The following is a 72,089-nucleotide window of genomic DNA, read 5'->3' as shown; positions in this document are numbered from 1 at the left end:
TTTGTTTGGTATTTCTTGCATTATCTATTTCTATTAAAATCTTATGCTCTTCGGTTTTTACTTTAATTGAGACTAAAGGTAACCTTTTGATAAGTACAACTATATTATGAAGAATTGAAAACCATTTTGCAACAATCAACAAGTTTTCTTTATGATTCTTTGCCGCATGTATTCTGAGTTGTGTTTCAATTTCCTACAATATTTTCCTTCTTATTAATTACGGGGTACTTGAAAAAATATTTGTTGCAAAGTCCTTTGCTTTTATGCCCAATAAGTGTAACACACCTAATGGATAGTGTTTGGATAGCTAGAAAATATGAGAGAAAATATAAAGAAAATGGTCAGATTCGAGGTTGACCTAGCCTCTAATAGAAGAGAGGTTGAGAGCAAAATAGGAAACAGTTGTATTCAGATTCTTGATAGATCACTTCAGTAGCTACAGTGAGCATATATGCTAGAGCCTTGCAAAAGCATCTGAAAAAGGCCTCAGCCTAGATAACACATAACCCAAGACTAATAACTAATGGATTGGATAAAATAAATAACAAGCTATCAGCCTAGCTACCTTGTGGCCCACTTCATTACATAACATAAAGAGAAATAACAAGTAATAGGCCCAAACTGGCCAATGACCCATGTATATTGTTCCTAAACTATGACAATAAGTCATTTGAATTACTACAGGATGTCAAGTTTGTTTTCATGGACAGAGTCAGCCTTGGTTGGTTATTGGTCATAATAGAGGTTCTGACTCAGGCTGGAGAACTTTTGAAGTTTTTTTAAATAGTCATGTGACTGAAATAAAAATAGAGTAGGAGGTGGCAGTCGTGATAGATTTTTTTAATTGGAGTCATTGACTCATTTCAGAAAAAGGATTCATTATGGTTTGTTTGTTATTGTTTGTTGGTGATTGTTTGGTTCTTGATTAATTTGTTTTTATATATAGATCAAGAAGAAATTTGTATGGATAAACTATAACTAGTAGAAGTAGTAATGAAATATTTTGGTGATTTGGGACAAAGAACCAACCCAGCTGCATGCATGCATACTTTGTAGAAGAATGTAGTATTTTTAGATATTTTGGTGATTAAAGAATACAATATGCATTTGAAGACATCTCTGTTTCTGTTTCTGTTTCTATTTCTCTATTTCTCAGTTTCTCTGTTTCTATTTCTGTTTCTCTGTTTGTGTTTGTGTTTATCTGTTTCTGTATTTTTTTTTTCCTGTTTCTCTGTTTCTGTTTCTCTGTTTCTCTATTTCTCTGTTTCTATGGTTCTATTTCTCTGTTTCTGTTTCTGCATATATATTTTTTTTCTGTTTATCTATTTCTGTTTCTATTTCTGTATTTTTTTTTTCTGTTTCTCTGTTTCTGTTTCTGTATTTTTTTTCTGTTTCTCTGTTTCTGTTTCTGTATTTTTTTCTGTTTCTCTGTTTCTGTTTCTGTAGTTTTTCTTTTCTGTTTCTCTGTTTCTGCTTATCTGTTTCTGTTTCTATTTCTGAATTTTTTTTTGTTTCTCTGTTTCTGTTTCTGTTTCTATTTCTGTATTTTTTTTTAATCTCTACCTATTGGCTAATGGCTATTATCATTATGAGACAACAATTCTGTTTCTTGTTTTTTCTGTGAATTTAATTTATGTCTCTTCATTTTTGTAGATGGAGTCGTCTACAAATGATGTGCAAGAGTCAACACAAGACATTCCTCCTTTTTTACCTCCACCTCCATAGCCATCCAATGTAAGTAATAGTTCGGTTGGTGGGTCACAACGTGGTAGGTAGCGGTCAATGGTTTGGGATCACTTTACAAAAACACCAAAAAGTGATCCCACTAAACTTAGGGCTGCTTGTAATTATTGTGGTGTTTCGTATGCATGTGATACGAAAACCAATGGTACGAAATCCATGAAGAACCACATTGAGCACCAATGTAAAAAATGTCCGTTTAAGAAGACGGATAATTTTCAGACCACTCTAAGTTGGAAGGTGGAAGGAGGAAGTAGTAGTGGGGAACTTATGCCTATTTCATTTTCTGTTGAGGCTTGCCGACAAGCCTTAGCAGAGATGATTATTCTTGATGAGTTTCTCTTTAGGCATGCTGAAGGGGAGGGTTTCAAGAAGTTTATGCTTGTAGTTTGCCCTAAGTGGGTAGGGATTCCATCCCGTATGACGGTTGCCAAGGACTGATTTAGTTTGTTTTTTAGGAAAAAATAAAAGTTGAAAAATTTTCTTCGAGGGCAGCGAATTTCCTTGACTACGAATACATGGACATCTGTTCAAAACCAAAACTATATGTGTTTGACAGCACATTTTATTGATGATGACTGGAAATTACACAAAATGATTCTATCCTTTTCTTTGGTTGAAAATCACAAGGGTGATACACTTGGTAAAGGTATGGAGATGTGTTTGCTTGATTGGGGGTGACCAAAGATACTTGCAATTATTCTTGATAATGCAAATTCTAATAATGGGGCTATTTCTTTTTTGAAAAAAAAAATAAACAAGTATAGGAGAGACACGATTTTGGAACATGATTTCTTACATATGCGATGTTTTGCCCATATTTTGAATTTAATTGTTTGTGAAGGGTTGAAAGAATATGATGAGTCTATTGTGAAGGTGAGGGGTGTTGTGAAATATGTTAAATCCTCCCATCAAATGTGGGCAATATTTAAGAAATGTGTGGGTTTGGAATATTTTCAATCCAAATGCCAAGTTTGCTTAGATGTACCAACTAGGTGGAACTCCTCCTATCTTATGTTAGAGAGGGCTGCAAAATTTAGAAAGGCTTGTGAGAGATTGGAGGAAGAAGATCCGTGTTTCTTTGGTAGTATTCAAGGTGATGATGATGATGATGTTGATGATGAAGATGTGGTGAATAAAAGAAATTCGAGGAAGTTATGGACTCCCAATGCATCCGATTGGGAGAAGGTGAAGCTATTTGTGAGGTTTCTTCAATTATTTCACAATGCAACATTACTTTTCTCGAGAGGTGAATACGTAACTTGCAATATTTTTTTCCCGGAATTGGTTGGTATTAAAGATGCTATTAACATGGAGTGTAAAGAACGAAGCCTTGTGGTGGGATTGATGGCCACAAATATGTTGAAAAAGTTTGAAAAGTATTGGGACAATTTGGAAAATCAGAATATGTTGCTGTATGTTGGGGTTCTTCTTGATCCTAGGTTCAAGATACGATATCTTGATTTTGGTTTGGGACAAATGTATGCACATGATCCTACAAAAAAAATTGATTTCAGTTGGAGGGTGAGAAATGCATTTATTCGCATTTATGAAGCATACATGGAAAATGAAGAAGGGAGTTCTCTTCAACGCACAAATTCCCCACATGAAGATGTAGGTCCTTTAGTTGACAAGAATGAGAGTAGAAAGGCACAATTGATGGCACAATTTAAGCAACAGTTATAGTCAGAAGACAGTTTGAAAAGTAAGTCAGAGGTTGATAGATATCTACCTGAAAGATGTGAGAATCAAGATGAAAAAATTGAACATAAAATGCAGGTGTTGGGCCAAAGGCCCTGTTCGGACCGGGGCAGACCAACCGGACTGGGAGCCCTGAATTGGACTGACAGATCGACCGGACCGAATCGGTCCTTATCCATTTCAGTCCGATCCAGGATGGAAAAACCCTGGACTGAATAGGTCTGGTCCATAATACCCCCTTCAGACCGACCGGACCTGATCGAATGAACCCCTACTTGTGTTTGGCGTGTTTATGATTAGATCTAGGATTACCTCAAGGCAACACAAAAATCCAAGTTGGATTGTTGGTGAAAATTAAGACTAACTCAAGCTAGCACTTAACTCTCAAAAGAATTGAAGAGAAAATTCTCATTCATTAAATAACATAATATAATTGATGAAATAACAATACAAAGCAAACTATAAATAGGAATTCCCCCTAGGATTGGCTCCACATGCCTCGCCATCTCTTCTCTAAATCTAGATCTAGATCTAGATCTCACTCTTGATCCACTCCTTAGTTTTAGGAATCCAAACTTTAGAGAAATAACATTAAATACCTAAAATAAAGGAAATTAACTAGGATATAAACTAGGAATTAAAATAGGAAACAACAAAACATATTAAAATTAAATAAATCCCTAAATATAAAGATCATGGCCGGCCACCATCATGATTGGTGCCTTCACCCCTATTTTTTAGGATCTTGTCATCTTCTCATCCAACCCCTAAAATCAAGGAATTGACCACACATGAAACTTCTCTAGTTGCACTTGTCTTGGATGCTCAACGCCACCCGAGACATGCATGCTACCTAATGCAATTCTCCTATCCTCAGCAAGCCTAACCCTCCTAGTGGCATTGCGAATGGCTTTTCTCGGATCTCCATCAATTCTCCCCACTTCAAAACCAACCTTGTCCTCAAGGTCTAAATCTAAAAATTGATCCTTGAGAACCCGAACACTCTCCCATGTAATATCGTCGGATGGAAACCCCTTCCATTGAACCAAGGCTTTGGTTCTTACTTGGCCACTCTTCCTCATAAGCCTATACTCTACGATCATCTAGGTTGGATTGCTATTCTTCCCTCTTCATCGACCACGGGCATCTCACTCACCATCTTGGTTGGATCTCCAACCTTCCTCCTTAGCCATGAGACATGAAAAATAGGGTGAATGTGAACTCCAATCGGTAGATCTAGCTTGTATGCAAGCTGCCGCACTTCTCCAACATTTGATATGGGCCAAAATACTTAGCCCTTAACTTGCTTACTGTTGCCTCGGATAATGCCTTGTGCTCTCTTGGTAGGTACTTGAGAAATACCCACTCACCCGGCTCAAAGGACTCTATACTCCTCCATTTGTCAGTGCTTCTTCATTTGGTCTTGAGCACATGCCGATTTCTTTTTGAGATCCTTCAAGATTTCATCCCTCTCTCTAAGTTTCATATCCACCAAATCATTTGGTGAACTCCCCACTTCATAGGCTACAAGCCCCGGTGGTGATCTAGCCTAAAGTGCCTCAAATGGTGTCATCTTGATAGATCGGTGGTAGGATGTGTTGTACCAAAATTTAGCCCATGCCAAATGCTCTTCCTACTTCTTTGGATATCGATACACAAAGCACCTAAGGTATTGCTAAAGAGTCCGATTGGTTTCCTCAGTTTGAACATCTGTTTGGGGATGATAGGTTGAATTTCGGGCCAACTCCATCCCATGCATCTTGAATACTCCCTCCAAAAGTTGCTCATGAAGACACAGTCTTTATCAATCACTATGCTTCTTGGCATCCCATGAAGCTTCATCACTTGATCCACATAAAACTTGGTAATTGTCTTGGTCGTGTATGAATGCACCATTGCGATGAAGTGTGCATTCTTGGTCAAGCGGTCCACTATCACAAGCACCCCATCACAACCATTTAAGAGTGGCAACCCCTCCACAAAATCCATGGTGACATCCTCCCAAGTGTGAGTAGGGATCGGTAAAGGTTGCATCAACCCCTTGGGCTTGCTACTCTCATTCTTCACTCTTTGGCAAGTGTCACATCTTCTCACATGCTCCCTCACCTCTCCTTTCATGTCATCCCAATAGAACAAATTAGCCACTTTTACCTAAGTACGGTACATTCCCAAGTGTCCATCTTCCTTGAAATCATGAAAGTGGCCCAAGATCTTCCTTCTAAGCTCTCCCACACTCTGCACCACTACTCTCCACTTGTATTTTAAAAGCCCATCACTCATCTCATAATTTTTAACTCCCTTAACATCCACATCTAGCTTCTCCATCACCTCCTTACACCTTAAATCATTTTTTACTCACTCTCTAGTCTCATCCCAAATTCTCCATGAAGGACCCGAGAAAGCCTTTAAAACCTCACCATCTTCCCACCTTGATAGGGCATCGGCCACCCGATTCTCCCTCCCAGCCTATACACCAAATCAAACTCAAAATCAGGAAGTTTAGAAACCCACCTTTGTTGATCTGGAGTGGTGATTCTTTGTTCCAAAAGATGCTTCAAAATTTGTTGATCTGTGACTATTGACAACTTCTTTCCCAACAAATAAGGTCTCCACACCCTCATAGCCTCCATGATGGCAAGCATCTCCCATGCATACACGCTCCACCCTTTCTTTTGAATACTAAAAACCTTGCTAGTGAAGGCTAGTGGCCTTCCTTCTTGTGTCAAAACAGCCCCTACGCCCATATTACTTGCATTTGTGTGTAACTCAAATGTCTTCTAAAAATTAGGCATAGGAAGGACGGGTGTAGTTGTCATGGCTTTCTTCAAATCTTCGAAAGCCTTTTCCGCCTCTTCACTCCAAACAAAATTATTCTTTTTAAACATGTTGGTGAGTGGTCTTGTTATAAAAGCATAATCTTTGAAGAACTTCCTATAGTAAATTGTGAGCCCAAGAAAACCCTTCAATTCGATGATAGTCTTCGGTTTTCATCAAGCTACCATAACTTCCACCTTCCTTGCATCCACTTTGACCCTATCATGTGAGATCAAATACCCCAAGTACTCAACCTCTGTTTGGCCAAATGCGCACTTGGTCAACTTAATATAGAAAGAATTGTCAAGTAGCACCCTCAAAACAACCTCCAAATACCCCGAGTGATCCTCCCATGTCTTGGAATACACAAGAATATCATCAAAAAACACCAACATATACCTCCTCAAATACGGCTTAAATACTTGGTTCATGCATGCTTGAAAAGTTGAAGGAGCATTGCATAGTCTAAACGGCATCACCAAGTACTCGAAGTAGCCATTGTGAGATCGGAAAGTCATCTTGTGAATGTTCCCTTCATGCACCCTTATATAATGGTACTCGACCCTTAGATCTAGCTTGGAAAAGAACATATGACCTCCAAGCTCATCTAGCATGTCGTCAATGGTTGGGATTAGAAATCTATCCTTGACGGTAGCCTCATTCAAGGCTCGATAGACGGTGCAAAATCTCTAAGTGCCATCCTTCTTCTTCACCAAGAGAACTGGACTTGAGAATGGACTAGTGCTTGACCGGATGAGCCCATTAGCTAACATCTCATTGACTTGCTTTTCAATCTCAGTATTTTCGTAGTAAGCATACCGGTAAGGAGCAACATTGACCAGCTTGACTTCCTCCTTCAAATGAATGCGATGATCAAATTTCCTTGAGGGTGGAAGTGTCTTCGGATCCTCTATCACTTTAGAGAACCTCCCCAACAACTCCCTCAAATCAAGAGGCAACTCAGCCCCTAACTCCCTCTCAAAGCCTCCTTCTACCACCTCATGCCCCTCACTCAAGCTTCTAGGTTGGGAGGCCAATGTAATAGCAAAACATTGCCCCCTCGCTTTAAGATCTTCTCCATCTCATTAGGCCCCATAGCCTAGCATCCTCATCTTCCACTCATTCTCATGGTAACCTATTTACCCCCATCATAAACTCCATAGTCATCTTTTTATAATCCGACACTATCTTCCCTAACTCCTCTAACCATTATACACCCAACACCACATCCAACCCAACAATTGGCAAAGAATACAAATCTACCACAATCTCAAGATCTTGTGTTTTCAAACATACTTTTTATAAACTTCTCTACACATCAACTTCTCCCAACTAGTTACTTTGACCTCAAATGGAGTGATAGAAGTCATAGGCAATCCCAAACTCTTAGCCACCTTTGAATTGATGAAGTTCAAAGATGAACCATTGTCCACAAGATCCATTACCTCCATCTTACCAATGTATGGTTGTGCTCTCATCGTTCTAGGCCCGACAACACCCACCAAAGTATGGATAGAAATATAGGGGTCTTCCTTCTCGTTCTCTTGTTGATCTTGCTCCTCTTGCCCTTGCTCTTCCTCCACTAATTCTTCCTCTTCCTCGAACTCCACCTCTATGAGAAAGATTTGCTTGGCTTTGCACTTGTGGCCCATAGTGAAACTCTCATTACAATTGAAGCAAAGCTCATTCTCTCTTCTTCATTGCATCTCCTCCCAAGATAGCCTCTTCACCCCTGCAGGTAAAGGCTTAGATTCACTTGATGGGCCTCCACTAGGACCTCCCAGTGAGAAATTCTTGCCAAAAGTCTTGTTTGTACCAATCTTGGAAACCATTAGGAGTGATTTCCTCACTTCAAATCGACTACTCTTCTTTAGATTTTAGAGTTGATCTTCCTTGACTCGTGCAACCTCCAAAGCTTGCATCAAGGTCTTTGGTTTCCTAAGCTTCACTTTCATTGCCAACTCACTCTTCAATCCGCCCACAAAGGTCCCAATAAGGGCATTCTCCAACCACCCATGTGTTTTAGTGGATAAATACTCGAACTCCTTTTGACAATCTTTTAAAGATCCTAATTGTTTGATCTTCGAGAGAGTCTCATGATAATCCATATACTCGGTTGGCCTGAATCTCCTCAAAAGCTCATTGATGAACTTCTTCCACTTCAAGTCCCTCCTTTGAGTCCCATACGTCTTCCTCATCCATTGCCTCTATTGGTTGACCTCCCCTTCAAGGAAGTAAGCAGCATATGACACTTTTGCATGGTCTTCCATATGATTGTGCTCAAAGTATTGCTCGACTCTATTAATCCACATGCTCGGGTCATCATCATTGAACTTTGGAAAGTCCATCTTTGACTTGAGAATTTCCCCCTACGTGCTCCTCTCCTCCTCTTCACGGTTCCCTTCTTTTCCTTCACTTTCTTTGATGGATTCCTCATGAGTACTTGAGGAATCTTGAAAAGATGAATCCGAATCATCCACCCTCTCATGGCGTTGGCTTCTTCTAGATCCAACGGAACTCTCAGGACTATGGGTTTGTCTCCTATGGCGTCTTCTCTCTCCATTCCTCTTTTGATCTACCAATTGGTGGAGTACCCCTCAATCATTCCAAGCCTTTCATTAGTGGCGGTTTGTTGTGCCTCCAAAGTGGCTTCAATATTCTCAATACGCTCAATGTGAGTTGGTTGTCGATCTGCCATGGCTTCTGCTTCTTGGGTTAGATCTCTCTCAATGAAAGCACAAATTGATAAAAGCCTCACTCTAACTAGCTTGTGTTTGGCATGTTGGGTGATTAGATCTAGAGTTACCTCAATGTAACACAAAGATCCAAGTTGGATTGTTGGTGAATATAAGGCTAACTCGAGCTAGCATTTAACTCTCAAAAGAATTGAAGAGAAAATTCTCATTCATTGAATAACATAACATAATTAATGAAATAACAATGCAAAGCAAACAATAAATAGGAATTCCCCCCTAGGGTTAGCGCCACATGTCTTCACATCTCTTCTCTAGATTTCATCACAGTCATTTTATTTGTAATTTTTTCTCCGATTTAGAAAATGAGGATCTATATCTTTCCAAGATGTAATTCATTTTTCCTATATATCTTTAATTTCTGTTATGTATTATGGTTTTAAAAAAAACACACATAGTTTCTTGGACTTTTGTCCATAGAGTGTGTCTCATGGACTTTTGTCTAGTGTCTTCTATTCCATCTTAGACAAAACATGAGATTTGTTAACTCTGTTTTGAACAAAGTTGTGATGTCTCTCAAACGGTGATCTGTAGAAATTTGCAGCAAGGACTAGACTAGGGGTGGGCAGCGGGGCCCCGTTACCCGCTGCCCCGCCCCCGCATAGGGCGGGGCGGGTCATCCGCACCGGCAGGGGCCACCCGGCCCGGAAGGTGTAACCCCAGCGGAGGCGGGGGACGGGGACGGACCCCCCCCGGTCTGTTTTTCCCCCGCCCCGCCCCGTATCATATATAATATATATAATATATATTATATTATATATATATATATATATATAAGTTTAAGTATAACGACAAAACGGCGCCGTTTCACTTAAGTTATACCCCTTACCCTCCCCCCCCCCCCCGGGCGTTCGAAACCCATACCCAGAAACTTCTTCAAACCCTTCTCCTGAGTCCCTCCCCTCCCCTCCCCTCCGAAACCCCCAATCCCCTCCCCTCCGAGCCTAAGTCGCCGTGCCACACGCCGTCCCTCCTCCCTCTGCCACGCCGGACGCACGCCGGACACACATCGGACGCACGGTATTATTTTCTTAATTTTTCTCCGTTAAATTATATATATATATTTTTGAGTTTTGATCGGAGATTGGAGGAAGGATGGGGTTGAATCGGAGATGGGGGATGGGATTTGTGGATTGTGTGTTGTGGATTCGTTGATTTGTCAAATTGTGTGATTGTTTCGGATTTCAAGCATTTTGGATGTTTCGGATTGCCCATTTTTGTTGTAAATTTCATTGAAATCCTAACCCCTAAATTGATTTAGGGATTTCATGATTGAAATCAATTTAGGGGTTAGGGTTTCAGATTGGGGCCCTAAATTAAATTAGGGTTCCAATCCGAAACCCTAATTTTTCCCTAAATCAATTTAGGGTTTCGGATTGGGGTTGCAATCCCCAATCCGAAACCCTAATTTTTTTAAAAATCAATTTAGGGTTTCGGATTGGGGTTCCAATCCGAAACCCTAATTTTTTTTTAGGGGTTTCAACCTAAATCAATTTAGGGTTTCGGATTGGGGTTCCAATCCGAAACCCTAAATTGATTTAGGGGTTTCATGGATTGAAACCCCTAAAAAAAAAACCCTAAACTTGTTTGAGATAATAATCATATACATATATATTTATATACATATATAAATTATTTATATACATATATATAAATTTATGGAGTTGTGAAACTTGTTTGAGATAGTAATCATCATGGACGCACGGTATGATTTATTAGGATTTTTGGCATCTTTCTTTTCTTGGCTAGGGTTTTTGCTCTTGAAAGTATGAAATTAAGTTTTTGGCAAATTTGCACTTTTTGATCTTTTTTATTTTTCATATTTTTTAAACATCTTTCAAGATTTTAAAAAATTAAAAAATATACCAATATACTAATATTAATGTCAGTAACTATTAAGAAAATAATTTTATAAAATTAAATATATGAAAAGTAAAAATGAGAGAACAAAACTATGAAGCATATTATCATTTTTTTTTGTTTTATTTAAAATTTTTAAATAATTATAACTATTAGATAATTAAAATTCAAAAAAAATCAATTTGAAAATTATATAAAATCAAATATGGCCTTCATGAATGTCTTTTTTTATTCAATCATTTAAGTACATATCATTTAATTGAATGATATCATTGGGTGATGAAGACAATGATAATTTTTGGGTGATTAAAATTATGATAATTTTTTTTATTCAATCATTTAAGTACATATTCAATCATTTAAGTACATGTCATTTATTCAATCATTTAAGTACATATCATTTCCAATTACGAATTGAGAAAGTCTGAGTATTTTTAAATGATTGAATAAAATTATCATATGTACTGTGGTAAAGTTTTATACTCATGACTCCACATAATATATATAACGTACACATGATTAACCTAAATTACCTTGGCCTATATATAAATGACACGAAATTAACCCCTACGCTTGCCAAAACTTAAAAAAGGGTAAAAAAGAGAAAAGAGAGAAGAATATAATGCCTATTAAAAAATGCCTATTAAAGTGGCCTATTAAAATAATGCCTATTAAAAATATGAAGCATCTCTTTTCGACTCTTCCTAATCAAATTATTTGGAATTGCTTATATGAGGTGTAAAAACTTATTATAGTGTAGCCATTCATATTATCATCATTATATATAAAAAGTACTTAATACATCAATAATAGTTATGTATGTAGTTTTTGCTGATTGTGTTGGATTGCACTTTGAATTTTTTTTTTTTTGTTGGAGAATCAGGAATGTCTTCGGATTTCAGTGATAGCTCGCCTTCCCCAGCTAACACCCCTACCCCAGAAACTAACCCTACTCCTACCCCTATAATGAGTACACCTTGCCCTGCTCCGAAGCCCACACAGGGCAAGAAACCTGTATCTATAGTTTGGCAACACTTTACCAAACTAGAAGGTGGGGACCCCAACAACCCACAAGCTAAATGTAATCACTGTGGAAAAATGTATGGATGTCACTATAGGAAACATGGTACATCCCAGCTGAAGGTCCATCTAGAGGAACAATGCAAGAAGAGTCCAATTTTAAAATCCTTAGTAGAGAAGGGCCAATCTAGACTAGATTTTAAAATAGTTGATGGGAGTAGTGGGGCCGGGGGGCCAACATTGAAGGGGTATACGAAGTATAACCCCGATGAGTGTAGAAGGAAGTTAGCTCGTATGATTATCATGGACGAGCTGCCTTTTCAGTTTGTGGAGGGTAAAGGGTTCCAAGAATTTGTCCAAGAGTTGGAACTCAGATTTGTACTTCCTTCTCGTCACACTGTGGCAAAGGATATTAAGAAGATGTACCTTCGTGATAAAGATGTTTTAAGGGGCCAACTAGCGGGTTTGGTAGTTTGCCTCACTACCGATACTTGGACTTCTATCCAAAATATGAATTACATGTCGTTGACTGTGCATTTTGTTGATGCTGATTGGGTTCTGCACAAAAAAATTATTAAATTTTGTCAAATAACTGATCATAGGGGTGAGACGATTGGGAAGGCATTGGAGGCCGCAATAAAGGAGTGGGGGTTGGAAAAGGTTTTGTCTGTGTCAGTTGATAATGCGTCGTCTAATGATGTCGCATTGGGATATCTAAAGAATTATCTTAAAGATGCAAATAAGACATTCTTGGGTGGTGAATACTTGCATGTTAGATGTGATGCACATATTTTGAATTTAATTGTGACTGAGGGGTTGAAAGATGTTGATGACTCGGTTGCATGAGTTAGAATGGCTGTGAAATGGGTGAGGTCTTCTCCTTCTAGATTGGAGAAATTCAAAGTTGCTGCAAAGGTTGCGGGCATAACATCGAAGAAGGGTCTTTGTACTGATATTCCTACCAGATGGAACTCAACCTTCTTGATGTTGGAGGCGGCCCAGGAATATAAGGTAGCCTTTCAATTATTAAGTGATGAAGACATCCAATATGTCAAATACTTTGATGAGCACGGGGGATCACAAAAGCCTAATGATGATGATTGGGTGGTAGTTTCTACTTTCGTTGATTTTCTTGGATTATTTTATGATGTCACGTTGAATATATTTGGTTCTTTGTACCCTACATCCCATGAGTTTTGTCAATAAATATGTAGGGTAAAAGAAGAATTAGAAGATATGCATAGGGGTTCCAATGAAAGGATGAGGGGGATGGCAGTGACCATGATGCTAAAATATGACAAATATTGGGGAGATTTGACTAGAATGAATATTTTTTTATATGTGGCTGTTATTCTTGATCCCCGTCTGAAAGTTTCAGGCTTGTTATATGGGTTGGGACTTGTTCACGATCAGGTATGGACTGACATTATTGATGAATTGACCCGAGATACTCTGAAAAAATTGTTTGACGAGTTTATGGCAATTAAGGGTGGTACTACATCAAAGACACATACACCGACCCCAACTCCTTCTACAGACACCGTGACCGGGCCTCCTACAAAGAAGCGCAGAATGCCGTGGACTAAGACCCTCGCACAGAATCCCACACTAGTCCATCAATCTACGAAGGTCGTTTCTGAGTTAGACAACTATTTGTCAGGGGATATGGTCCAAGATGATGATGATCATTTCGATATATTAGGATGGTGGAAGAATGCCTCAAAGAAATATCCCATCATTTCTGAGATTGATCGCTGTATTTTGGTCATCCCTATTAGCACCGTTGCCTCAGAGTCAGCCTTTAGTACCGGAGGTCGTATATTGGATCATTTCCGTAATTCATTGTCTCCTACAACTGTAGAGGCATTGATATGCACACAGAGTTGGACGATAGGAAAGGATATTCATGTTCCGGATATTTTAGATTTTAAGGAGACCGATGAGGGTGGTGATCAGTCTGGATTTGGACCACCTGGTAATTATTTTTTATTTTATTATTTTATTATTTTAATTTTTTTATATTCATTTCCATTTCATCGTTATTAATTTTAATATTAATTTTTATAGTAACACATGAGACGTCTAGCACCTCTGCAACATAAAAATGTGCTCAAGCCCGGGCCGCTCCAACTGTCACACCCCTTGACTCAAAGACAAGCCACAGCTGACAAGCCTCTTTAGAATGATCAATTTTTAATGATTTGTAAAAATTTTGTATTCAATAATTTGTAATGTTGATACAATGTCCTTTGGACACTTTTATGTTTGTAATTTTGTAATTGTTTAGCCTTTCAATTTTGTAATAGCTTAGTTATTATTATTAGTTTATTACGTATTAGACTCTTAGACATAACACTTTTTTTTTCTTTTAATCTGGGTTTTAAATTTTTTTTTTCTTTTTTACTTATAATTTTATGGGCTGAAAAATGAAAATGGCCTACAAGGTATTTTTTGGCCAAAAATATATACTTGTGGGCCATTTTGGCCCATTGCTGAGATTTCTGGGCCCAAAATGGCCCAGAAATTGCTTCTGGGCCCAAAGCCCAGAATGGGGGTGCGGGGGGCAGGACGGATTGGCCCCCACACCCGTACCCCGTCATGTGGGACGGGGTACCCCGCCCCCGCACACCGGAGGCGGCCTGTGACGCCCCCAAATCCCCACGCCCGAACACGGAGAAATCGAGACATCCGGATGGTGACAACCCGGGTCACCATCCCATCGACGGGTGCCAAGTGTGTGCAAAGGCAACAAATGTGCAAAAGGAAACGCAGCGGATAACGAAAGTCATATAACTAAGTACCAGAATTTTTTTCTTAATGTAATACAAGCTGTTTAAAACATACGTAAATAAAATATTACAAAAACCCAAATACAGTTTTAAACAAATATAAAACATATCATCAGCAACCCGGCGGAGCCGCATCCTCGGGCTCAGCCTCCTCCTCCTCATCCTCATCACCTGCACCAAAAGCTACGGAACCACAAATGGTTCCGCAGGTAAGTAAACCCAAACGCTACCAGATAAAAACACATAGGACTCAAACAATATGCATGAAACATGCCCAATGCACAAAGCCCATAAAACATAATTTTTTTCCACACACACCAAAAATCCCATTTGGCCCAAAAACATATCCTTTCCGAAAAACACGCCAAAAGTCACATTTGGCCGCCAAAAGTCCATTTGGCCCAATATCTCGCCAGAAGTCCATCCGGCCCAATATCTCGCCTGAAGTCCATCTGGCCCACGCCAAAAGTCCCATTTGGCCTCACAAACCATTATCCAATTTTAACTGTATACACCATGACCTCCCATAGGGGTCATCCGCACACCCTGGCTCTAGTGTCACACCGTAGAGTACCACCACGCATGTGACACCTAACGAGCGATGCCCAGTTCCGCGCCCCGCGCGTTCGTAGCCAAGCATCCTCTAGCCCTCGCCAGCGAAGGGCCACAGAGTCGGTGAGTAGGGCAATGCCCGGTTCCGCGCCCGGCGCGTTCGTAGCCAAGCATCCCCTAGTCCCGCTCCCGTCATCACTCTCGACAACTCAAGGGACGTCACTCAGTTTATTCCGCTCCCGAGTGACCAGAGGAGCTCCACCGAGATAATAACCCATCCCGACTTGGGCTCGTGATACACACGCACCCGCAATACACTTACGCCAATACACAGGCTTTTCACATAAATCCACAAACACACGTGCATGCACCATGTAATGCCATAACAATGCATAATAAAATAATCCAACAATCATAAATCAAATAAACAGGCAACTCCGTCCTCCATCCATCCGACCCCCGAAACTCCTTGGACTCAGTCCGGAATCAACAACCAACAACAGTAAATAATTGAATGAGCAATATATATTAAAATCTAAAAATAGGGTTTGGAAAATACTTACAGCGCTATATGGCAATTTTAGAAAACAAGCGGCGTTGCAAACGGCGGAGGAAAAGCAACGTAACAGTGTAATTTACACTGTTGCCGTGGGTAGTAAATTACCCACTTTCGAACGAGGACAAACCAAAGCTCGGGATTGATAGGGAAGGGTCTTGAGATATTTATGAAGCTAAAGGAAACGAGTTTTGGCCGTGGGTGGTGGTGGAAACGGCGGTCGAAGGCCAAAAAGGGGCTGAACGGAGATGAGCTCGTGGGAGCTACTCTGGCAACGGATCGGGGCCGAAATTAGGTGGGTTAGGCCGGCAAGAGGTAGGGGAAGAAGCTGTGAAGAGATGGTGGCCGGAGGTGGTGCGACGGCGCCGGAATCGGTGAAAAACCGTGTGGCTTCAAAGGGCTTTTCCGGCCAAACGGCCGGCCGGATGGGGGAGATATTTGGTGGGAAGGTGCGCCGGAGGGAGGGGGTTTGAACGAGACCGGCGGCGAGCCAAACAGTGGCCGGAAGGCGGCGGTCTAGGCTGAAGAAGATTCCGGCGACAGGGGCAAAAACAGAGCAGGTGCAGCGACTTCCGGCGGCTCTCGAAAGCTAACGGCTGGTCCAATGGCTCTAAAAATTGGTGAGGATGATCTATGGTGGAAGGGGAAGAGAATGGTGGTAACGGTGCATCAAACGGTGGCTGGACGGTGGAGAACCGGCCGGTCAAAGGGGCAGCGACGGGATGGATAAATGAGAGAAAAACGCACGGGGGGGAGGGGTCGACGCACGGGAAGAAAAGCAGGAGAAGAAAAAGAAAAAAGAAAAAAGAAAAAAAAAGAAAGAAGAAGAAAAAGGAAAGAGAAAAAGGAAAAAGGAAAAAGATGTGAAAAGAAATGAGGTTCAATCCTCACTCCGGGAAAACAAAACAAACCGCCGAAAAGAGATTAAAAACCACAAAACAACTAAAAGAAATAAAACACAACATCAAGTAAATTAAAAACCAATTTTAAAACGCATGTAAATTAAAATAATAAACTAATATATTAATTAAAATAAAAACAATCATTTCAGCGAAAATACACTCAAAAGCGGGTCGTCACAGGGGACGGTGGGGATTTTCCCCATCTGTCCCATGCGGGGGCGGGGGTGGGCCTACCCCGCACCGTATGGTGCGGATAGCACCCCTAAACTAGACCATGTCAATCATAGTTGTGTACTAGGGAGCTATTAATGTTGTAGTTGGCTTGTAATATATGTTTCAGGTCAAAGCTGTAATGTTCGTTATTAGTGAATGGAGTATATTTATCAAAAAAATAAAGTCTCCTGCCCTCTCTCTCTCTCTCTCTCTCTCTCTCTCTCCATTTTCAAGTATAAGCATCTGACAACTACAACAACAACAACAACAACAAAAAAGGTCAAAAAATGCAAGAGACAAAAAAGGAAAAGTAGAAAAAAAAAAGAGAGAGAAAGAGAAAAAGTGACTTAACAGTAGCAGGCAGAAGCTCAAATGAACGAGGTAGGAAAGCAAAATGGTATGACAAAGAGGTTGCGATAGTTTTGGAACGGGACAAGGGGAGGAGCACAGGGGACAGGAGGGAAAATGAGAAAAAAAATGACGTGGCACACTGATACTATGCCACGTTAGTTTGTGGGATCTCTTTGTGGAATCGATTTGTTTCTCTAGCAACCCTCTTCCTCAAATTTGACAAACACATAAAGACCAATGAAACAATTTCAAGGCCCCAAAGACTATACTTCTAGTCGAGATCAGTTTTGTAAAAAAATGCCTTAAAACTCGAAATGAGTAGTTGGTCCAAAATCGATCGCGACCAACTGCTCATTTCGAGTAGTTCAATGTTCAAAGTTGGTCAGTTCATCGGTGATGACTAATAGGGACCATTCAGGAGCTAAAAAATATTAACCTTCAATTCTCAAAACTTATCGGGACAGCAACAGGGACAAGGAGACCTGAGGAGTAACTTGTGGGACCTTCGGTTTGTGATTCTAGGCCACCAATGAAATGCTTTTACACATAAGAAGAGCATAGAGCGAGGCGAGATCAAAAAAGGTCGAATGAAGGAGGTTAAGGCTAAAGTTATAACCAAATTACGCCGTTTGAGTAAGTTGTATTTTGTATTTAGCCCTAATCGAGCTGAGTGATATTGATTTCTACCTCGTTGGATCCCTTACCAACTAATTCTCCATCAGTTCCAGCATTTGATCGTTTTCTATTCACCCTAGGAGCATCACTAGTAGTCTTAACTATTTTTTAACCAAAATTTGATCAAGAAATTCACTTTTTTTTTTTTATTAAGCTAACCACTTTTCAACAATACTAAATAACAAACTCTTTAAATTTATCATTATTTTATTAAAATATTTATTTTAAAATTTTCATTTATTTTAGTGTTAGATAGAAAAATCCATTATAAATTCCAAGCAAACCTTTACCTTGCCAATCTACACGAAGTTGAGCACCATAAAGTTAAGAAAAGGTGAAACGCAATTCGTGTTAATGAGAATACAAATAAATATCCAAGATGGACCTGGTGGTTTGGTGGGTTTCACATAACATGAATGGTTGCTTCGTTTATGCAGGAGCTCGTGTTCGTGGAGATGTGCATGACGAGCTCTCGTTCTTCGAGATGCGCACAAGAGAAACGCATAAAGGAAGAATATATTATTCTGAAAATATTATATGGCCATCGATTTTGGCCTAGTCAAAAATCTTAAATTTAAAATTACTGCTCATTTGGTAAATTCGAAGTGGGTGTATTTTGAGCTAGCTAGACTATAGTTAAATTTTAACTATATCTAATTTACTACAAGTGCTCTTAAGTGTAGATGTTCCCAAATATGATTACTAGATCATATTTTAAATATTAATTAGTAGAAATTTACAGTCGTGTATCTTAAATTCTAAGACAGAAAAATCAAACATAGGTATTTATTGAGTAATTATATGTTTACAATTCTTTTATAATTATTTTACAATTCATTTTAAATCAACCAATATGACACCTCATTAAAAATAACTTCAATTTTACTTAACTATAGAGGTGGCAATATGTTACACGATCCGTTAATCAAATACGAACACGACACGATAATAGCGGGTTAGGATTTAATCTTAACAGATTTGGGTCAAAATGGATTGACCTGTTAAGACACGATTACTTAACGAGTTGATAACGGATCAACCCGTTATGACACGTTAAGAAAATTAAAATTACAATTATACCCTTCTACTCAAAAGTAAAATTGTTAAAATTTTAATTTCGATATTTGTATTATTTAAATTGTAATTTTAGACTCATAATTAGTTTTATAATTTTTATAAATATTATGATTTTAATATTTATAAAAAATTATGTTAAATTTAATCAAGTCAAACTGGTTAATTTCAAGCATATTCAACCCATTTACATAAACAGTTTGAAACGAATCATATTGTTTCATGTCAAACTTATTTAGTAATATTCACTAATGAGTCAAAACGGATTGACACGACACGACACGTTATGTTAACAGGTTAAGTTAGGGTTTGAAATTTTGACACGATAAACTTAACGGGTCAGGTTAGAATTTATCTATATAGTATAATATACATACTTTAACACGACATAAACACAACCCGTTAACACAATTTGACACCCCTACTTAACTATCAACTATTCTTTGTTTCAAATAGAGCGGTCAAATAGTTACAGATTAATTGTAAAGTTACCATTTTTCTGTTTCGACCTAATTCTATGAAATCGAGAAAACGCTTTAGAAAATTAGATAATATCATCCAGGATTTAACTCACAGAAACAGGAATTTATCATGGTAAAAAAACCGAGAGAGAGGAAAATGTATTCCCAAGAACATTAAAATACATAGAGGTTTTCGGAAGAAACATAAGCTCTAACAGCTCCATTGCATGAAACATAAAGAGTAGGAAATACAATAATCACAAAAGGATTATACAAAATCAAACTATATACATAAGTTATTTTTATTATAAAATATAATATATCTCATGAAACCGCCTAAGTTGATAGATTTAATATATATATATATATATAATTTTTTTTATAGCAGTTATCGAAAGAGTACTATATTTTCCAATCTACGATTTTGGGCTGGTCTGGTGTCGTGCCGTTTCCTTCTCCTTCACTTCGCTCCCCTGCGTCTTGTCATAAGCTTCAAAATTATATGCCCAATGTTAATTCCATTATGATCACAGAATAAGCAGGCCATGAAAAACTAAAATCGTATACGCAGAGTTATTTACGAACTATGCTAAAGTTGATGCAAATTACCAGGGTGATTTTCATGGATAGTCTCGTTCTGCTCAGTCTTTGGAAGAGACTGCTTCTCTCCATATACCCCACCAAGTCCTTCCTCATCCGATCTGGTGGCGTAACCTTCCCCGAACGAATGAGACATCGTGTCCCTTCCCAAACACAACCACAAGGTTTCAATTAAACACAGTAAAACCTTAAAAGATATAACGTAAAACTCAGAAGAACTTACCCATTTTTCTCATTTGGGTTCTTGCTGTCAGATTGGCTGCTAGCCATAGTTGTGACCCTCCTCAACACTCCGATTGCAGAATTTCCAGTCGCTTTTCTGCTTGCATTATAAGGCAGAGCAGCTCCAGCTGATCTGATTGCGTGATTCATCTTTTCGTATTTCGATCTTATAATGGTACCCGCTTAAATAGAATACCCAACACCGAAATAATTGCATAAAACACTGACACCGCAACGATGAGTCCCGATTCTAAGGGACCAATCCTGGTCGTACCTGATTTCTACGCAGTGACACGTAGAATGCGATAGACAGCACACGAGTCATGTATTGAGAGTGTTGAGGGTTACGTGGGGCTTGGGACATACGACTTGATATTTGTGGTTGTAATGCCAGCCAAATGTCATGTTTAGGCCACCTTTCGTAGGCAGGTATCCGAATATTTTATAAGCTTTATCGAAGATATTTTTGGCGCAGAAGGGAGAAAAGCTGATGCGCACTTGTTCAGTGTAGGTAGGTCATTGTGATTTTTGCAACTGTTTATCGCCGCATCAGCTCGTAGTGTTGACATCTTTATCCGTTTTATAATCTTTAATTGGATCGTGGCCCAGAATACTAGATAGATATAGAGACAGGGTTTAGGCCCAACAAGGCCATACAGGGCCTAGGATTCATTGCATGTTCTGCCCAAGAGCTTTGACCGGGCTGCTAACTTTTTCACATATAAAGTTCGATTTTTTTTTTCCGCAGTAAAATGCTGCCGGTTCAGCTCTTCCACCGTTTAATATCCTAATCCAGCGAAAATAACCAGAAAGCATTTAATCCGATGAGGAAAATGGAAAGTTAATGAAGATAACACTGTACCTCAAACAAAAGCAAGTACTATTTCTCTTTAACTGAGATTGTGATTTGTGCATTTTGGAGGCATTACCGTTTTGAGTATCCTGAAAAAATTTCAAATTTTAAACGGCTACATTCTAAAGTACGTGAAAATGACGGGGAAAAAAAGACTAGTCTATAGCACGGTCTACCGCTGTTTGGGTGTAGCAACTAACAAGTGGTGTAAAAGTAAAAACTTCAGTGCCGCTGTCTCTGATAAAGAGGGGACCACCCGACCGTTGATGCAATAATAGACGTAAGCAAACACGTTCAAAAACGTCGTCTGGGGGCACTGATAGAATCACCTCGTAAAGATGTCGCATTCATCCGTCAATGGCCAGACTTCACTCTGTCAAAATTACGGACACGCAAACCAATACACTCCCTTTAAGGTGACGCCATGATTGCTCCTGCGGAGGCTACCTACCGGAGTGGTCAGTCTGAAGCTGTCCAGCTGCGATACACTAAAAAACTGAAAAACTGAAATCGCACGCAGAGGCAGAGGCTGTTCGTACTGATCTGGTAAACTGCCTCTTTGATATTTCTATAAATAAAAATTTTATATGTAGTTATTTTTATATATTTTTTTATGTATTTTAGTGATATTATTAATTATATATTAAAAAAAATTAATTCAATCAATCATATCAATGAAATGTATAAAAAATATATAAAAATGATTATATATAACATTACTCTTTTATAAATAAATGAATATGCAGTTTTTGCGCAAAATTACATGCCGATGCTTTGAATCCGGTCACAGCTCTGCTTAAGGTGGCTGGCTCTCTTTGAATCCCAGTCTTTGAAGGAAAATATTCCAACAGATAAAAGCCACGTATAAAATTCATCGATTAATTTTTTTTTATGTGATAATTGAGGAAATCTATTTTAAGAATTTATTGATTTTAAAAAAAAAAAAAAAAAAAAATTGATCAACGTGGGTGCAGCATCACCCGTCTTTGAATGCGGAACCTGGGCCCGTCCAAAAGTTGAACGCTTTCAAAAGAAAATTTTACTACTGGCTCGGCCAACACAATCAACGTTATCATCATTTGACTGCATAAAATCAAAATAGGTGGAAACTTTTTATCTTTTTCCTCCGTTCAACTTCAGCCCCGGTGGAAATTTTGGTGACGGTGGAATTCGTCTCTTCTGACGCATTTTGTAATTTGGAATTGAGTTCCACTCCACAAAAGCCCTTCGAAAAGTTCTACAAATCATTCTCATTCCTACATATAATTTTTTAATTTTTAATTTTTTTTCCTTTTTAAATATATAATACATAAATGATGAAAAGAAGAATTCAATTAATTTAAATAAAATAAAATAAAAAATAATTAAAAAAAATAAATATGATGTGTCGTGTGTAAAAATAATGAATAGTAAAACTAAAACCATTTTATGTTATCCCAAGTTGAAAACAAATGGAGAGCTTGAGCATCTTTAGAACACGTTTAGTTAATCAAAATTAGATGAAAATTTTATGAATGATAGTTAAATAATTTGTTAATAGTAACAAAATAATTTGAGTAAAAGATATTTTATTAAATTTTAATAAATAAGAGATAAAAAAAAGTTGAATACAAATATTATTAAAATTCTTTAAATATAGTACTTTTAATATAATTTTTATTTTAAAATTTAAAAAAGTTGTATTATTTTTTAAGTTTAATTTGAAAGTTTGATAAATTGTAGTAATTAGATAATAATTGAATAAAAGAGAGTTGGAGATTTGAAATTAAAAAATATGTAATGTTTAAGAATGAAATTACTAGAAGTTTTGAAATTTGATGATAATTTCTAATCCCATATAACTTCTCAAACAATCCCTTTTAAGTCTCTTGTCATTATTCGATGTCATGTATTTCCACCCATTGGCTTCTATGTCACATTAATAAAAGATAAAATTATTTAGACCTGCATTACAGTCTTCAAATGAAAAATGTAAGTAGCATTGCTCTATCGTCCATATTCTTCTTACCAAATCTTCCAATTTCATGCCGCACATCTCTCTGAATCTATGATGGTGTTTTATCCCAATAATGTGCATCTTTATCTTTTAAAGAGTAATGCTATTTTAAACTTTAAATTTTAAATTTTTTTATTCCTAATCAAACAAACTGAAATTAATGGTGCATTTTGGGTTGTTTCCTACATTAAACATTAAATGGATTGAGAACATAATTCAAAACACGCTTAACAACATTTTTTTTTTTAATACTACTAGCTTATTCCTAATAAAACATCTTAATTTCACTATTGTTTAGAATAATAGTGAAATAATTAAAATTAATTAAATCTAATAAAGCAACTTAATTTAAATTATTAAATCTAATAAAACATCTTAATTTCACTATTGTTCAAATAGTAAAATAATTTAAATTAAGATGTTTTATTAGATTTAAGGAAATGAGAGCAAAAAAAGTTTAAATAAAAATATTATAAAGTTAAAAAATTTAATAATATTTAATTTATTTTTATTTTGAAATTTGAACAAGTTGTATTGTTTTTTATATTTTGTTTGGAAGTTAAAGTTGCAATGATTTAGTAATAATTAAATAAAAAAATCGAATATTTGAAATTAAAAAATATTTTATATTTAAATAATATTTAAAAATATCTAAAAATACTTGAAAATAATTTTAGAAAAACAACAAGAGAGTTAAAACATACGTTCTCATTTTTTATTACGTTTTTTTAAAAAAAAAAAAAAATTCTTTTTTCCTTTTATTTAAAGTTTTCTCATGCTATATCAAAACAAAGTTCTTCCATTGACGTGTCTTTGTTTGGTTGTCTCATTATTTTTTTTGCCATCTTAAACGTTTACTACAATGTCTTCTTGCAAAGGTATTTACTCCTATTGTTCTAAACGTTTTTTAATATGAGAAATAATATATACAAATATTAAATATTCAAGTTTTGTATAAATTTTTTTATAAGAACGTAGATTTCATCTTAAAAAAGTGTGAAAAACTTATTTTTTGTATAGAACCCATAATTTTACAAAAGACTTGTAAAACCTATACGTTAGAGCAACCCATAATCTATCTAGTGGGTGACAATGTCCAAGTTTAGCTTCTTGAGAAAACTTTGGATCTTTGGAGAGCAACCACTCTATAAAGAAAAAGTCTATTTGCACACGTGGTTGGATACCTCTTGCGTACACGTCATCCACGTGTAATAATAAAAACAGGGTGTTTTGTTCATTATATGCAACATCTCAGTCATTGTGATTTTTTTTTTTTTTTTGGCTTTCCTTGTTTCACTTCCTTGTATTCCGGTTATGGTGTTGCTGTGAAAAATAAGTCTACGGAACAACCACTGTTTGGCTGCATCCACTGCAGCCATGACGTGTAGACCAGGTTCACTAACAACGAACCCGGTTTATGCACTTCAGCCCCCCTTCTCCTCTCGGCCAGAAGATCCCTAGCCCCTTCTCTCCCATCCCGATCCCTCAGCCCCCCTTCTCCTCTTGACTCCTCAACCTTCTCTCCCGATCCGTCATACCCCCTTCTCCTCTCGACGCCTCAGCCTTCTCTCCCATCCCGATCCCTCAGCCCCCCTTCTCCTCTCGACGCCAAAGCCTTCTCTCCCATCCCGATCCCTCCCGAATACGTAACTCCCAGTCCTAGCCCCCCTTCTCTCCCCTCTCGATCCCCGATAGAATACGAAACCCCCATCCCTTGTGTCGCCCAGATATCTACGGAAATGCAGTAAGGTAATTTTCTGTGTAACAAATTACCTTTTTGAAATTGTTTCTATGAAATTCTAGGGTTTACTCCATCTATTTTTTTACGTCATTATAGGACTTACTACATCTCTTTTTTTTTTTTTTTTTTTTTTTTTTTTTTTTTTTATGTCATTCTAGGGTTATTAGATACATTTCGAGGTCTCTGTTTGAGGTATGCCCACTTATCAAATCTGGTGAGTGTGATATTCTAGAAGAATAGATGAGTAAAAAGCAAGTGGCTTTCTATCTTTGGTTGAGATTAAATGTGGGAATATATTTGTTTCATAGGTGAGCAAAACTAGGGGTCTTGCTGGGTTCATGCTATGAAAGCTAGTTTTGCCAAAAATTTAGATTGTTAAATGCCATGCTACTCTGTTACGGTGGGAAATTCTCGAAAAAATTGGTGTTGGTTTGGCCAACAAAAAGATTATTGGCTCATGTATACAGCTGCAACTTGTAATATCATTTGTAGGGCTTGTGCTGAAAGTGTAATTGGGATTGGTCGCCTTCTGACTAATTGGAGCAGTTTTTATATGCTAAAGATAGTGTCTGCATTGAGTGAATTGTATAGTTAAGTCTAGCTGGCATAACTATTAGTAGATTCTGTTCTTTAGCAGATTCCTTTTTTCATTGGTATTTTTCTTTGGTATTGGTATTGGTATTGGTATTGGTATTGGAATTGGTATTGGTATTGCTATTGGTATTGCTATAAAATTATAGACATAGAGTGAGAGTGTCATCCGGGGCATGTAAACCTCAGAATGAGGCAGCTTCAGTAGTAGTCGACCCAACAGCAACAGTTGACGATATGAAGTTAGTAACTTTTGACATTCTTAACTTGTTTGGGTGTTATGAAATTGCCCTCTTTACAAATCTGAAACTGTGTGCAATTTTTTCAGAGTCACAAATGACATGCTCATAGTCATCATCGTCTGTGATTGATGAGTTTTGCTTAGAAACACCAACTTGTTGGTATGATTCAAAAGCACCACTAAAGACGTCGTACACTTCTAAAAATCCTGGAAGGAAATTTTTTGCCTACCCAAACTATAACACGGTAAAGCAACTTGTTGGTGTTAATTAGCATGCTGAGTTTAATTTCGACAGTATGCTTTATTTGTTTAAATGTTTATGATTTACAATAAAAAAAAATATTTGGACAACGTTTTAAACAGTTATTATTGTGTGCAGGGAGAAGCGAGGAAATGTAAATTTTTCATTTGGGTGGATATACTTCACTTGCTAGAGGAGAACATTCGTATGCGAGAGAGTAAAATTTAGAAGATGTGGGATGATGTAGTGGTACGCGATAATGAAGTTCGTACGTTGCAATATGAAGTTCGTAAAAAGCAATATGAAGTTCGTAAAAAGGAAGATGAAGTACTGCAAAAGGAAGATGAAGTACGAGAACGAGAGACAACTCTTAGGGTGGAGCAAAAAAAATTATTGTTTTTTTATTGGGTTGTCGTTTTTGTAATTGTTTTCGCTTGATTTGGATAAGTTATCGTATGTAAATAGCAACATGGGACATTGCCTTAGTAGTTTTTTGCAATAGTGCCCTGTAATATGTGACTAGTAGGGATTAGGGAGACTGATATTGAAAAAGTTTCGGGCTGGCTGGAAGGAGGATGTTGTATCACCCAATTGTGTTAAGGCAATCTAGAAGGAGGATGTTGTATCACCCAATTGTGCTAAGGCAATGCTTCATTTTGAGTACTTTGTCTGCAATTTAGTATGGATTTTTTCTGGGTCATGAAGAGTTGAATTATTGTTTAATTGTCATAGAAGCAGTAGTTAAAAATTGTATGTTAATATGTGAACAGTTCCTGAATCTGTAGTGGTTGATATCAATGTTTGACAATTTGATACAAAAATTGTAAACAGTCTCCCAGATTGAAATCTGATTGACTTCCTCAAGTGTATTACATATCAACCATGGGTTTTACATATACATCCAGGTTTTACATATACAAGAGACACCTCCTTTACTATAACTTTTGTATTAATACGTATGCATCTCAAAAAGCTTCCCCTGCAATTCCAGCTTCCCAAAAGGCTCCCATTAAAAACCGGAAGTCACATACCAAAAGAAATGGAAAAATGGCTTATGTGGCCCTGCAAAACCTGCAACGTAAAAGCTAACAAAAAGTTACATTTTTTTGTCACCAATTGTTCCGGACCTGCTCATTCAATAATCGACAAAAAGTTACTTTAAGAATCCTTTTTTCATTCAATAATCGACAAGCTCATAAATATACCCAAACGAATTTTTTTATATTTGGATGGTGTATCCTGATTAAGTTGTAGTTGATTTACATAAGGCTCATAAATATACCCAAAAATTGACTGAGTGCAGTTGATTTACATAAGTGTTGTAATCAAGAGGAAGGCCAAATTAAGTTAAAACCAAACATTGTCAAACTTTCTACAAGGAGATTTTTCCAAACATTTCTATGCATAAAAAAGAGTGATACCTGATGTTGGCCTCGTATATCCTAAAAGATTGAAAAAATGTCAACTAGGAGCTTCAAAAAATCTGAAATGCTCAACACCATGGAGGTACATACATTGCATCAATTGAGTCACCCATCTAAAAGAAAAGGAAACAAGTATTAATTAGAAACGAATTTATTACATGACACATAATTGGTTTTCAGTTATGTAACAGTGCAATGTTAACCTCATTGCCCGGTGGAGTTGATTGTGTAAGAATGGAGGTTTGTGTCCCAACACCAACCCCATCATCAAATTGGTGTTGTTGAGATCCTGCAGTGTCACCCAATTGTGTTTCATCCACCAAGATTTTCCTGCAAATCTAAGTTCAAAAACAAAAATAAACAAATATTAGAATTACAATATTAAACAATTTGAGTGTGTTTATTTCATAATGTGTTATTACCGGTCTCTTTCTCTTAGTGGCCAACTTTTCCACGGGTGGCATCTTCCTCTTACTTGGGGGTCTCCATTTCCCTCTGACCACGTTGGGGTTTAACACCTTCTTACCCTTATCCAACACCTCATCTGGTTTGGCCCTATTTTGGTCGAATCTCGACTCCTGTGCTGACGCATTACATGTTGTATCAAATTCATTGACAACACGTAGGAATGCACTGACTTTTTCATTATTTGAGGATATTTTGGTTGCCAATTGCGAACATCTTTTAACGACAAGCTCATAATTCAGTGCATCAGATCTGTCTCGTTGGTCATCGTAACTACTTCTGAGTAAGGTGTATCTCCTCTTTAGGTCCTTTCTCCAGCGATCCAACACGTAACGATCTGGCAGAACATTAATCTTTTTTAACTGACAAACTCTAAGTGCATGCCTACATAGAATGCCCCTCGTCTCAAACAGTGCACAATTGCATTTGACCTCCATCTCCTCCTTGTTATAGTAAACTGAGTATTGGACCGTTTTGTTGTGGTCGTCAATAGATATTTCATCCAAGACACTGTATGTTAAAATGCACCTGTCTGTGTTTACCAACCAACAATTGCAACACATTAGGCCCAGCAACTCTCCTTGGACCTCTTTGAACTTTGCATTTGTATACAACTTCTGAAACTGTTTCTCGATGTTGAAATGGAACACGCAGGGATTAGTCTGGTTGTTAGAATTGAAATCCGCAACAACTTCTACCTCGACCTTCTTTCTAAGAGCGTTATCAAATTGGTTTACAAACCCCTTCAATGTTGTTCCGGAATGGACATACCCGTCGAAAAATACATTCATACTTTCTGACCTTTGGGTAGTGCTCATACCAGCCCAAAATACACTCTTTAAGTAAGCTGGAACCCAGAAAGATCTATCCTCGTATAACGATTCAAGCCAATTATTGCCTATCAGTGCATACTTCGCAAGTACTTGACCTCAACTCATCTCAAATTCTGTAGTTGTCTATGACTCATATAATGCAGTTTGCAGGTCGATCTTCAACCCCGAATTGAATTTGGCATGAGATCCTAATTTTTCTGGCAGCTTGCGCATTATATGCCATAAACAATATCTATGGCGAGTTTCGAGAATACGATAGCAATTGCACTCTTCATTACCCTATCTTGGTCGGTAATGATAGCTTTAGGTGCCCGACCATTCATGCAATCCAACTACTCTTGAAACAATCAGACAAATGTATGTGTATCCTCGCTTGAAAGCAATCCCGCCCCTAATAGTATGGATTGCCCATTATGGTTAACACCAACGAATAGAGCAAAAGACATCCCATACCTATTAGTTAGGTACGTTGTGTCAAAAGTTACAACGTCCTCGAAAAATTCATAGGTGGCTCGACTTCGTGCATCGGCCCAAAAAACATTCTATACCCTTCCATCATCATCCACGTCCATGTTTGAGACGAAGCCATCATTCTGATCTCTCATTTGTTTGAAATACTGATTAAGTGCTTCGCCACCTCTTTTACCCATCCTTAAATATCTGGACTTGTTAATGAAATTCCAACAATCTTTTTCTTGAAATTGAAGATTCTCTAACCCCCCGCATCAACGACAAGAGAATAATAATTTTTGTTCAGTCGTATACTAGCTCTGTCATTCAACTCAAGCATCCTTTGACTATACTCATCTAAATACTTATGAGATCGCAAAAGTCTTGTCTTCTTGGGGCTCACAGTTATGTGGTTGTGCATATTTTCAACAGTGGTGAAAACCCACTTATCATTCTTGTTCAATGTTGCATTTACCTTCGCTTTACGGTCCGTTTTAGATGTTGGTCGTGGCTTCGAGATGTTACTTCCCTTAAGTTGGTACTTCCCACCACAGGAACAACCAATGGTCACATACACAGGCCTCCCATCATCATCTCTTCTAGTCCGAAATGTTCGTACCCCAAAACCCTCTTGCTTCGCATATTGCTTATAGTAGATCATAAGCGCTTTGGCATCTCCAAATTGCATCCCAGATCTAGGTGCTTCAACTCATACGTCATCATCCAGGACATCGGTAGTACATTCTAAATCTTTATTTAGGTAGAACAACATTTCTAAGAAAGAAAACATATGGATGGATTAGCATCAAAACAAAAATAGCATAAAATCCAAGCAAATAAAACTTAATACCATCGGGATCATGAAAGCTTTCATCCGTCATTCTAAATGGACTTCCAATATTTTGTTGGCCTTCTGCGCTACTTGGAACAGTTGATGCCGAGGGAGTTTCAGATCTCAAGTCATCTGGATTTCTTGGCGGAGGGTAGGGCATATAAGGTGGCATCTAAAAAATTAATGTTAAAATTGTGAGGGAAAATAGAATGACGAGTAAAAAATTAACATGATCCAGTATCTAATTTAAAAATTCAAATAAATATACCTTAAATGAATCATCAAATGGGCTAAAGTCACCCCTAATATTTGGCGAAGGGTCGGCCATATTTACATCAAACAGTAGGAAAGAAACTGCAATAATGCAATTAGTTAGATTGATAATTATGTAACTCAAATATAAAAATGGGTTGTTCTCATTTCATTTGGCTAAAGAATTTCTATTGTGAATTGTGTCGAATTTAAATAACACTTTTGTTATTCATCCAACACAACATACAGTAAATGATCAATTAGGATATATGTTGGCATGGTACATATTTGAATATAATTTAAATAACATTTCTTTTAATAGAGCCCATTGAAAAAAGTTGTAATGACAATTTTAGTTGACCCCATACATAATATTAATTAATTTACAGAGTATTTTTCAAACTTTTGGTGAGTTAGAGCATTTACACAACTATTATCTATCCATGACTTATGTGGAGTTTAGGTCCACATTTATCAAGTGGACAATTGGATGCTCAGGAAAAAAAAATAAAGGTAAGGGTAAGGGTAGACAATTGGTATATTTTTTTTATGATTGGTTACAAAAAAATTTTGCCACCTTTCAAAAGAAAGGACCCAAAAGAAGACAAAAAAATAGAAGTTAACAATAATTGATGATATGCTGTCCTGCTTTTCAAACCAAAAACCATATGTACTAAAATCAATCAAACTAAAAGTTCTTACTACAAATGGGTTGCTTTTCCTTTTCTTTATCATTCTAACTGTACGTTTGGGGAAAAAAAAAAATTAATTGCTTCACTTCAAATTATTCTTAGGAGACCATTCACCCTTGCTGACACATGTTTTAATATCTTGGCATATCAGAAACAATTAGAATAAATATTTGAAGAAGTTCCTTGAGGAAAATGACCTCAAGAAAAAAAATGACCTAGCCTCCTATTAAATTGCATGATTATGGGTCAACGTGACTCACTTAATTAGCTTATTAATTTGTTTGAATCTTTATAGGTATTGCATAATCTTAAGATGCTCTAAATGTTGGAATGGAGGCATGCATTACAGCAAGTTGTTTGAATCTTTATTAGTACAAGTTGTGCGCCCAAAGTGAAATACACAGCAACAAATTAAACAAAACTACTCAAAATTATTTATATTTCTGCAGCATGACAACTGCTTCGGCTATTACAAAAATATCCTACGGAAGTATACTTTACAATATGGAAGTAACTACAGTTGAAATCCACGATATTTCAAAGCTTGAGTACGTGACTCATAAATCCTCTAGCTTGCATATTTTACAATTTCAAGAAAATAACCATCAAATGAAAACACTCTGTATTTTTTCTCCATGCCCTAACTAACCCATAATATCGATCTCACAAAACCCTAAATTCACCAATCTCAATCCAACAAGACGAACGTCCATTATGCATATAAAAATGGACATTCAAATGTTACCACAGAAGCTGAGAATGGGAGGCAGCGAAACTGAGGTCCACTGGAGCAGTGTATTTAGCCTTCAAACCATAGTGCTCCGTTCAACAGGCTAGCGGGGAGGGGCGGCGCTGCCCAGACGGAGGAGCTTTGCACGGGCGTTGATGACAAACGGCATCGCCGGGAACAGCTGGGTACGCCGTTGTTGGACTAGGTTACGACAGAGGGAGGACGACAACTCTTTCTTTCGCGGGTTGTTTTGAATGGGAGTGAAAGTGCAAAACAGACTTTCAAATCCTGTCCCAAAATGCACGTTTTGGGTATTTGAAAAAAAAATATTAAATGGTAGCCACGTTGTGAGTGCACTGTGTGCGCTGCTATAGTGGCTGCTTTGTAGTGCGACCCTTCTGTGAAAGGAAAAGTTGGTTGCTTTATTGGAATTTGCTCATATCTAGTGGCTACTATTTCTGGGTCTCACTTACTTTTGAAGTTTGGGGTTCTGGATTTTAGAGCAACTCACTGAAAGCCTCAATTTTTAAGGAGATTAGGCGTCTAGTTATTGCTTTGTGGGCTTTGGTTTTTAAGTAGTTGATGTAAAATGCTCACTTTTGCCAAGGGATTCTTTGTTTTGTGGGTTTGAGATTTTAGCTTTAATTTTCAGTTTAGCTCAGGTTTTCGGTTCTCTCTCAAACTAGCTTTTGTCTAATTGAAAGTTGGTCTAGGCTCCCAGCTAGGTTTTGTTAGTTCATGTGAAAAGTCTTACTCTAAGAATTTGACTTCCGTAGTTGCAAATCTTACTTTTGTTTTACCTTAGGCTGGGGATTCAGTTTGTTTAGTCCTCTTTTTGCTCATTGGATATGAGCACGTGAGCTGTTTGCAATTTGAATTAGATTCTGTATTTGAGGTGTTCAGTTTCTACTATACCAAGAGTTTCTAATTTTGGGTGAACTTGTTTCTTAGGTCTGGTTGTCTTCTTCTTCTTCTTCTTCTTCTTCTTCTTCTTCTTCTTTGTTCCTTTTTTTTTTTTCCTGAAATATTTTGGGTTGAGTAAGAAAAATGAAAATTGTCTTCAATTTCTTTTGGTTTGGGTCATTGGGACTGATTAGGGGAGTACAAAATTTTCTAATCCAAGGCTTTAATTTGAGATCATTTGGTTTTTTCTTTCAAATAGATCCTTCTAAGCTTTGTCAGGTTTCACTTCTTGCCGCAAACACATTGCCTCTTCCGTTTTATTTCATGTTTTTTTTTAATAATATTGACTGATGTGACATTAGCCATCGGTCGATTTTGCAAAAGGTACCCAACGGCGAGTACCTATAGCAAAACTCCTCTATAAAATTGGAACAATAGTAGCCTTCCATATACCCCACAGTCCACTTAAAGGGTGTTAAGCGTTCATTTATAAAATAAAAAAGAGAGAGCACTGGGCTAAGGGGGTTTGGAGCTTCGGCTCCACCCACATCTTCCCCTAGCTAGCATAGTAGCTTTTCATTTTACCTTTACCTGCTTCTTTCTTCTTCTTCTTTAATTTATTGGTTTTTTATTTTCTGGGTTTTTGTCTTGGGTTTTTCTCCGTAGCATCAAAACTTGCCGATACTACTGTTTCCAATGACCTCCAATCACAATCGCCGCATTTTTTGCCTCTCCAGTTTCCAATCTTCTATTTCGTGGAAGAAATCCACTCCTTTGCTTGACATGTTTGTCACATGCACAACTTATGCCTTGCGTGACATCCACACACCACAGCATCTTAAAGCTGCTTTTGAAGTCACGTGCGGCCCCTCCAACTAACACATTGCAGCACACAACCCTTCATTATGATCTCTTTTTCTATTTTGTGTTGTAATATGTTGGTTTTGAAAAAACTATAGGGGACAGTCCTCCCATTAGAACTTCTATTTTGTAACTATTAGTTTATCTATGAATGTTTTATCTTGTTGAAAAAAAAAGAGAGAGAGAGCACTACGGGAGCAATTTGTCTTCTCAATCCGCAAAAATGATCAATGTTGGTGGTTTCACCAGCTTTCTCCATGGCATTTTTTTCCAGCAGTTTTGTCCTCGTCGTCTGTACTCATTATACCCACAACCTAAATGTAACTTTGACGGAGAGAACAAAAACAGAGAGATGTGCTCAAGTCTGATGCCCCGTTACACCATCACCTTAATTGTCCTGTCCACGCACAATATCTTGTTTAAAGCCAGGCATTGCTGCCTGGTCAAGCTAACGGTGGTGGGCAGCCCTTCTCTTTATTGCAAAAAGCAATGGAAGGTTCGTTGAAAAGCAAAAAGAAAACTCTTCTTGTAGTGTTACGATAATAGGGAATTTGAGAGATCCTTGCTCTCCCATTTTGGAAGAGTCCTTTTCCTGAATATCTTCGGCAGCAAATATTTTGCTCCCTTAAAAAAAAAAAAAAAAAAAAAAAAAGAAACAAATAGGACTCATAAACCGACTCACTCCGAGACAACTTTTTTTTAAAAATAAAATCAAGCCATTGTGTCCAAAAGACGCCTACTCAAACTACCACAAACTCAATGCTAATGCGAAAATCAAAGATATAGAAAAAGGGTCTTTCGGGATACGATGGATGCGGATATGCCAGGTGACGGTATACCCCACGGACACCGAAGCAAATTAAGGCTGATTTTCAGAATATTGACCAACGCTGTCCTACTCATCGCCACTTAGATTGACTGGAACATCCCTGCCAAACTCGCAGAAATGATCGTGATTATCTCTAGGTTCTGCTTTGGACAAGACAATTAACTTTGTTAAGGTGGGCTATAACTTGAGACTCCGATTGATGTAGAATCGGAACAAACAGGGGAACAGCGACAAAGCTGAGAGGTAACGGAAACTGACCTTTTAGTCCTGAACATGTAATTCCAGCTGTTGATGTTTTTCTTTTCATGTCAGTAGCAACTTGAGAAAAGTTATGGCAATATAAAAGCCTATGGTTCTGGTACTCTGTACTAGGGGGTAGGTGGTCGCTGTGACCAAACACAACAGAAATCCAAAACCGCTACGAAGTTAATTGGACCTGATCACTTTAAAGTCAAATAAATGCAAAATTTGTGGTTTCAGTGTTGGAGAAGAAAATTGGAATCAGGGTGGAATATTACAATGAATAAGAGTGTCCAAGCACCATTCGGCATTAATTTAAATTATTGTCACGGGCTCTTGAAGCAATAACTTCATCGATTTTAAAGTCTAAAAGGGCGTTGGGGGCTTAAATCTGCAGAGTTCAGGACAGGAGAAATAAGGTTAAGAGTAGGTAGGATATCAGGGATGGGACTCGATGGGTTGAAATGTAATCTACAGAAGGTTGAACTTTGAAGAGGACTCGTACCAAACCTAAGAAAGTGCATTCTTAATTATATGGGACCCTCTGCAAAATAAGATTTCAAAGTACTAAAAAAAATGTGTAAGTTTTACAACGACCACGGGGTGTCACAATCACTAGGACCATACACGGCAAATATCATGCAGTCCACTGCCTTCCTTGTCATGCACTGGCCCATTCATTCATAGAGGCCTGAAAATAACCTGGTTTCTGTCCCTAATTAGCTCTCAGAGAAAAAAAGAAAGAGAATGAAAAGTACAGGCATTAAGGCCATAATCAAGAGGACAATTGACCAATAGGCTGAGAAAAACAAATACGATTGGCTGGGAAAGGCAGCAGGGCCCTCAAAGGACGAGAGAAAATAGTGGGAATGGGGGGTTGGAAAACAAGGACAGCCAAGAAGATTCAGAGAAGCTACTGCATAATAATACAGACTACTCAACCAATTTAATGTTCTTGGAGGCTTCAAAGTTTATTTATCTATCACAAAAGGTTACATCCATGGAAAAACCTCTACCATGTACGTCAGAATCAAACACCAATTCAAGAAACGAAAATGCTTGCCCTTTGTTCTTTCTTCCATGCACTTTTTGTCCGTGCTACAGCGCTGTAGCACGGTTCTTCAAGAAATCACATTCCTGCATAGCTTATATTTAAGTAAAGTGCAATACTATGCACGGACCTGAGAGATAATGACAGACGGACATTGAACTCCCTTCAGTTCAGCCTTATAGTAGGACAAATCTTATAGATGGCATTAATATTTGACCCAAGATCTCGCAGAACACACTCCCCTCCCCTGTCCCCTCGCCTTCACACCAGAACAGGTCGTCCAAAAACATGAAAATCAAGAGCCAAGCAAAATTATAAAAACAGAGAGAGAGAGAGAGAGAGAGAGAGAGAGAGAGTCTCGCCCTTGATCACAAAATTGAGTATCACAGACTATAGGGCCATTGGAATCGAATTAAAATCACATGAAAGGTTTAAATTTACATACAGAAACATGGACACTGGGGGAAAGAAACATTTTTCCTTTTTCCCCTTGATTTTCAATTCCCTTTTTTACAATTTGGCAGTCAAGCCCCAAACATGTTACAAAAAGCCCAACCAAAAAAGCATAAAAGAACATTATAACGTTAATGAAGCCCCAAAAAAGAAAAAGATAAAAACTAAGCAAGAAGTGCAAGCTTCAATGGTTCTGGAAATGCAGTATTTTAATGCTATAGGTTGTGATGAATACTACCTGTAATTTCGCTAAGCATGACTAAGTTCCATAAATTGTTCGTCAGTGGCGTATAGAAATGCTAAAATGTTCCACATCGGAGAAAAAAAGACCTGGTGGAAACTATTACCGAGCTGAGGCCAATACCCATCAACGCCACGACGAAACAGTCAGAAGTGGGACTTCGTTCCATGCCAGAGTGAAAAACCCAGGTGAAGATTCAACTAGAGAATATTTGGAGCTGTAGTTGTAGTTCCATAGGAGGATCTTAGCCTGACTCACTGCATAATGGCTGAGGGCTACGGTCTCAAAACCAGCACTTTCCATCAAAACCCTCCAGTGCTCTTTGTCCTCCATGCGTTCCCTCTTGGTTCCCGGTTCCTCAGGTCCAATCACTCCGGCGATTCGACGGCCCAGCAATAGTTTCTCCACTTTGAACCTCTCCGCTGAGTCCCGGCTCAAGTTGGGCTCGAGCGATTCGAACACGGCCGAGTAATACCTCAACGCGTTCTTGAACCGCTGCAAAAACCCGACCCGGTTTAAACTAACTTCGTATTCCCCCAGAGTAAGAATCTTTGGATTCAGGGACTTGGCCAACCCGAGAGCCGCTTCGACGGCGACAGGGATCTCGTCTAATAGATTGTACAGCTGAAGCATGAAGTTCACGGCCAAGACCTCGTCCGGCTCAAATCGGAAACTCGACTCGTTTAGCTCCTCAATTGGAGTCAGGATAGGTTCAAAAACGAAGTTCATGTCAAGAATATCGGCAAACTCGCGCAGCCGATTTCCGGTTGCCAATAGAGACGCCGCTGGAGAATTCCCCAGCGCTGGGGCGGGTATGCCCGAGATTCGAATCATAGTGGGCTTTCCTGTGGACCGGGTCGCCAGAGCTTGTAGAAGAGCGGCCCATTGAACCCCTTGAACGATGCCGAAATCCACTATGTGAATCTTGGTTGCCCTCTCTGTAGCCTCTAGGATTGCTTGGTTCGCTGTTAAATGTGCAAACTTCGAATACGGGCACGCATCGTTCAGAGCCTTGTAAGTCAGTGTGAAATCCTCGGAAGCGCTCCCTTCTTCACTCACAATCAAGCTTTTCTCTGCTTGAACAGACAGTCTGCTATAGAGTGCCTGAGAGAAGTGATAGGCAACCCTCTCAGTTGGATCTCCGCGCTCCGACACGAATTTCCCGAGTGCAATCAGCGATTTCACGGCACGATCTGGTTCGGACTCCGTTAGTCGAGCACAGTCCAGGAGCTTTCTCAAAAGCGGCGGCGCAGACTCGACTTCCGGAGAGCAGCTAGATACGGAGACCCCAACGACGTCGTTCTTGTGCGGGCTCGGCAGTGAATTGTTCGTTGGCTTCGCGTCCTTAATTACCGCAGGTGATGGCTGTGGTGGTGGCTGAGGTGGGGTCCACGAGGGTACCTGCGGTTGAATAGAAGGGCTTGGAGTCGGACTCTTCTGAGTATCCGAGAAGATAACGCGGTTGAGATCCGATGGAGGACAGCACGTGACACTGAGTCGATTCGGGCAGGCGGTAAACGGATCCGTACTGTAGAGTCCGAAATCAGCATTGTTCGGCCAGGCGTCGTATCCTGTGGGCAGATTGGAACTATCCGTTGAATCTCCACCACCCATTAAGCTATCCATCCACTCGTCAGAGTCGAACTCGCCACAAGGACCGCCACCAAACTCCGTAAATCTGAACCCAGTAGAGTGGTGCTCCAAGTTCGGAAACTGAAATCCCGGTTCTCCGGCATCTGCCCCGCCGCCGACTTGAAAAGGGTCGGAGAACCCCGTACCCGTGAGACCGAATCCCGAATTTGGAGACCCCGACAAAGTGTGGTGAGTATTGTTCCAGGGATTCAGTGAGAGAGGATTGATCCCCAGGAGATGTTGTTGCTGGTGGTGGTGTTGCTGCTGCTGCTCCTCTCGCTGTTGTTTCTGCTTGATGACCTGCTGAGCAATCGCCATGAGGTTGCCACTGTCCGCACACATATATGCCATTATCCGGCCAAATCCCGCCGGGAAAACTGCACTCACATTACCACCCAAACAAAAAGATCAGCAAGAGAGCGAGCGTTGCGTGAGCATTTTTCACAAATTATATTTATAGCCAAGGAAGAAAGACAAAGAAAAACAAGATAGAGAGAGAGAAGAGAGATTTGGGAAGTACTGTAGTTTTACAGAACGGAAGCTCAACCCCAGAAGGAGGACGAGCGGTGATTAAAGTTGCTCAAAAAGAAAAGAGAGCTCCACACCTTTTACGCACAGATTAGAAAAACAGTGGAGATAGAAAACTAGAAAAGAAATGATGGCTGAAAACCCCTAGCCCCCACAGCTCTTCCTCAGCTCCTACTCCCAGAGACCCCTCACTATTTGTATGACGTGGCTCATAACGACAGCGGGCCCCGAACTCCTCGATATGACAACACCAGGTCATCGATGCCACGTGTACCACCACTTTTCTACCCTCCCGCTCTGTTCGGGTCCTTGATGTCTAGGTACCGGACCCCACTTCCCTACCTCAGTCATGACACGTCCATATACGGCGCGTCGTTATCGCCGTCTCTATGACGTCATCACTGGTGATCTTCTCGGGAAGCGCTAGCTAATCCTCACCGCCCATTCTGACGATCTAGCCAAATTCTCTCTCAAACGGACCACGCCGCTCTCGTTAACGGACTAAAATATATATTTTTGGGTACCGTACGCCATTATTACTATTATTATCAAAATTAATTAGTGTAATTTAATATTTCTACTAAACATTTAAATAAAGCACTACGTTATTTTATGTCTTCTTTGTTTCAAATTGGTGTAGCGGATATATTCCTGACAAATTTAGACTTAAAAAATTAAAATCTTGAATTTTAAATTATAGATAGCTGATTATTATAAATTATAAATAAAAGAGTTCTGAATTTATATATTGGATTTTTAAATTTTAGCTTAAATTTATATTATTCTAACTTAAATTTTAATTATTATATATAGTCAATACGTGAATTATATGCATTTATTTATTTTTTAAATAGAGTCTACTAGTAAAAGTTATTTTGTTTTTTTAATGTAAATTTCAAGTTTTTTTTTTATCAAATACACAAAATTTATTTATTTTTTAACAAAAATTTTATATACAGTTAATTTTATATATATTTATATATATTTTATTATTATAATTAATTACGTTATTTTTTTAATATAAAATAATTATTTTAACTAAACTTATCAATAAAGTGTGAAAAAATTAATAAAAATGACCGACATAATTTATTTTTTTAGGACTGTGTCATATCTGTCATGATATGACACGTATAATGAAACTCCTAAATAAGGATAAGTGAAGAGTCAGTCTTATGAGATGACACGTATATTAATTAGAAAAAAGAAATAAAAAATGATTATATTGAGGTGAAAGTTGGGCGATAAAAAAAGGGAGAGGGGGAAAAGGTGAAAAAAACGCCGTAGTGAGTGGTCTATATTTTGATGAAAGTGGATGGCTTTTGGCAATTGGGGGTGTCCATCTTTTTGGGCGGCGAGTCGGCCCAGTCGGACCAGCTGGGGCCCATATGATATGGGGACGAATGGGGGAAAGGTAAGGTTGGGGCCCGCATGGGTAGTGTTTTGGGCCAACGGGAATGCAACAAGTGAGGAAAGCAACGGTGGAGGAGATTTTGACGGGAATAGATTACAACCCCGCGAAAGCAACCGCACACGAGTCACGGCTTGTTTGTGGTGGTCTCTACCATGGCCAAGACCCCCGAGTCAACTCGCAACCTCTAGGAGATGAGTCCCCACCATGATATTTTCTAGTTATTCTTTTTTTCTTTACATATTTCTATAATATGTTATTTGACTGATGTTAGATATAAATTTAAGATATAAGTCAGCTAAATCGGATAAAGAATTACGTGCGCACCCGTATTAAATTGCACTTCAATACCATTAAGGTTATGTTTGGTTGGTTGAGTAATCTGAACTTATTTTCAATTAATTATTAATGAAATAGACTATTTTTTTAATTTTTTTATTAAAAATTTTAATCCATCTCAACTTATTTCATACATTTAAATACATATCTCAATATATTTACATTTATATATATTTAAATAAGACTAATAAAATATTACTATTTACAAATCAATTCAAATTATTTGAAATTATCTCAACATAAAACACAGTCTAAAGATTTTTATTTTTTGGGTATACAATTATGTTATAAAATATGAGTTCTTTTTGGCCTCTTAGACAGAAATGAACAGGTTCGATCTCCTATCTACAAATCAGTGTATTAATATAATAAGCGCACAATTTCTTGTAAAATCAATTCAATTAAAAAAATTATATTAATTAATTTGACAAATCCTTACATCACTAATATATTTAACATGTTAATAAATAATTTTTTCATTTAAGACTCGGTTTGAATTAAAAGATAAATGAAATAAGATGAAATGAGATGGTTTTAATTGAAAAATAAAAATTAAATAAATTATTATTATTATTATTTTAAAATTTAAAAAAATAAATTAATATTTAAAAAATTAGATTGTTTATTATATTTTATATAAAAATTTAAAAATATTATAATAATAAAATGTGAGGAAATGAAACGCATTTTCAAAACTTTTATAGTTTTTTTAAAAAAAAAAAAAAAACCTTTGGCTAATAAGTAGCAGTAGTACTGCATGCATTATTCCATTAAGAGCTAAACAAGCAAAAGCAGACGTCTTAATCCGCCGTCACTGGTTGGATGATAAGACACGAAATCAAAGCAATCCATTCGTAGCTTATCTTCTACATACCCAAAGCCCCACCACTGCACCAAATCCTTTCCCTTTTCTTTTCTGTTCCTTAAATCTTCTTTTCACACTTCTTTAGCATGCTTATTGGCATCCAGAAACCCCTCCATCTCTATTGCTAAACAAGAAAAAACCCTCCCTCATGCAATTCCCTTTCTTTCTAGGCCCACTGTTTGCCTCTTTTTGTTTAGCTCTTGAAGATGAGAGGAGCATGAACTAATTAAACTTGTTCAAATATAGGCCAAAAGGTAGGGTTTAAAGCGTGTGCGATGGGATGGAATTCTCAAAACCACGATGAAATAAAACAATGGAAGTTTTGAAATTATGTAAAAAATAAAGTTAAATATTATATTTTCATCCCAATAGGTAATTCAAAAGTTGTTAAGAACGTGTTTCACATCATCAATATCACAGATAACTTGCAACGAAATGAAAGGACGGCATGAAGTGCCTAGTGAAATTTTGATATTTAAGTTAAAGAAAAGTGGTCTCAATATAAATATATAAATTAATATAGTAAACGTATTACCTCCAAGTGTTATTTATAAGAACGTGATGAGAATGCTAATGACTAATTTTTAAAATTTCTCTCGAAAACTCTATATGTCAATAAGAGTAATCACCCTACTGATCAATCAGGAATCTTATCTAGTTTCATTATCTACGACATATATCAATAAAACTAACTATCGGCCAAATATTTAAGATTATACAACAGATGTGTCAAAAATTATGAGCAGCTTGTATTTTAACACCACCCATCTAAATTAGGGCCAAAACTGAAAACCAACTTGGAGGAAAAGATGCACATATATTCATGAATGGTATGGTATGGTAAGGTATGGTATGCATGGAAGACATGGGCAGTACCTGAGATCAGAGAAGTAATTAAATTCAGTTGAACATTAAAGCAATGACAATGACCATTGATATAATGTTACATAGTCGATCCTTCGAATTGGAGAGAGAACCATATTTTCAATGTTTTCTTCAACATGGGAAAAAATTCGTTTTCTAATTAATATAGATCATATTACTCTGCTGACATGTATTTTTTTTTGTTCACCCACTAAGATATTAGCTTTGAAATTGGTGGGCATTCTAATGTTTTTTTCGATGAGTAATATTTACTAGATACAGTTTTAGAATATGTATATAAGTCTTACTCACTTTTTTTTAAAAAATAAAAAGAAGAATTCATAAATAAATAAATAAATTTATCAATTATTTTTAAAAAAATACTTGAGACTTGCATACCAAAAACTATGAATATCATTCATTTCTTTTGGACGGTATCATGAGTCACTAAATTAGAGACGGATAAAAGTTGGCTTTGGCAACTAAAAATAATAAGAAATTGTTTAAATACGTGATCTGTATACACGTACGGATTCCTAATGTGAACAGTAATTTTAGTGTTCACATAAACAATAATTTTGTATATTGTTGATGTGAGGGGTCCATCTACACTAAGCATTGCCCAAAAATAATTCATCCTGATTTTGGGAACCCATAATTAGATTTGGAGTATAGAGATTGAGATAAGGCATTATTATTATTATTATTATGAACTTACACTCAACGTATCTTAACAAATCTATTGTCATTTCTGTACAGCAGCTGTGTTTCATTTTTATAGGGGTAATATTCTTGATTTAACTTGCTGTGTCTTCTGGTTGTTGTTAGTATTCTTGATTTTCAAGTCTTATCCACTAACAATGTATTCACGCAAAACAAATGAAAATAATAATAATAATAATAATAATGCAACTTGTTTTGGATAACAAAAATATGAAATCAGTCTTTGAATCAATAACCATTATTCTTAAATTATCAATATTTTTAAATTGAGTAATGTTGTGTATAGTCACTTTTGTGTATTCTTTATATACTCTACTGATATGATTTGTTGCATTAATTTTTTTTAATACACAGTTAATTACATCAATAGAGTGTGTAAAAGTGACTGTATATAGAATTTTTGTTTTAAATTTTAAATTCAAAAATTTCAAAGTTGATTTATCACACATAATTTAAATCATTAAAAAATTATAATTTATAGAATCTATTAAGTTCTAAACATTAATTTTATTTGTTAATTTCTTATTATTAGTTGGTATAACGTGTCCATTTTCATATGTTAAGAGTGGAAAGTGTTAAAATCTTATACTTTGATTGTAAAGTACATAATTCATAGGTGAGATTTAGATAGTTAGTTGAGATGAAAATTGAAAGTTGAAGAGAATATTATTTTTTAAATTATTATTATTTTATGAGTTGAAAAAGTTGAATTATTTATTATATTTTATATAAAAATTTAAAAAAGTTATAATGATAGGATGAGTTGAGATCAACTCTAAATTTGATCTAAATCCAAATGGGATATTTGAGCATGTTTTTACAATAATTTTGCCTTTTTTGGGAGTCCTGTATTGTTTTTAGATGAATATTTTAACTTTCAAACCTTAAATTATTTATAAAATCTAGTTTCAACCGGCATATAACATCAGACATAGACAATATAATTAGATTAATGATAGCATTATTTGTCACAATTTGAAGAAGTACCAAGTATATTTAACTATTTTTTAAAAATATTATATTTCATTTTTGATTTTATCATTTTGAATTATATATATAAACTACTTATAAACGCATCACAAAGGATTAGGGATGAAAGACTTTAATAACCCGTTTGGTAGATGAGAATTCTCATCTCAAACTTAAAATTTTCATCTCATCATTACAACTCTCTCAAATCTCCACACAAAATATAATAAATAATTTGATTTTTTCAAATCCTAACATAACTTTTTCAAATTTTAAAATAATAATAATATTAAAATTAATATTTTAAACTCTCATCTCAAATTCAAAATTCTCATTTTTACCCCCAAATCTCCCAAAAAACAGAATCATCAATCCAATTATGATTGAAGCCATTATAATATTTTCAAGTTGAAAAAAAATTGTTAAGCAATTATTCAAATCTTCCTTTGTAAATGATGACGCAATGGTGATTTTTATCTTTTGAATTTTTAATTTTAATTTTTTAATTCATTCAAACTTGCAATGAAGTGGTGGCTTGATCGATCGAAACTGCTTTTTTGAATAAAAAACAAAAAAATTAAAACAACAAAGCCAAAGGTAGCGTAGTATACAGAAAGGGCAGAAGCAAGTAGGCGACACAAGTGGCCTTTAATTGGAGTGAGGATAGAGAAACACGTTGGATACATGTTAGTGGAGGACACTGTACCTTTGACAATCTGAATAAGCTACTCATGACTTCCTCTCTATAATTCTACCATTTCCATATATTTTACACCGAATGTGTACTCGCCAATTAGTCACTCACCCACGACCATAATTTGCACTTTAAATCATACAACATTAATTTTTTCAAACATACCTAGGCCCCACTTTGCATAGGTGATTGGTATTTGTCTGCCCCATGATTGTGATGTTTGTAATTTTGTTAAGAGAATTACTTCATCTTCACGAATTCTAGCAAAGTGATTTTACATATTCACGTGCCGATCGGTATAATTTAATTTAATTTTAGGACGAGGTAAGACTAGGGTGTTAATAGATACAGTCCGGTTCACGGGAGTGATGGGTTGAAAACTTTCGGTCTATCATTTTTCTAGATTGGATTGAATCGATCACTCCTGGTGGATTAGATCAGACTATTAGTCTAGGCCAATTTTAAATAGGGGCCAATCATAAAAAAAAATCCATCATTCTTGAAATATAAAAAAAACTTGCAAATATGTATTTTTGATCCATTAGTATTAAAAAAAAAAAAAAAACATACACACAAACAATGTTCATAATTTTAAATAATACAATTATTTAACTTTATTTGCACTTTTTTACTTAAAAATAATTTTTCAAATAATCAAAATTGTTAATTATATATTAGTTTATATTAATTAATAATTATATATTTAACATTTTATACTGTCAATAGTCATAGGTTAGAGGAAAATTATATAATTTATTAATATAACTATTATATAAAATAATATGTATAATTTATAAAAAAAATTTAAAAATATATATTTGTAGTTCAGTCAATCTAATTTGATTTGGAGTGAAAAAATCACACTTTGAAACAGGATCAAAACCAATGTTTTGAATACCGTACCGGATGGCGTACCGGTCAAGGCACTAGAACGAAATATTTCGGTACCGGTACCGTTTCGTATACCGTTTCGGGATAGTCGATATATAAATAAATTATATATATAAATATATATATAAATTATATTTCAAAATAATAATCTATATATGAATAAATTATATATAAATACATATGTATATATAAATTATAAATAGTCTGATATGAATTGGGATCAAAAAATGAAATTATAACTTAAAAAAATGAAAAAAAAAAAACATAAAGGCCAAAATATGGTACAGGCCAAAATACAGGCCAGTATTTCAGCCGGTACGAAACAGGTACCTTACCTGTACCGGCCTGGTGACCGGTACGGTACGGTACCAAAAACACTGATCAAAACTCATTTGATCCCACAAATGGAGGACTGGAATTGATCAAACAAGTTTTCAGTCTGGTCCAATCTAGACCGAACCATTCAGTTTGAACGGAAAATTTTACATCCCTAATTAAGACTGATATTATTATATCAAATCAGTATATACTTTACCTTTCATATGAAAATTTGCATAGACATAACAGTTATTTTCTATTAATACTAGGGATGTAAAAAAAAAAAACCCGGTGAACTGGTACACCGGACCGGATCGGACCAAACCAAACAGGTGGGATTGGTCTGATCTCGAGTTTGGTTTGATCCGGTACTAGTTTTATTTTTCTTAAAACTGATCAAAATCGGTCCGATTCCGATTTTCCTTTTTCTAAAACTGGATCAGACCGGTTTATATATATTTTAATGTTTTTTATTGTATATAATTTTTATATATAATATATAATTATACTTAAAATAGTTTTGTATAATATAATAAATTACTAATTAATATAACTTTAAATTTTAAAATCATATATCATTTTATTTATTGTATTAATAGTTATACTAATATTATATATAATATATTATAATATATAATACATTAAAACCAAAAAATCGGATTCAATCAGACCGGAAATTGGTAAAACCGGAGTACCAGTTTAGGTAGATAACCGGTACATAATCCATTTTAGAAAATACAAAACTGGTGCATACCAGTTCAATCCTAAATTTTGTCTAAAATCGAATCGGATAAAACCGGTTTCACCCCTAATTAATATGATGAAATTTGCTAGGGATAAATTCTAGATTTAACTTTTTGAACTTTTCTTGTTGTATATAGTTTTAGAGTTTAGATTGATAAGTAACAACTTATTCAAAAATGTGTTGCACCCTATCGTTTTCTTCCTTGGACGATTGATCATCCATCCCTTCTTTATGTTGCAAAATGTTTTTCTATTTTCCGGTTGTTGGGTGTGCGTGGGGCCTCAAAAGCGGCCCATCTGTTTGCTAACGCCACATTGATTATACATCCATTACAAAGCAGCACCCTGTTTGGTAACGATAAGGTACTTCTTCCATGTTATAATATTATATTATGTTACAAACGAATTAAAATTAAAACTGATTCTTATATTTATCCAAACAAACAAAAATTATGTAATAACTAAGTCTTGGGAGGGACCTACTATTGATCCCAGGGAGTGTACATAAATAATTAGCACCCTGATTCATAATTGAGATTATCGAGTCAAGGGATAGAATATATCATGTCCAACATCATTCAGAAGTTGAAACTTGTTTTGGCCCCAATAAGTTTACCATACCTCCAATAAAATTATAAAAAAATATAACAAAGGTTGTACGACACCTAAAGACAAACAACAAAGGTTAGAGAAAGACACAGAGAGAAAGGATCAACACAAGATCGTTTCCTTCGAGGTATTAGTTTTTGTTAGGACAAATCATAGGTAGTAATGAGACATATCGTCCATGTAATAAGACATGAAATAATGTTATTTGTTACACTTATATCTCACGGTATAAAATGCAACGCTTCAAACTTTCTTGGATCATCTTCTATTTTTAAAAGAAAAATTCGAACGTTGATAGGCAATGACACTTTATTATAGTGGGATACAAGCAAAATAATAGTATATAAAATGCAACACTTCGTACTTTCTTGTATCATCTTCTATTTTTAAAAGAAAAATTCAAACTTTGATAGGCAACGATGCCTCAATTATAGTGGGATAGAAGCATAATAAGAGTGGTATATATAAAATTTTTCCAAGATGTTATAAATAAAAACAAAACTATATATAAAAATAATTATTTATCACTCGAAGCCCAAGACACCACTTTAAAAGTCCAAATGGCGATAACATGTTGTAGGGTCACAGCCAAAAAAACCTCCTGCTTGTCATATCTATGAATCCTGCGTTGCTCTTCAAAGCATACAATAGATTATTCAACTTACAATCAATTCATAGCCCATCATTCTCTGATGCAGATGCAAATCGGATTCTGATTGAATTGGATCATATCCTTTCCTTTCCTTTCGAACATTGATAATGCACAATTATTTGTCAAAATGCTGTTTTACCACCTACAACAATTTTATTCATCCACTCTAAACTTGGGGGAGTTATGCATATGCTTGTAAATAAACATCATCCTCGCAGATTTTTAGAACCAGTGTATCAATATACACGAGCTTTAGGTGGGAATGACTCGATCTCATCATCTAATGTGTTAAGGTGAACTGGCCTGTACTCTAGCCGGACCTTCTCATTCTCCCAAAACCTGCAAACCAAAATGAATACAATTCAGATGACAGAAAAATTCAAATACAGGTTATTATCTCCTAAATAGTAATGATAATTATATTCTCAATAAGTAGTAATTTGATATTCTCAAATACTTAATTCAAAAATATTTTATCATTGTTTCTGTTGTTTTTATGGAAGGAAATAATGTGATACATGACCAGGGAGAATATGGACGAGGAATGATTCGATGAATCCATATGACTGAGGCATTCTTTGTTTGGCCTTGTCATTCACGTGACAGAAGTTTGGAAGTTCACGGCAGGAAAAGGGCATATAATTTCTCTCCTCATGTTTGGATGTTTTTTATTATTATTATTATTATTATTATTATTATTATTTTAATATCTGTGGGTGTCCGGGCCAGCTTGCACGCACCTTGACTAATCTTAAGGGGCCTTGAAGTTAACGGCCAGATAAACCTTCAGTGGCCCTAAAGGGAATCAAACTGGTAACTATTGGGGAGCAAACCCAAGGCCTGACCTACTGAGCTAACCCTCAGGGTTTCTCCTCGTGTTTGGATGTTTAAAAGGGAAAAGATGTGAGGTTAATTACAATCACTCTAGGTACTGCAAGAAGTTCAATTTAGGCATTCTCCCATCCCGTCAAATCATCCCAATTTTGGGAGGATAGAGATGCCAAAAAGGTGGGATTTTATCCCTCCACTATAAGAATAAACCACCAAATCACGTTTCACACCAAGTATACATTTTAGTTATTCAATGGAACTCTGTCCAAGAGACTGAACTGTGACACCACACCATATGACAACACTATGTCCAATTCTACTGTAAAAATAACAACCAATATCCTTGATCTCAAATCAACACCATTCTTTCAGGATTGATAACTTACCCCAACGTGTGTTTCATCCAGCTCTCATCATCTCGTTTCTGCACAAGAAGACAAACATAATTCATTACACACAAAATTAACATTAAAGAAAAACAATTAAGTTGAGAAGAAACGTGACAAACTGGAAAATCTTCACGAGCGTGTGCTCCTCTGCTCTCTTTCCTGGCTTCAGCAGAATGCATTGTGATACAAGCATTTATTAAAAGGTTTTCCAACTCAATACTCTCTATCAAGTCAGAGTTCCTGCCAAAATTTTAGAATAAGCTTGCAAAATAAATGATAAAATTTGCATGCAAAATGTTGATCATGAAAATCCTTATCCCCACAAATTACCATATCAAACTCCGATCCTTCAATTTAACATCGTGAAAGGTCCTCCATGCCTTGTCAATCAATTGGCAGCCTGCACAGAGAGAGAGAGAGAGAGAGAGGGAGAGGGCAATGGTAAAGATACTCATTATTAGCTGATTAAAAGGTTTAATAGTATTATTGGTTTCCAAATCCGTGTAAATATCTGTGCAAGAAAAACTCAGTTACTGTTGGATTGGGTTTCAACTCCAGACTTCCAATTAGGGCTGTAAAACGGTCGGTCCGGACCAGAAAAACCGACCGGACTGATCGATTTGGTCCGGTCCGGACCGGACCGAAAAATATAGGGTTAGGGTTCGGTCCATGATTCCTTGGACCGAACTAGTTCGGTCCGGTCCACGGTCCATGATTCCACGGACCGAAGTGGACCGGACCGACTGAATTAAAAATATATATTTTTATTTTATATATATTATTTTATATAATTAATTATGTAATTTTCATCTAACCTATTCCCATTTATAATATAAAATTTTAAATATGCAATTACAAAATAATATTCTATTAATTAAGTAGTGTATATTATCAATTAATTATAACCAATTCACCATTAACTAATTACTAACATCTACATCTATATCTAATTAAAGTTATTAGATAAATATTTTGTAAAATACCTAAATTGTAAGTAAATATAAAACAATTGGTAAATTATAAATTAACTAACCTAATACTAGTTCCCCGTTATGTATATATGTATATAGTATATATATTATAATTTATATATAAATATAATTTATAATTTAGAATGTGTATTATGTATGTATATATAATTTATAATATGTATCATTGACCATATAAAATTTCTTTTTAATGAGTTAGTTACATAATCTACATTAATAATTTACTTAATTTTAATTTAGTAATTTAAATAAAATGTTTAATTGATTTATTTAGAAAAAAAAAAGAATAAAAAAGAATAATTGGATCGGACCGAATGGACCGACCAAATGGGACCCGACCGAATGCGGACCTGACCGAACGGACCGACTAGATGTTTGGTCCGGTCCGGTCCGGGAAAAATGATAGACCGAAAAAATGATGGACCGAATCGGACCGGACCGAACCCGACCAGACCGGACCGTTTTCACCCCTACTTCCTCCAGTTATGAAGCATAAAAACACTGAAACTACAACTTGAAAAAATTACCTTCTTCTAATGTTTCCTGTGTGCGAAACACAGCTGCATTATTTTGCATTATCCGTTGCATATTCAACCGAATTTGTGAAGTTGGCAATGAGCCATTTGAATTCCTTATTTTGTCCAGCCATGCAATAGTCTTCTCACCAGCATCATTCTCCAAAGGTTTTTGTTTCTCCCCTATACGATTTTAAGTTGAGGCATCTTTAGTTTCTTGTGCTTATTTTACTTACTAAACCAAAAAGGTTCCTCATGCTTATGTCATAATTAACTCTCCAAAGTAACATAAAAACAAACTAGCCTGGTCTCTGAATCTCCGCAACTCTATTTGCACATGCTCGTCCAAAAACAACAATGTCAAGAAGAGAATTTGCACCAAGTCGATTGGCACCATGAACTGATGCACACGCTGCCTCTCCAGCAGCCATCAATCCAGGAACTACTGCATCTGGGTCATTACCTTTAATAGTAACTACCTGAGAAACAAAAGGCATACCAATAAGAAACAAGAAGACATTCATAGGAGAACTAGGATCTAGGACAATTTATAATTGAAGAGGAACCACGAATATCATCAAGCAATAGGCACTGTTTATTAGTGACAGATTTTAAGCATTAAAATTAACCTCATAAATCGCTAGATTTAAATTTTATATGTTCCATTTTATTTATATATATTTTTATGCTTAACCAAAAAAAAAAACTCTTTATTCTTTATAAGCAAAGAAATGTAAAGGTGAAAGTGGAAAGGAATGGAGCCTTCAAATAATTTGTTACACCATTGTTTGTTTTGTTTGTTATGACTTGGGTTGTGTTTGGGATAGAAAAATACACAGCATTTAAGGAGGGTAGGCTCCTTATTATAAGATCTTAAGATGGTGTTCTTGATCTAAATTATACCTCGCCATGGTGATTAGTGGGAACTCCTCCCATGTTATAGTGCACCGTAGGTAAAACAGGAATGGGTTCCTTTGTTACATCAACGCCAGCAAATATGGCAGCAGTTTCAGAGATACCAGGAAGTCTCTCCTTAAGTACTTCAGGGGGCAAGTGATTCAAGTGGAGATAGATATGGTCCTTCAAAGGTCCTGTAGAAAATTAGAATAACAGTTACAAGGAAACATGAAACAACTTGTAGATATTTTAGAACTGAGCTGGTACTTATTCCTTATCAGCATTAAAGAGGTTTCCTTCAAAACCTAAACCATTGAATAAAAATTATGACTGAGTGCACAGTGCATAGACAGGACACATGCACACGCACTTGTACATTATGTATATATCCTTCGTGGAGAAAAACATGGCACAAGGACGAAAAACATAAATCTAGGAGCCTGTCATACCTACACCACGACCCTCCCGAATTTCCATAGTCATGGACCTAGAAACAACATCTCTTGATGCAAGATCTTTTGCTGTAGGGGCATAACGTTCCATAAATCGCTCACCTTCACCGTTCCTAAGAATACCACCTTCACCACGAGATCCTACAATTTGCAAATAAAAATGCAAAAAAAATTTTAAGAAAGATCATTTGATTACATTTCACCAATAATACTGGCGGTTAAAATCATAAAAACTGACAAGAAATCTACACAGCATGCAACCAAAAGCAATCCCAGATCTCCAGAATAACTTGATAATTACCAACCTTCAGTGATGAGGCAACCGGCACCATATATACCCGTCGGGTGAAACTGCACAAACTCTAAATCCTGTAGGAGGAATATAATCAACAGAGGAAAAATGGATACATAAAAGGAATAAGAAGACAAGTAAACAAAGAGGTTGAAGATTGAGGAGTAACAACAAACCTCAAGTGGGAGCCCAGCACGTGCAACCATGGCATTGCCATCTCCGGTACATGTATGAGCTGAGGTTGCAGAAAAGTATGCTCTACCATAACCCTGAGAAAAGCATGACGTATAAAAATATTTTTGCTTAACCAAAATAAACATTTCATTAACAAATACACAGGAAAGAAAAAGGTAACAATGCTTATGGTACCCCTGTAGCCAGAATTGTAGAACCAGCTTGGAATCGATGCAATGTTCCATCCTCCATATTTAAGGCAATTACTCCTTGGCAGCTACCTGGATATCCAACATCAAGAATCAAGAATCAAACAAACCTCCCCATACAATGAACAAAGCTCCTCTTTCATCTGAATTCCTATGAGTGCATTGTCCTTTTTGTCCATTTTCTTTTTTAAGAAAGAGGAGGGGGTGTAATTCCTGACAGTATATGCAGCTGAACATATCACCTTCAGGCAAAGACAGTGACAACATCTTAAGACCCATTGACATGCAAAGATCAAACAAGGTACTGATGCAATGTCATACTCAGGCAATATCGAATAATCTCTTGACTAACGAATCTTCCCTAAACTAGAGCATAGGTACGTTACAAGAAAACATATGTATATTGTGACTAAAGGAATGAGAACGGTTTGCAGTAGATGCAGCTACAAGGAATGGGACAGTGGCAACACTTTTGAAACCACAAGACATGAAGATATTAGAAGAAATAACATAAAAGCTAGCCAGATGTTTATGCTGCATTATAAACCAGGAAGCAAAACCAAAGTTATTATGCAGCAACTTACCATCACTGTTCATTAATAGATCCAAAGCAAAATATTCCACAAAGAATTGGGTATTATGTTTCATAGCCTGTCCATACAGAGTATGTAATAAAGCATGTCCAGTCCGGTCAGCAGCACATGCACAACGATATGCCTGTCCACCTATAACGATATAAAAGCAAAAGAACCCAAATTTAGGACAATCTTAAACACACTCCATGAGAAAGACATCCAAAATAAATAAATAAATAAATGGATGGCAGCATCAACGTACCTTTTCCAAAATCAAGGCTTTGACCACCAAATGCACGCTGATATATTTTTCCATCTTCAGTTCGAGAAAATGGTAATCCATAATTCTCCAGCTCAATTACAGCTTTAGGTGCCTCCCTACACATGTATTGAATTGCATCCTGATCACCTACATGATACACAACGCCCTTTCATGTTAAAAATACAACAAACAAGGATGGACAGATAGTTGATATAAGCATTGCAATGGCTGTGTCAGTGCAAGAGACCATGGTGTTACCATTAGCAGTGCGAGCTCGGGAGCTCAACCATTCTGTACAATTCATATGGCTTCCTTACATAAAACATTTTGGGTTCTTCAAGGTAAACACCCCATTACATAGAGCGAGCACCATAACACCAATAGGAAAATACAGGCATGGCACTGGGAATTTATATTACTGAAAAGGGTAATTAGATGCGGAAAGACAGTCCAAACAAAATGTGAAAGAAATCAATACAAGCACAACAGGCTTCTGATCCTCATTGTGATTCATAAAAAAATAGTAATTTGCTTGATCAAAGAAAACTGCAAATAAAATGAATGACTGTTGGTACAACCAGAAACGTACCAAGCCAATCGCTTCCCTTGACTGTGTCATACATGTGCCACCTCCAGTCATCTTCAGACATGTTGCCCAATGCAGCATTTATACCACCCTATATAGAATTGAAAGATTACAGTTAAGCAAAAGATTCAAGCGATTCACTTACATTATTAAAAAAAAAAAAAAAGATCTATTCACAGCCATACTTATAAAGTGGCTGAATTGGTGAAGAAGAATGAGGAATTCATAATTGTCAGTCTAGAAAGCCCCAAATATAGGAAAGGAAACCAAAGAATTGAGTTATAGTGGCCCAAGTCAATTACATGAACAAAAGTTATCAATTAGTTTATCCCAGCAAGTGCATAAAATCAACTGCAAACTAAGCACTCCATACTTCCAATAGGGATATAAAAATCAGTGTGAAAGCAGAATCATTGAAAAGGCTTTTGGTTAACCAGTACAGGCTACGACTTGGTTTACACATGACCTGAAGTAAGAATTTATAATCATCAGTGGGTCATTTAAAAATCACAGTCATGATCAAATTTCCAAGAATGTGCTATTTTTTATTTACACGAACAATGCAAACAACCTCCCAGTGCATGCATGTCCATGAAAATATTCCTACAACCACTCTACCGAGACTGACAACCTCATGCTGAAAATCATATCTAAAGCAAAGACACAGAAAATATCATTATACCGTGAAAAAATTTAGAACATCAAAGAACTGGAAGAAAATAGCAGCATAATACAGGATCACATACACACATCTTAGTTCTAGTATCTCATACCTGCGCAGCAACAGTGTGCGAACGAGTAGGGAAGAGCTTTGTTATGCAGGCTGTATTGAATCCATGCTCCGAAAGCCCTATTGCCGCTCTTAGCCCAGCACCACCAGCTCCTACAACAACTGCGTCATATGTATGATCAACCACAGTGTATGCAGAGCGTCCTCCGGTCTGCCACAAGCAGAAGGGATGTGTTAAAAATCACTTGCAACCGCATTATAGCCAAAAATGCAAAAGTGAACAACCCCCCCCCCCCCCCCCAAAAAAAAAAATTGAAAAACATATTAAAAAAATGAACCAATAGAATGTTCAAACAACTAAGGTTTCATTTGTTTTCTGAGATGAGATGAGTTGAGATTAAAATTGAAAGTTGAATAAAATATTATTAGAATATATTGTTTTAATATTATTTTTTTATTGAAATTTGAAAAAGTTGAATTGTTTATTTTATTTTATATGGAAATTTGAAAAAATTTTAATAATTAGATGAGATGAAAAATTTTGTGAAAGTGACCTAGGCCTAAAATAATTAAAATAATTATAAGCCAAGATCCTTTGGATCAATTGACACACCTTGGTTTCTCACTAAGAGAACTAAGGATCAAATCCCCCTCTATCAAAAAAGAAAACTAAAATAATTATAAAATTAATACACTAAATTTTAAAAAAAGAAAAATCGCAGTTGCGTCAGCTTAAAGCAGTGGAGAGGGATTAGATCACGATAACTCTAGAGAGAAAAATTCAGCCGAGTCAGCTAGCTGTGTTAGACTCGTTTCAATAGATATTTATGCTGCTTGGAACTCCTAACAGTGGAGCATCAGGGATGAATAAGCTTAGATTCTCTCATTTCCTACAAGTGCTCGGCAACCACTCGGAGTAAAAATGACAAAAACAAAAATCCATGTGTGAGCAAGAGGCAGATGGATAAATGCTTTTTGAAAAAAATCAAGTACAACGACGCCATCACGAAACTAATCACAAGTATCGATCAGAATCCAAACAAATTCCAAGTGTATCCATGAGAAGGGAAAATCAATCAGGTAAAGAACGTAAAAACATAGCTCAAGTATCGCAAAAGGCTATGAAAGGGGAATCGGAGATCGAGAGGAGCATTAACCCTAAGATTAATCATATGACGTGCAAGAGGGGGAGAGATATCACACCGATTCAGTGGAGAAAAAGCGTGAAATGTGAGATCTGAGAGAGTCATTGGGGAGAGATCTCTTGGAAGAGGCTGAAGAAGGGAAGCGAAGCCCTCGAGAAACGCAGCGCCACATCTCGTTTTAGCTAAAGCTATCTCCGGCTGTTTTCTTGGCTTTGAAAGTGTTGGTGCTTTGTAAAATGGTAAGCCTTTTATCTGTCTCTGTACTTCTCTACGCAGCGTGGGATGCAATACTGTGGAGGCGCAATGCAACTCGGAAGGAATAATATTACTGGTCATGTCAGCAAGCAGCAGCCCACCTAATTATTATTATTTTTAGTTATTCTATTCTTTAAGCCCATTCTAATATTTAAATTTAATATTATATCATATTAACATTTTCTTAAATATGTTATTCACTAATTTATAAATTTATTCTCTTAAAAAAATTTTAGATAACAATATAAAAAATAAGTTATTCTATTTTTAATCTGCGTGTATAACTCATAATTCATATTAATTTATTTATAAAATCTAATTTATAAAGTTCAAAATTTAAAATTTATTTTTAAAATCAAATTACTTTTTCACATGCTTAGCTGATTACGTAGACAACTTGGACACACCCTAACCAATGGCCCAATGGCAATGATGACAGACTTTTCCTTAAAAGATTAATTAGACATAGACATATGAAATTTTATATAAATATTTATTAAATGTTTAGATATTATAAGACATGCTTTGCTTTTATGCTTATCTCTCACTTTAATAAAAATAAAGTTTTTAATGATTAAGGAAATACTTGAAAAATGAGATGAGATAAAAATTTTATATATAGTAATAAGATGATTTATGAATGGTAGTAAAACGGTTTAAGTTAAGTATTTATTCGATTTTAGAAAATGAGAGAAAAAATTAAATAAAAAATACCAAAAATGTTAAATGTACTTAAGAAAAATTTACAAAAAACTTACTCTTCCACATCTTAATCATTGATAGGCTGAAAATCATAAAATTTAAAATTTAAAATTTAAATTTCAAAAGAAAACCAATAAAATGAATCTCGTAAATAAAAGTATGAGTAAAACTGTAAGTATATATAGTATTACTTAAAAAATATTATAAAATTAAAATATTATTTTTAATATTATTTTTATTTAAAAATTTAAAAATTTTGAATTGTTTTTATTTTTTGTTTGAAAATTTGAAAAACTTGTAATAATTAATTTGAAAGTATTTGTGTTTGAATTATATTTAGAAATGAAAATAAGATAAGATAAAATAAAATAGAATGAGATAAGATATGTTTCCAAATATCACCTAAAGCTAATAAAATACTAGTAAATTGAGAATTTCAAACATTAGACACTATAATATATCGATGACATAAGATCGAGTAAGGAATGATGTTTAGTTAAGTGAATAAAAAATAATTATTATTATCTATATGAATTTATGGAATAATATTAATTTTTTATATATATTGTAAGACGACTTTTATATATCTAACACATTAGGCAAAAATTTCAAAAAAATTAAGAAACTTAGATCCTCAATCATGAAAATTGGCGAGAAAGCATAATAATGGATAAAATAAGTAATACTAGATATAATTTTAGAATTAAAAATTATGCATACTTTTTGAAAAAAGATTGGGTTCACTATTAGAAAGATAATTTTTTTTATTTAAATTTTATAATATTTAAAAAAATATATACGAGACTTATATATCGTAACATTACAAATATTATTTCTTTTTTTCTTTCTTTCAAATAGATTTAGTTATTAAATTTCATCCCAATAAAATTTAAACCTAATAAAATTATAACATGACAAATAATTAGATAAGGTGAAATATTATTAATATACGTGGCATAAAAGATGACCAATTAGCATATACGATATCATAAAAAAAGAATAATTATAATTAGTTAATTACAAGTCAGTACGTACACGCACCTTCACACCGATTCGCAAATACTAAATAGACATGCACTAAAAAATTTTAATTCTTTTTATTTTTTCTTTTACTTTTAATAGAATCTAAATACTGAATAAGTATTTATGAGTCTTGTGTTTTATTTTAATAAAAAAATGAAAGACTATAAGTATTTTTCATTAATTGTTTATGCGTCCATATATGGTTATTTTAGGAGTCGGTGTAGCACGGGATGTGTCCCGACAAGAATAAAAGTAGTTTTTTAATTTTAATTTTAATTTTTTTTCTTTCATTGTATTCTCCTCTTAAATAATTTTTTTAAATCACAATATTATTAAAAAATATTTCTTTAATTATTAAATAAATAATAAAATTATCGAGACTCAACTGTGGAATAGATTTATTCTTATTTTAGATGCCACGTATATTAGTTATTATTTTTAAATTTTCATATAAAATATAATAAATAATATAATTTTTAAAAATTTTAAAATAAAAATAATATTTTATTTCATTTTATTTTATTCTCAGCTTTTTAAAACTTGGGAAACTTTTCAGCCCTAATGAGGCTACGTATCATGCTGGTCGCCACGAATGAGAAAACTGCCTGCGTCAAGCCGTGGACTGATCATGGGTTCCAACTACCAACTACCAAGGGCGAACGCGCTGGCGCATTTTTAGACATCAAAGGGCGCGGTGGAGAGGTAGCCACACGGCCATTGATCTAACCACCAACGTCTAACGAAAAGTCCTATTTAATTTCTTTACGAAAGACGTAAAGCATATTTATGTCTTTGACTAGGCTCGTACTAAAATTTTATTTTTATTAATTTCTGGTGTTATTTATTCAATATTATCATTATAACCAGTCTTATCATTCGCAATCACATTTTGCACAATTGCTAATGTGACATTTTAAATGGCCTTAACGCGTTGTATTTAAAACAAAGAACATCATTTCCCGTCTCATTAACCCTTATATACATGCATACACACACACATATATATAAATGATATTTATAATGATAGAGACTAGGCAAGCATATATATATAAATTATATTTATAGTGATAGAGACTAGGCAAGCACTGCATGCTTATCTTAAAAAAAATAAATAAATGTGAAGTTTGTATGAAAAAATTAATTTTTTAATAATAAATCTCATTTTTTTTTTCAAAAAAATTACATAATATTTGTACAACTCATAATTGCATACTCATATAAATACATCAAGCTTAAGAATTATAAACAATATCTTATAACCCCAACGGGTTGACCTAGGTGGTGAAGGCCTTGGTTTTGGGATATTACTCCCTCAAGATTCAAAATTCAAGATTCAAGATTCAACGCTTCATGGTGCAAACAATTTTTTAAGGCCACACTATTTGATAAAAAACCAACAATTTAACCAGATTTGTGCAGAAAAATTTATGAGAATACGGTGCATGGGACCAAGATTTACTCTGTAAGAGTTGGTCCGAAAGGTTATGTTTTGGAGAGGTTTTCCAACATAAAAAATATATATATCATATAAACACGATACAACAATGTAATATCTAACATTCTCCATTTTGAAATTCACAATGATTAGGCAAACAAAATTTAGGATATTAATATCCTACGCCTCCCTGTATAGCGGCATATTCTTTTAAAAATAAAACAAATGAATTTTTTTAATGAAAATAGAATAGTGGATACATTTATAAATCTTTTACTACTCATTTTATAATTAACCAATATAATCACGTCATTTCATTAAAAATATTTTTTAATTTTATAAAAATACCCTTTATTTGATATAAAGTTGTAAAAGAATTGTAACTTATCATTTTTCATTTTTTTTTATAAAGTGTAGAGATTCTTCTGTAAACTGAAATTGTTAAGAATAGTATTATATGTACTTACACTTTTATTTATATTTTTACTTATAAGACTCATTATATTAGTTTTATTTTGATTTTCAGCTTATTAAAAACTGACATGTGGAGAAATAAATTTTTTTATAAGTTTTTTTTTAAATACATTTAACATTTTCAAATCGTTAAATTAGAGCACTCAGGAGACGTTTCCGTTGGATTCCAAAATCTTCCAAAAAGGAAAATAATAACTATACAATTATTTTACAATTCTATTTAAATTTTAAGTAGAGGATAATTATGTAAAATTAAACATATTTTTAATGAAGCGGCGTACTTATATTAGGTGATTGTAAAATAGTTATAGATATATCATTAACCGGTAGAAAAACATGAACTTTTACCTACATTTGTACTAAATATTTAGAATGCTCTTATCCATGATCGAACTCCATAATAACGACTCCCACCATCCTAAGTTAGAAATATATAAATGGTTCTTATTTTGGACGATGTGAGGCTCTTGCAATCATTTTGCTCCAAAGCCCATGTTTACACGTCCAAAGGTTCATAAATTTTAGTCCACAAACGGGTTCATTAGGTGGCTATTGGACTGGACTTATACGGAGCAGTTAGAGGAAAAAGATAAGGATTTGACACTGTTATCCCATCACGCATAAATGACTTATCCTACTCATTACCTTTACCCTACATAATTATTAAAGGAAAAAAAAAACAAGTTTAAAGATAATGAGTATAATTTTTCTTATAAAATATGATTTTTTTTTTAAGTTAATAGGTAATGACACCTAATCATAATGGAATAAGAATAAGATAAGAGTACAATTTTTAAATATTTTCCATATTTGAAGGGCTGATTCATCCAACTACTCGACTTTGGGGTGACGGAATACATCCTAAATGGAGTGTTTGGAAGATACCGTGAGACCAAGATGGCAAGATCCTTTCTGATCTCTTGGTATTCTATTATCACATACCATCCTTTGGGTAATTCTAAATTTTTCATTTTCTTTAAAATTTTATACTTTTATAGAAAAATGTTGTGGTATACTGTTTAAAAAAGACTTGTAGCCTTTAGTTAGCAATGTATGATTTAAGGGTGTAAAAGTACAAAACTAAGTTTTACACCTCATTTTAACAATAGGGAGATTTGGATTCCACATAGTTCATAAGGTTAAGGTGAGAGAGAAAGAGATAGAAGCGTTTAGTGTGTCGTACAATATTTATTTGACATTTAATATTGTTCAAGAAATTCATTGTGACAACTAGAAATACTTTCAGGTCTATATTATGTGTCTTTCTCTATAACGACTAAGTGCTAAGAGGTCGAGTAAAATTCTAAATTATTTGAAACTTAGGAGTGACTCTCTTTGTTCATTCTAGTGAATGGGTGCTTTGAATCACTGTTGTTGATAAAAACCTTAGGGGCGTGTGGTATTTTTTGGATATGAGAGAAATTAATGATATGATGTATGTAGATTTCAATTGAAAGAATAAAATGAACTGAACTAGGAGAGTTGTAACAGTCTGTTAGAAATTCAATGATGGAATTTCTATAGACTTTAGGAATCTCGTGAAAACTACATAAGTTTTCACAAATCGACTAATTGCATAAGTTTTACCCTGTCAACATAGTCAGTGTCATCACTCGTTGTGGTGCCAGAAATGCGATTTAATTATTTGAGGTAGTTAGAAGTGTCAGAATACATTATAGTTTACGTCACTAGACTCAGTTGAATATTTAGGATTTTATAGCATAATAACTCATTTTCATAATTTCGGATGAAACGACTGTTTGAAACTGTGAATTTATTTTTATGGGCACTTCAGGGTTGAATTTTGGTAAATGATTTTCACTGTAAGTTAATATGAGTATTTAGGATTTTTCAGTACTAAACTTATTATGCATTTCTTTGGAGTGAATAGTAACATCGATAAGCGTACTAAGTGCAGTGTTTTCAAAATCACAGTGTGAAATTTTCAAATTAGTTTATAGAAGTTTTATTTGGCTACTTGGGAAGATCTTAGCCACACATAGTGAATAGTATTAGACACTTGGCACAAAGAAAAACCATTAGATGGATTTGTGAAGGAAATCAAGGTGTGAGATCATGCCACCTAGCCAAAATCTTTTTTTTCATCTGATCAACCAGATTGAGCCAGATCAAAGAGGGTTAGTGAAACCTAGAATCCAATTGAAAGCCCAAAAACTTGGTTGAAATCAAAACCCTAAACGGTTTCCCCAAACCCTAAATTGGCCTTCAAACCCTTTTTTATCCAATTTCTAGCATTGTGTTTAATCACTTGATTAAATCACTTTCACATGCTATTAATTTCTCAAATTCTTATTATGACATCATTATCCAACCTTTTAAACCTTGGAAATTTGTTTGGGTTAAGAAAAATTAGATTTGGACTTGATGGCATCTCAAACCCTAACCAAACCCTCTTTAAATCCCAAATTGAAGCCCACTTGGTTGAGGCCCACCAAGGCCTATGAATTTGGCTACCTTGGTAAGGCTTCTTGATGAAATTTCTTCCCCCATATGGCAGACCATTCACTGCCCTTGGATGCACCCAATAGTGCCTTGATGAGATGGAGAAACCCACCCCATTAACCCCCATACCTCATAGCTTCTGCAGGCTGTCCTTTGCCCCTCACTATTCTCCAGTTTATGTCACATAGCCACCTCCAATCAACATCATTCAGGTCCATATCTTCCCCCTACAGAAGCCTTGAGTCGTGCAAGACACACTTCCTTCTCTTTCATCACTTCTTCACCCCGTTCTTAGAGAGAAACCCAAAAGAGCTCTCTCAGGCAGATTTCTGGGTCTTTTTGCGTGGAGCTTTTTGACCATTTTTAAGTATTTTCATACAATGATTCTTTCATAACAATTGTTCGCCTTTGATTTTAGTTTCCATACATATATTATTCGTATCATTCCATGATCATTTAGTTGGTTGAAAGTATTTTTAATCATGGAAAAGTCATTCTGGGCATGAAACTGGAGAGTATGTTATGTTTTGAAATTTTTGACTAAGCTAATGGATATATCTTGGTCCGAAACTTTTATGGAGTGTTGTTAGCATGAGTTTAAGAGTGTTCATTGAAATTTTGTTACATGAATAAAGCTTTTGATGATAGATTTTTTTAGATCTAGAAACTTGAAAACTGGAAGTGGAAAAACAGTTTTTATTTAGAGAAAGTTTGAATATTTCGTGGTTTGATCTTACTCTAATGACTTTGATATTTTTATATGATAATCCTAAGTCTCTTAGCATTAGTTTGAAAATATTTAGCATTAGTTTGAAGATATTTAGCGTTAGTTTCAAAGATATAATTTTTCTATGCAAAAGAATTTTGGTTAGGCCTAAAATTTGATGTTTTTGGGTTAGATCCATGTTTTATTGAGTTTTAGCCAAGTGATTTTAAGTTTGATTGTTGGATATTATTTAAGACACATTTTAAAACCATGTGATGCTTTATTTCAATGATCTCACATTCTTAAGCTATTGATCAACAGATTTATCAAAGCTAGTTGAGGAAAAAGTTTCTGTTTTTGGACTAAGTGTAAAACCAAAAACTCCAAGCGTTATTTTGCGACTTTGGTGACTTTATTTTAATGATTTAAAGCATGGTTGATCTTAGGATGATGTTATGAATATGTTAGAAGTAAGATTTGATTTTTTTTTTTTGAATTCTTAGAGATGCTTTGATTTAGGGTCAAAGCTTGTGACTCAAGTGTTTGGATCTTTTTACAAAACGTTTGGTGTTGATTATTAGGTTTTTCTAAATTGATGTTTTAAGTATTATTTTAAACTTAGAATAGGAAGATCCTTTTTGCAAAATTTTGGATTAAGCATGAGTTTTGAAGTTGGAATGAATTACAATAAAAATCAAGAGCAATGGCCTTTGGATGTTTTGGCCATAATGTGTTTTCCATAGTTGTGATTTGTTTTAAATTTTTCTGATTTGATATTTGAGTTTAGGATAAAATTTACATGAGAAATGTAAATTTTAGAAATTTTTAGAGTTAGGATGTGAAATATTTAAGTTAGGGTAAAATAGTAATTTTACTCTAATTTAGGTTGTTTTCATGCTTCCAATTGTTAGTAATTAAATTTCTAACTTGTAAAATACTCTCTTACAGTTTCTCGTGTTTCGCGCTTTATTCTCGTAGAATGCGACGATCGAAGTAAGTTACCTTCTGACTTACTATCAGTTTACAATGTATATATGATGGGTAAGGGAACTACAATTTATGTATATATGTTATCATATATGTTATGTCATGCCACGTCATTACATGTTTATCTGTTATGCATGCTTTATTCTGTCATGAATATTTATCTGTTACACAATCTATTACGTCATATATTGTTATATGTTATAAGTATGCCACATGTTACATGCATGTCATATCATGTAATATTCATCATTACAAGTATGTTGTGTTAAGTAAAGAAGTTAGATCAAGTTTATGTTAAGTCAAGTTTTATATCACATTTATGTTAAGTTATTCATGTCAATCACGACCCTAAGTGTTAGGATGGGGTAATATCTTACTGGAACTCCTTTGTTCACGATAGAGTGTCTAAATAGGTATGAAATTCCCTAAATTGACGAAGTACAGTCAACAGGTTGCGAATGTGGCCTAATTAGCTGGTCATCGGAGCGCGCCAGGCACTAACGCCGATAGTGCTATATTTTATTTTACGTGTGTTCATAGCAAGTGTGGCACAAATAATTTATGGGGCCACAACAAGTGTGGAGCATACACTACATGAGATACAGCAATTGTGACACGTAGAATACATGATGCCACAACAACTGTATAATACGTATTAACGCACTCACAGCTGGTGTAGATATATGTGTTGTGATGCGTTAATCGACAAGGACACACGACTCAAGAGGACCCGTGTAGCACTCATATGGTCATGTTATTAATTAAGTCAATTAAACAAGAGTCCAAGTTTATGTCAAGAAGTTAAGAATAAGCAATCATGGTGACCCCATGAGATAAGATTAAGTTTCAGATCAACTTCATGTTATGTTATGTTATGTTCACGTACATGTTATGTTTATATTCACGTTAAGTTTCAAGTTCATGTTCATATCATGTTATGTTATGTTCATTTTCACGTTGTATTTCAAGTTCACGTTCATGTCATATTATATTCACGTACATGTTATATTCAAGTTCACGTTCATGTTATGTTATGTTCATGTTTACAATATGTCTCAAATTCACGTTTATGTCGTGCTATACTCATGTTTATGTTAAATTCAAGTTCATGTTTTTGTTATATATGTTCATATTCATGCTATGATTCAAGTCCATGTTATGTTTCAAGTTCACGTTCACGTTATGTTGCTAGCCCATGTTATATTTTAAGTTCAGGTTCATGTCATATCAAGTCAAGTTCAGTTTACATTTCAGTTTAGTTTATGTCAGTTATGTCATACTATATATTAAGTTATGCTATGCTTACTTATGACTTTAATTATGCATTCATACTTTTACTGTTATGCATGTATCATTAACCTGTATGCGAGTTTCCTGTTAATTTGCTAAGATTTGTAATCAAATCTCACCGTGGTAGTCCCAACTACCATCTCCCCCGAATGGTAGGCGGTGTGTTAGGATTAGAGTAGGGAGCGGACATTGGTAGACTGAATGAAGTTGACTAGATGCCGTAGACACGACGTAGAGCTTATAGCTTCCATAGTTAGTTTTTGGATAGTATTCTGGTCTCGTTAGTTGAGTTACTCGACAAACTTTCTCAATAGTGTATTTTGGTAATGTAAATATGGAGTCTGGCCTCCCTTGTTTTTGATATTACAGTCTTTTGAGACTCGTATTAAAATCGTGAATGTTTATTTTTGTTGAGTATGCTTGGATTACTATTTAACTATTTGGGATATTATAAGTTTGGTGCATAGTATTACTCAAAAAAAATTTCTGCTGCAAATATTGCATAATGCTATATGCATGTTAGAAATATTGCATCTTATATGTCATGAGCGGAGGCAGGTAACCTTGTGTTACATGTCCTAACGCTTCAGATGTCCGTTCAATTCCAAGCAGAATCTAAGGGCATCACAAGAGTTAAAGTAGGTGTAAATGATGAAATTTATCTTGAGAAAATGGTGTAAAAGGTATGGGTTAGGGGCCGATTGGCAATGACTTGGACATTGACATGGCTTTGCTTCTATTAACATGTGTTGGATCAAATTTAATTTTCTAATTCAATTTAAGAATGATGAAAAGCAACAATAAAAATAACAAGGTCTAGATAAAAAAGGTGAGAAAGAATTAGAAAGGAAATTATGCTCAAAACATGATTTAAAGATGAATAATCATGTGTAAGTTGATTAATGCCCTTAACTCAAGTTATAATCTTAACCATGGTTAGATGGGAACTTTAGGGGATTGTGGTACTTTTTGGGCTTGAGGAAAATTTCAAATTCTATATGTTGCCCAGATAACTAACACAAGAGGGGAGGTGAATTGAGTTGTATTAAAAAAAATAACAATTATAAATCAAATATATAATATAAAATATAAAAAAAATACAAAATAACAATAAATATAAAGAGTAAAGATAAGAGACAAGCAAACTCGGTATGTTAACGAAATTCGGCCTCATTGCCTACGTCCTCACCTCAAGTTACCCCTTGAGAATTCTCAAATTCACTATTCAACCTCCTTCAGGTGGAGATAGAAACCTATTACACTTTTGAACAACACCGCTACAAAGGATCCGTATAGAACACCCTTTACACTTGCAATCACCTTACACGTGGTAATTCAACTATTCTCTGTGTAGAACATTTTCTACACGCACAAGGGTTATACACACACTTTTACTGATACAAGAATTGATAGTGGGTAGGTTATCAGAAAACACTCCTCAATGAGTGAAATAAGAACAATACAACGTAAATTATATCTTTCAAATGAACAAGAATTAAGACTCAATGCTTAGAGAAGAGAGAACGAAAGTTTTGAATGAATATTGTATGCTCTTGGTGTTGTGAATGTGAAGCTCTCAAATGATTTATTTATAGGCATATAAGACTTCATATTCAAATTTAAAAAGATTCACATGTTAAAGACAGTATCATTCATTTTTTCAAAAAATTCAAATAAAATGTTCTTCTTTTTCAATTGTTAAAGACAACATCATTTATTTTTCAAATATTTCAAACCTAATCTTTTACTTTTGGCATATGACAAAATGAGCACACTTTACTTTTCAAAAAATTCAAATCTAATCTTTTACTTTTTGCATATGACAAAATGAGCACACTTTACTTTTCAAAAAATTCAAACCTAATCTTTTTACTTTTTGCATATGATAAAAGGAGCACACTTTACTTTTCAAAATTTTCAAACAAAAACATATACTTTTTACATAAGTAAAAAAAAATATCAACCACTTTTGAAAATATTCAAATAAAACATGCACATGTGAAATATGACAATCATTCATCTTTAATATTTTCAAAGTTCAACCCTTTAATCAAGGTATGCACATGTGAAAGATGACAATCAATCATCTTTCAAAATTTTTAAATTTAATTTTCAAAATATTCATACACATGTGGAAAATGTATTTTAATGATTTATGATAAAATATTAATTTTGAACCTTAATCCTAATTTCAAATTTTTAAGAGATTTACAACATTACTCTATGATTTTAATGTGAATTTGTTCCCTTTTTGCTCATGCTTGTTTTTTTGATGTGCTTGACTCCATTGTGTAGACAACTTGAGCTTGAGACTTATTTATTCTTTGAATTCATTTGTTATCATCAAAATTCATGTGTAGACATATAATTATACAAAACTTGAAACCTTGGGTTTAACACTATAAGTTAATAATTTTTTTCCATTTAAGCTCGGTTTGGATAGGGGGTTGAGTTGAGATGAAATTTTAAAATATTATTTTTAATATTATTATTATTTTAAGATTTGAAAAAGTTGAATTGTTTATTATATTTTGTGTTGGAAGTTAGGAAAGTTGTAATGATTAGATAAGATGAGTTAAGTTGAATTGGGTTAGGCTTGATAACTAAACGCTGTCTTAATCTTTAATCTTTAAAAAATTAATGTAACAAAAAAGAAGAAGAAGAAGAATTGGGCTATATGATGGTCATATTATGTAAGGGAAGAATCGAAAGAACCTATTTTGTGTTTTGAACAACACAACATACACACTCTTATACACAAACATAATTTCAAAATAGTGGGATTTTTACACATACGAAGCCATGTTATCCATTCCCCATTATATCATCAAATTAAAAGTATAAAACTAAGCTCTAAATGAAAAGCTATTAATGAAGAAACGTGTGTACTAACAATTAGTAATTTTTTTTAATAGTTCTTTAGCTTTCCCAATTCACGTATTTCGGTATTTTCAAAAGTTTTGTAAGCCAATGAACTCACGAGTATTGAGTTCTAGAAAAGGAAAATGCCTTAATTGGGTCTCAACTCTCAACAATGGGTGTCCATTGTTTTTTTATTTACTTAATGATTAATTATTTTTTAATTATGTTGTGATTTAAAAAAAAATGTTTAAGATGATTAAAAAAAATGTATGAAAAAAAATCCAAATAACCTTGTCGGTGACTTTTATCGTGCTGGTGGGTGTAGCAGTGTCCTTTAGAAAAACCTAAAGTCAGAAAATTACTAACTCTCATTTCTAAAAATACTTTTACATATTATATAAAAAAATTTGGTCTTTATTCACTCAAGAAAATAATTTTGTAATATTTATAGTAAACTAACATAAAAATTAAGAAAAATTATATTCATCATCTCCACATATCATACACAATTTTTTAATTTTTAATTTTTAATTTTTTTTCTCTTACTAAATGTGTAGTGTATTGATGATGAGTAGAAGAATTCATTTAGTTTAAGAATAATAAAACTAATTTATTTTTTTTAAAAAAAGTATGGTATGTGATATGTGAGGATGATGAGTAGCAAAATCCAATTATTAAATATTAGGAAGAGAGAGAAGATCAATGCCCATAATCATATTTTAGAGAAGAGAAATGTTATAAACACAAAGAAATTCTAACGTATTATATTAAATCATATAAATTTATAAATTTATTTTTATAAGCTCTTAATGACTAAAATATTTTTCTATAGAGAAAAGACATTTTCTAAAAGCTTCATTTATATATAACGATTCAAGGTATGTTTAGCTAATGAATTTGCTTTGGCATTTGGGAATTTGCTTAAATAGAACGCATTCTTGATTGGGCTTACCTAGGCAAAAAGCCACGGATAGGGCTCAAGAGATCTAGCCCAGTCTTTGAGGCAACGAGATAGATCTCATGTTTTCTGCAACTCAAGGCAATTGCTGTTAATTGAACGGCCCTCTTTATAAAATAGGAAATTTTGTAAAAAGAGAAGTAAAAAGAGGACAAAAATTGTATTTGAAAGTTATTTTGTGTATTCTTTTGCATATTCTATTAATGAGATTGATTATGTATTATAAAAGATTAATGCAGGCAATTACATCAGTGAAGTGTGTAGAAAGTACGAAAAAGTGATTATATGTAACATTACTTAAAAATATATATATATAAAGATTACAATATAAGAGTAGTTCTTTAGGAGCTTTAATATCATATACTTTGAATTTCTTGTATCATACAAATGATATTCAAGGCACCATTTTATAGGCATAGGAGGATACACAATATGAATAGATGACACATGAATTAATGAGATACATTGATAAATTTAAGAATTTCAAGAGTTAATACATTAATGAAAATTCTAAGAGTTTACATGAATGTGCTAGAATTATAAGAGGTGGAGACCAAATAATCATCCACCAAATTCATGTATGCATTTATAACAAAAAATTGGAAATCATTTAAATAAGACACAAATATTTTCCCAAAAAATGACTGATAATAAATAACAATATGAACCACTAGATTAAAATATTTAAACTGAGTTTATAATTAGTGATTCTAATTTTTATTGGGTCTATATAGACTGGGTCTGCTTGGGGTTGTGTCAAGAGTTATAAAAAGTGTTTTAATAGACTTAGCTATTTAATGAAAAAATTAGGTTGTTTAGATATTACATATTAGAATACTTTTTAATCTCAAACAAGCTACAAAATACATTTGAGTCTCAAATGATAATTTTCCTCAAATGTGCTTTTTCGAATAATCCAGATCGAATGTATTTCAAATTTCAAAAAGACTGTCACAAGGAGAAAATACTCATGATCATCCAACTTGTTGATAATTACATAAGAAACTTTTAAGATAATTACAACTTTTAAACTTTTAAGAGCACGATCATAATCTATAAAGAATTGAATGTTTGTCATTTATATATTAGAAAGCATTTTTTTTTTTAATTTGTTTCTAAACAAATGTAACATGTTTGAAAATGTTTTAAACATATGATTACCAAACAGGAAATAACTTTTTAATAGTAAAACTTATTACTTAAGCTATAAGGTATGAGTCCTAAATCTATCAATTATATTTTCTACCGCAATTTCAAACATGAACCAGAGGTTTTAAGTGACCAATACAACATAATAAGTCGAAAGATTAAAAAATATATCATTAATTTCTTTCAAGCTCATTCCAGAATTATGGGGATACTTGGAGAATTAGATGAGATAAGAATTTCGTGGATAGTAGTAAGATTGTTTGTGAATAGTAATATATAGTTTGAGTTAAGTATTTATTAGATTTAGGGAAAGGAGAGAGAAAAAGTTAAATAAAAAATATTATAAAATTAAAATATTATTTAATTTGTTAATATTTCTGTTTTAGGATTTAAAAAAATTGAATTACTTTTTGTGTTTTATTTGAAAGTTTGATAAAGTTGTAATAATTAGTTTAAAAATATTTGTATTCGAGTGATGTTTGAAAAGGAGATGAGATGAAAAGAGATAAAAATTATTTCCAAACAAACTCTAAAAGTTCCAAAATTTAAAGTTCCATTAGTATAAATATTAATTTCCTTTTTTATTCGACTTTTTTCTTCCTTTGGAGAAATTGATGTATGATTTATAGAGTGACTAGTTGGAGTATCTTTTCAAACCATTTGATGAAAAGATTATCACGACTACAAATAATCAATTTTTATTGAAATGAACTAGTAACGTTAGATACAATTTTAAGGTATGCAAATTCCGGATACTTTCTTTGAAAAAAATAGAATTATAAATTTACCTACTTTTTTTAAAGAGTAATATTATACAGCACACCACCATCTTACTTGCATTCTACTATGTAAGATGTGACATATTTATCACCATTAAATGATAAATAATCATCAAATAAATGATCATCCAATAATGATAAATATGTCATATCTTATATAGTGGGATGAAAGTGAGATGGTGGTGTAGTGTATAGAATTTTCCTTTAAAAAAAGCATATAGAATTTACATATTCTAAAATTATAAATATCATTTCTCTATCGAGATTACAAATTCCTAACAAATTTATCTACAAAGGGTGCGTATATGGTACAAGGAACATATGTACACAAAAAAAGGTACAAATTTAAGCTCATTATTTGGGCAATGCAAAGGGACCCCACCTTAGAAAAGAGATATGGCTTCCACCTCTCTTCTCAGCTTGTGGATAACCACTAGAAGGGAAAATGAAAGGGAACTACTGTGTCCATGATCCTTTTTGGTCTATAACTCTCTAACGGTGTTCTTTGAGACCCCACATGATTTATATCTATTATCTACGCTTCCCATACCACATAGGAGGAGGGAGACCATCTATCCATGCATGATAGCAACAATAACAGAAACTCATGAATCATTGAGGAGCTACGAGCTTGACAAAAGAACATCGAAAGCGAAATAAAACCTAACAAATTAAGGAGAGAACGCTACTTCCTTTAGCTGAGGATCACTTGTTTGAATTTTTCTCAATCGACCTTTTCAAATTATCATTATTTTCAGGATATGTAGTACTGTTATGATCTTCTAAAAAAAAGTGAGATACCATGAAAAATTTTATATTCTTTAGGCTCCTTTTGATTTCGAAAACATTTCATTTCATCTCATCTCATCATTACAATTTTTTCAAATCTTCACATAAAATATAATAAATAATTCAACTTTTTAAAATTTCAATTCAACTTTTTAAAATTCCAAAACAACAATAATATTTTAACCATCTCATCTTATCTCTAAATCCAAACCAGCCCTTAGGCAAACATGAGAGTCTATTAAATAAAATTTGGATATTTTCTTCTTTTAAAAAAATTATTAATTTTTCACTACAAGAAAATTATTTATTTATTGTTAGTTATTTCTTGTTAAAATGAATATTTCCTTAAAAAAAAAAGTCAATTCCCGTCACAAATAACTTATAGTAAATGATCATGTTTATTGTACTGTTGGGACGATGGTCTTATAAATATATAGGGATATATATCATTTTCTCACGTACAAAATAAGCATTACTTCAGGATGCATGCACTTGATCTTTTCTGTATTCTGCATTAATGACCTTGGATTTCTTTTGTCGTAAATATGATAAACATGAGCAAAGGAAACAATGATTATGTCTTGAATAGCATGATCTAATCCTCACATCCAAACACTACTTAGTTCCTAGTCTTAACATATAGGCACGTACGAAATGTAATTAATTGTAGAACATGATGATAATCATGCATCGTTAGTTTGTAGATCAATTTCTACGTACGTACAACGTG

At 34.8% G+C, this 72,089-nt stretch overlaps 4 protein-coding genes across 5 annotated transcripts; all 4 read right to left on the bottom strand.

Moving 5' to 3' along the window:
• Window positions 1–19,621: 19,621 nt before the first annotated feature.
• On the bottom strand, window positions 19,622–20,572 carry LOC122307522. Its single transcript, XM_043120446.1, has 3 exons — window positions 20,285–20,572; window positions 20,071–20,204; window positions 19,622–19,951 (listed from the first exon to the last, which is right to left on the bottom strand). Exons 1-3 carry the CDS (start codon window positions 20,431–20,433, stop codon window positions 19,878–19,880), a joined length of 357 nt encoding a protein of 118 aa, XP_042976380.1. The 5' UTR covers window positions 20,434–20,572; the 3' UTR covers window positions 19,622–19,877.
• Window positions 20,573–27,438: 6,866 nt separating this feature from the next.
• Window positions 27,439–28,626, bottom strand: LOC122313759 (protein FAR-RED ELONGATED HYPOCOTYL 3-like). The gene is made up of 3 exons (XM_043129345.1): window positions 27,793–28,626; window positions 27,574–27,708; window positions 27,439–27,483 (listed from the first exon to the last, which is right to left on the bottom strand). Exons 1-3 carry the CDS (start codon window positions 28,624–28,626, stop codon window positions 27,439–27,441), a joined length of 1,014 nt encoding a protein of 337 aa, XP_042985279.1.
• A 7,258-nt stretch (window positions 28,627–35,884) lies between these two features.
• On the bottom strand, window positions 35,885–38,535 carry LOC122307509 (SCARECROW-LIKE protein 7). Of its 2 annotated transcripts, none has more exons than XM_043120435.1 (2): window positions 38,440–38,535; window positions 35,885–38,211 (listed from the first exon to the last, which is right to left on the bottom strand). In XM_043120435.1, exon 2 carries the CDS (start codon window positions 38,183–38,185, stop codon window positions 36,329–36,331), a length of 1,857 nt encoding a protein of 618 aa, XP_042976369.1. In that variant the 5' UTR covers window positions 38,186–38,211; window positions 38,440–38,535; the 3' UTR covers window positions 35,885–36,328. The 2 variants fall into 2 exon arrangements, with proteins under 2 accessions (XP_042976369.1, XP_042976362.1); XM_043120428.1 differs by having other exon boundaries at window positions 38,355–38,527.
• An 8,760-nt stretch (window positions 38,536–47,295) lies between these two features.
• LOC122307505 (succinate dehydrogenase [ubiquinone] flavoprotein subunit 1, mitochondrial) lies at window positions 47,296–55,774 on the bottom strand. Its single transcript, XM_043120419.1, has 16 exons — window positions 55,546–55,774; window positions 54,386–54,553; window positions 53,616–53,703; window positions 53,027–53,173; window positions 52,774–52,914; window positions 52,176–52,261; window positions 51,983–52,075; window positions 51,820–51,883; window positions 51,512–51,655; window positions 51,069–51,256; window positions 50,470–50,644; window positions 50,178–50,348; window positions 48,992–49,061; window positions 48,781–48,901; window positions 48,659–48,696; window positions 47,296–47,780 (listed from the first exon to the last, which is right to left on the bottom strand). The coding sequence occupies exons 1-16, from the start codon at window positions 55,657–55,659 to the stop codon at window positions 47,678–47,680; spliced, it is 1,911 nt and encodes a 636-aa protein (XP_042976353.1). The 5' UTR covers window positions 55,660–55,774; the 3' UTR covers window positions 47,296–47,677.
• Between the last annotated feature and the right edge of the window lie 16,315 nt (window positions 55,775–72,089).

The sequence above is a fragment of the Carya illinoinensis genome, chromosome 1 (assembly GCF_018687715.1).
Source record: "Carya illinoinensis cultivar Pawnee chromosome 1, C.illinoinensisPawnee_v1, whole genome shotgun sequence".
NCBI lineage: Eukaryota > Viridiplantae > Streptophyta > Magnoliopsida > Fagales > Juglandaceae > Carya > Carya illinoinensis.
The sequence above is the reverse complement of the archived record's forward strand: the minus strand, read 5'-3'. Positions and strand labels throughout refer to the sequence as shown.

What these genes read in the sequence shown, in the direction of transcription:
- LOC122307522 (XM_043120446.1), bottom strand. Translation starts at nt 20,433, where the DNA reads ATGAATCACGCAATCAGATCAGCTGGAGCTGCTCTGCCTTATAATGCA. An exon ending in AACCCAAATGAGAAAAATGG is followed by an intron (nt 20,205 to 20,284) that starts GTAAGTTCTTCT and finishes GTGTTTGGGAAG; the next exon opens with GGACACGATGTCTCATTCGT. An exon ending in TATCCATGAAAATCACCCTG is followed by an intron (nt 19,952 to 20,070) that starts GTAATTTGCATC and finishes ATAATTTTGAAG; the next exon opens with CTTATGACAAGACGCAGGGG.
- LOC122313759 (XM_043129345.1), bottom strand. Translation starts at nt 28,626, where the DNA reads ATGAATGTATTTTTCGACGGGTATGTCCATTCCGGAACAACATTGAAG. An exon ending in CCACTAAGAGAAAGAGACCG is followed by an intron (nt 27,709 to 27,792) that starts GTAATAACACAT and finishes TTTTGAACTTAG; the next exon opens with ATTTGCAGGAAAATCTTGGT. An exon ending in CAACTCCACCGGGCAATGAG is followed by an intron (nt 27,484 to 27,573) that starts GTTAACATTGCA and finishes CTTTTCTTTTAG; the next exon opens with ATGGGTGACTCAATTGATGC.
- LOC122307509 (XM_043120435.1), bottom strand. Translation starts at nt 38,185, where the DNA reads ATGGCATATATGTGTGCGGACAGTGGCAACCTCATGGCGATTGCTCAG.
- LOC122307505 (XM_043120419.1), bottom strand. Translation starts at nt 55,659, where the DNA reads ATGTGGCGCTGCGTTTCTCGAGGGCTTCGCTTCCCTTCTTCAGCCTCT. An exon ending in GTGCTGGGCTCCCACTTGAG is followed by an intron (nt 51,884 to 51,982) that starts GTTTGTTGTTAC and finishes TTCCTCCTACAG; the next exon opens with GATTTAGAGTTTGTGCAGTT. An exon ending in TGGATGAAACACACGTTGGG is followed by an intron (nt 47,781 to 48,658) that starts GTAAGTTATCAA and finishes TTTGGTTTGCAG; the next exon opens with GTTTTGGGAGAATGAGAAGG.